The sequence below is a fragment of the Symsagittifera roscoffensis genome, chromosome 6 (assembly GCF_963678635.1).
Source record: "Symsagittifera roscoffensis chromosome 6, txSymRosc1.1, whole genome shotgun sequence".
Classification (NCBI taxonomy): Eukaryota; Metazoa; Xenacoelomorpha; order Acoela; family Convolutidae; genus Symsagittifera; species Symsagittifera roscoffensis.
Window position 1 is genome coordinate 44,767,232 of NC_087067.1, and position 71,443 is coordinate 44,838,674.

Here is a 71,443-nt window from a genome sequence, read left to right on the forward strand (position 1 = left end):
ATCGGAGAAGATCCCGAGAAATCAAAAGGCGAAAATTTTGTCCCCACAACCGAAAAAGTACATGAGGTACTAAACAAGTTAGGAGTTAAACCACAAATTGAAGAAATAAAAAGACTAGGGAAATTCAGCAAAGAGCGCTTCAAGTCAAGAACTTTGTTAATAACTCTGTCAACAGAACATGAAGCACGGTTGGTGCTGGCAAAAAGCTTCGAAAAAGGAGATGAGCTGCAAAATGAGGAAATTTACCTTCTGCCAGCATTATCGAAAGAAGATGCGAGGAAGGAAAACCTATGCCTAAAAAGACGAAGAGAATTTCTAGACGGAGGAGTTCCAAGGGGAAAATCAAAATCGAGAACTTCGAGCTGTTCAATGATGGAAAAAAAGAGATGATAGAAGCCGAACAAGCAAAAGATGCTTTACTAGGCTTTCTAAACATCCTGTAAATGAATATAAGAAGTCTGATAAATCTCGAACGACGAAAGAAATTTGCAAATGCTATAGCAACATCAAACTATGACGTAATATGTCTCTGCGGGACTTGGTTAAATGAAAACATTGCACCATCTGAATTAATGCTAAATGAATGCAGTAATTATAGATCAGAACGACAAACAAACAAAGATCAAAATTTGCACGGTGGAGTACTAATGGCAGTGAAAAAAACATTTTCATCTAATTTACTGCCAAATAAGCAACCTGAATGTTGTTTAACTTGCAGCATCCAAATGAACGACGAGCGAATTATTGTCTGCTGTTTTTACAATCCACCTTCGAGCAGCAATTATCGCTATTGTCTAGGCGATTTTGCACAAATTTTAAATGAAATCGAGAAATCAAATCAATCAACTGCAACACTTATTTGCGTAGATGTAAATTTTCCAAATGCAAACTGTATTGACTATAGTAGCACCAAAAATGAAGAAAACTCAATAATTGAACTGATCGAGCAACATCAGTTCGAGCAGGCAATATATTTTCCAACTTGTGGCAAAAACACCCTAGATATTACATTATTCAAATATTGTCACATTCATGCGACTCCTGACGAAAATTTCTCAAAAATTTACAATTGCTCAGACCACAAAGCAATCAGCATCCTTCTTGAATGTCCTCACCCTGAGGAAATAGTTGCTATTGAAAACTTTTGAAGCTTCGGTAGCGTGGACTATAACGAAATCAAGAAATCAATACTAAGTGAGCCTTTCTCACCAGTATGTCACATAAACTTCAATAGAAAATTTGGTAAACTAACATGTGCCCAGAAGAACGAGACGTCGCCAATCACTTCTGCCATGGATTACGCCAAGTACCTCACACATCATGAACAAACTGCGAACACAAACTAGAAAATACAAATTGAAACCTACAAGCTACCGCAGAAATCTCATTCTATCTCTAGATAGAATGGTGAAAGAAGCAGTAGAGGAAGATAGATTAAATTATCAGGAAAATCTGATGTCCATTCGCAACACTATTTATTTTTCAAACACTTTAAGAGTCTGAAAAAATCAGAAACTCTCCCAAAGACTATGATCAAGGACGACATAGCTGTTTCCAAAGCCAAAGAAAAAGTGAACTTTTTGAATGAAAATTTTCACTCGGTCTTTTATCAAATTATAACAGAGCTTGACATAACAAAATCGCGGGGCCCAGATAGACTCACACCGATTTTCTTCCCGTGAACGGCCAGAGAAAAGACCACTATTTTGCATTGCGTTTTTAAAAACATCAAGAGGCTAAGGAAAATAACAGTTAAATGGAAAGTTGCGGCTGTGTCGCCTATTTACAAGAAAGGTGACAAACGACTAATGGAAAACTACAGGGCGGTGTCACTCCTAAATATCATGAGTAAATTCCGGGAAAAATGCATGTATCCAATGCTGTACGAACATTTCAACAAATTTCTCACAAGAAGTCAGTACGGTTTTGTTAAAAACTGTTCAGTTGTTACAAACATGCTATCTTTCTTGAAAGAAATCTACGAAGCAATTGACAAGAACTCTGAAAACCATGTGATCGCATTCTCTGCTGACTTCTCTAAGTCATTCGACAAAATTCTGCACTACGAACTACTACAGAAAATGATTAACATTGGAGTTGGAGGCTGTTTCCCAGAAATAATCAATAATCTCAGACTATCTCAGCACTAGGAAACAAAGTGTTCGTGCTGACAATTTCTCATCAGAAACTTTAGAAATTACAAGTGGCGTACCACAAGGATCGTTGATTGGTCCATTATTCAACTGCATCTTCATAAATGATTTTCCTGAAGTATTGAAATTTTGTGACCCATATATCTTTGCAGACGACCTTAACTTACTAGCAGTGAATGTAGACACAAAGGACATCCAGCAGGACCTAAAAAGCTTGGAAAACTGGGTAGACAAAAACAAAATGAGTGTTGCACTGGACAAATGTTTTAAAACCGAATTTAGAGGAAATCAACACGAATTCATTCTTTGTGAAACAGCAGTGGAAAGCCCGAAAGTGATAAAAGATCCAGGAGTACATGTGTCCAAACATTTAACATGGACAACCTATATTGACTCAAGAATGTCGAAAGCGAATAAAACGTTCTTTTGCATCAAATTGCAAAGTCAAAACTCGCGTAAAATTTGGTGTGTACAAATCCGTAGAAAATCCTGTTCTAACGTATGGTCTAATTATTTGCAATATCTCAAGAAACGACCTAGGGAGACTGTAAAATTTCCGAAAAAAGTCTTAAAATGGATCATGGGAAACGATTCTGATTATACAGAGCAGCTGAGATTGTTAAACATCCTGCCTCTGGCGTTGTTCCTCCAGCTGAACGTTTTACTGATGATGGAGAAATTCATGCATGAAGAAAACGATCACATTAAGCTCCCGGCAATAATTGAAAATCCAGGAAGAACGAAAGAAATTTTCAACCTAATTACGACCAGAACTGAAAAAGCTAGAGAAGAGTATACATTCAGGACGTGCCGTCTAATATACCGACTAAATCAGAAAGTTGAATTTCGAGAAATGCGAGGCTTAAAGCGAAGATTGATACAGATGATGTGGAAGTTTTTCGACGATCAATTCTCAGAACAAAACAAGTGCACATGGGTCCTCTGTGACTGCAACATTTGCCGAAATAACTGGACAAAATTTTGAGAACTTTGTGGATATCATCCCATCAGTATCCTACTGAAAATTCACAACAACAACAACAATAACCAACATCATATTTCAGACTTACTGAATTCCAAGCCTCGAAATTTTGTTTCCCGTTCAAAAGTGAATTAAAAAGCACTAAATCTAGATACTCGAAAAATTGTCGAACTGGCATTAATTTGCTTTTCATTAGTCGTTCCCTTGTGTCACTGCTCGTTATCCACTTGGTGACACGGGATTGAAGTTGTTCGATACTCTTTGTCTCAGCTTCATTTGGGAACCATATTGCTGAACAGTAAAAAAAAAGAGAAGAGAACATATAAGATTTGATTAGTCTAACTTTCACTGTTATGGGCAGTGCAAATGGAATAGTCGGGTGAATGGAAAAGAAAGTAAGAAAGTAGCGTAGCATTTTTTAATTTTTTTTTTGCAAAATGTGGACCCCATTTTAAATTGTTTGAAATTACTTGATCAGCCATTTTCAAATGAAAAGGGGTTGGTCTTGTATGATAATTTGCAAAATGAATAAAGACGCTTTTGGCAACATTAAAAAGCATGCCGTTTTTTGAAGCCCATTCGATACCAACCAATATGTGCTTTTCAATGCAGTCTCTTGTTTATGTTTGGTTTTCTTCTTTCTAGTTAGTGTTGGTTGTGTAAGCTCAATATCATTCAGGTATAGGTTTTGTCGACATTCATTTCAGAAGGCAATGAATGATTGAAAGTCCTCGTGCCTGAAAAAGCTTGAAACTTAAATAAAAAATGCTTGGAAAGAGAGATCACGAAGCAGACCTCTCCGAAACAAGTTATCATCAATCGAAATTCCCTAAGCTTCACGAAGATGCCGTGGGTGACAAATTTGTCGTTCAAACTGATCCAAATGGTGGAGGAAAAATTCTGCTCGTTAATGGAGATTCGGGTGGCATATCTGAGGAACAAGTAGTGGACCACTTCTTTCATAAATTGTTCGATGAAAGCATACCATTTTGTATGGGAATAATAAGAAATGGCCTAGCTGGGTTACCGGACTTGATTCTTGAGTTGCTTAAGATAAATCCTGAAATGAAAGTTAGGGCACAGTCGATCCTTGACAAGAACAGAATTGAAACTTTGACTTTGAGTGATTATGTTGAAACCGTTAATGAAGCTTATTGCTGCGGAACGTTTAGATATGGACCTCTTTTACAGGTTAATGTAGTGGGCACACACAGTGAAGAAAGTGGTGGATATTTTCCTGAGTTTCTTGGTCATCTTGAAAGCAACTGTTTCCTAAAAAGTTCATTACCTTGGGGAAAACATTCAATTTTGGAACTAGAAAATCCCTCTAAATCAGACGATGGGCCAATTCTTTGGACTAGACCGGGCGAACAATTAGTGCCTACATGTGATAGTAAAAATTCGCCAGCAAGAGAAAGGCAAGATGGCATTTCAGCGATGTTTTCGTCGCCACGGTCGAAGCGGAAAGCAAGGGAAGTTATGTTCGCCGACAGAACAAACCCTCACGCAGATCACTCAGGAGATGGACTTGATCGACGAACTGTAGCTGCAGTTGGGCTTGTACAAGCAGTGAATCCGGATCATATATCAAACTCCTCGCGGCTAGATCGAGTAGTGAAAGATATTATTTGTTTTGAAGCTCCCAGTTTTAACAAAGTCGTGGACTTACTAAGGCTTGATTTATTTGAGCCGCCGGCAACTCAATGCCCAGAGTGGATAGATGACGCAAAATTGAACCTGATGGCAAGGGAAGGTGTTCGGTATTCGAAAATAAAATTATATCACAATGATATCTACTTCATACCCCGCAATGTTGTTCACCAGTTCAAAACAGTGTCAGCAGTTACCAGTGTAGCCTGGCATCTTAGATGGAAAGGCTACTATACAGACGACGATAAAACAGATAGTCTTATTTCAGCGTTGACCTCCAGCTCTGCATAACTTAAATCCATTTGTATTTGTAATGTAGTTAGATTGTCCTGTAGCTTAGTACACTCTTTCGTTGAAACGTTTTATCCGAGTTGTTTCTATTTGCAAATTTTTAGAGATAAGAAACTGACAAAGGTTGGTTTTCAGATCGCAAAATGAGAGCCATCGAATCGTCGCAATCCATCAAGGTTCCAGAAGGAGTTGACTTCTCAGTGCTCGGACGATCCGTGGAAGTGAAAGGGAAAAGAGGAATGCTAAAGAGGAGCTTCAACCGCAACAACGTGCAGATCGAGCACAATAAGAAAAGTGGAAAGATCACTGTGAGGAAGTGGTTTGGATCCAGGAAGGAACTGGCTGGCCTGAGGACCGTATGCTCCCATATTGAAAATCTGTTCAAGGGTGTTACATACGTAAGTTTTTAATCTATCTATACAATATTCACACTTACGATCAGCTTAGTGTGTTATTACGGACTTTCTTTTTTTCTAACCTAACTCGCAAATAAAAGATGAAAAATATTTTAATTACTGAATATACATATAATTACCGAATACACAACAAACACCGAATACAAAACACCGAATACAAAACAAACAACAAATGTGGGATGAACCATTGAGGATTGAAAAGAGAGGGGGAATGCACTAACGGCAAAGGAACAAAGGAGCACCAGAATTGGGAAGGCAAAAACGTAATAAACTGCACAAGACTAGATGGCCCGACTGACAATCATAGTGGCGTTTCCTCTCATGAGGCACACTGAGAGGCTCTGGAGAAGGCCAACTGGGGCAACACGAGCGTCACGTGAACCAGAACGTCTGGCATCAGCGAGGATAGCAACTGACTTGAGGGTTTTGATAGCTAAAGCGGACCAACCCCCGAGCGTTTCGACTGCTAACGGGAAAAAACTGATTCCTTGTTCCTCACAGTTTTTCTCGTGTTTCGAAAATTTGCGGTCCTCAGCAACTTCCAGGGACGCCCCGGGGGTCTCCGCCGCACGAAAGAAAAGAGATAACTGCAGCGGGGATGTCAAGGTGACGTCGAAAGCAGCTGGGCGACCAGCGCTCCAAGTAGGAACAAAAATATAGCCGGGTTTGGACCGTTCTCCAGGGATGAGGTTCCGTTGCCCCTTGATGGGGGCTAAAGAGGCAGCCGTGGTAGCATTGAAAATAATGTCCCGTAGTCTGTCGTGACGGGAGATCCGGCCACCACTCCCCCCACAAGCGACAGCGTGGTCCCCGAGGACGTCCAGAATGCCAGACGGACACGCGGGGCACCTACGAGCAGACGCGAACACAGGAAGACCAAGGCGGTATCTGACAGCAGCTTGGAACTCAGCAGGTAGCAGGTGCAGGCCAAGACCTTTTATGGGGACTGCGGTAAGCCAAGCGCCGGCGTAAGGCAGAGAGAGCGACTGGAGACGAGCTTGCTCGCGGGAATCGGGAAGAGACGAGAAGAAAGCGTTGTAGGTGGCCTTATCGAGTTTCTCTTGGAAAGCTTCTTGAGTAAAACCGGGAGTGTTAACGCTTCCAGACTGTTCACGGAAGTCGTTTGAGGCACGCAGGAACTCCGGCGTATCAGTGATGTCGCATTCGGTAAGAAACGAGACCAAATGAGCTGACTGACACGAAGACCCTAGGAAGGCAGGGATGTGTTGGTCGCGAGCTTGCCGGACGCCAAGTCCGCCATCTTTGATAGGCAGGGAAGACTGGGACCAGGCAAGATCAGGAACAGGTGAGCCAACTATGACAGAAAGAGCATCGCGGAGGAGTTCATCAGAAAATTGCAGGGAAGCTGCGACAGGCTGAGAGGGCGGCTGAGTGCGAAGAGAGTACGTCAGCTTGGGAGCAGCAAGGCAAGTGCGAGTGATGCCAAGTGAGAGCTGGGGGTCATCAAGAAGAGGTAACTTTTCAAGACATTTGGTGGCTTTCGAGATGCGTTTGTCCAGGACTTTAACTGAGAACTCAGTATCACCAATGGGGGCGCCAAGAAGCTCGAAGCCATTAGACGCTGCTCTCGGGATAGAAACGGGGATGGACGAGAACTCCACAGGGGCCCACAACTCACACTTACTGTGCTTGACTTTGAGGCCGAGATGCAAGCCGTTGGAAGTGATGAATTCGAGAGCCTTGAGCAAGGAGTCTTCGTCGCCGGCACAAATACCATCATCAAGGTACCAGCAGTTGAGGGTGAGACCGGGGACTTCCGACTTGAGAGATTCGACAAGAGAGTGCAGGGTGACCGCAAAAATGAGAGGCCCTAGCGGATCCCCCTATTGAACTGCTTTCTCGCTGTTGAGAATGACATCCTCGAACAGCAGACGACTGTGGTGACCGTAGGTAAACTCAACAAAGGCGGAGAGACCGGGAAGACGGTTGCGAACTTGAAGGAGGATCTCGGTGCGGTCTAGCGTGTTGAAAGCGTTCTCAAAATCCACAATTGAACGACCGTTTTTTTTTTTAATTCATTTTTTTGAGACGCTTTGAAACTTTTTTCAAAACTTTAGTTTTTCTCCAAAAATACTCGACCAATTTTCATAAAAAGTGGTACCAACGAGAAGTCCACCCAATCCCCTGTGTGCCTACATAATCATCTAGTCTCTTTTTACCTTCCCCATATTTTTGATTTTTTTTACTTTTTCTTGAAAACTACCCTCCCAAATCTGAGATTTTGGGTTCAATCGATAGAGATGGTTGTGGTAAGCTCCCCTGCAATAGCGCCTACGCCCAATTTGTTTAACAGTAAAAGTTATGGCTCTCAAAAAATTCAATTTTTTTGATTTTTAGAAATTTTTTTTGATACCTTTCTCGAAAAATATCCTCCCAAATCTGAGGTTATGGTCTCATTGAGTAGAAATGGTTGTGGGAAGTTAACTTAAAAAAATTAAGGCTCTCGGAAAAGTCAAATTTTCGATTTTTTACTGTTTTTGAATTTTTTAAACATTTCTTGAAAACTACCATCCCAAATCTGAGAGTTTAGTTGCAATCGAAAAGACAGATTGTGGCGAGCTCTCCTGCAGAAGCGATTACCCCCAATTTATTTTACCCGAAAAGTTGAGGCCCTCGGCGAAGTCAAAATTTCAATTTTTGGACCGTTTTTTGAAACTTTTTACTTTTCTCGATAACTTTTTTTTTCCAAATCAGAGGTTTTGGTTCCGTAAGTAGTACGGGCTGTGGGGAGCTCCGCTGCATAAGCAGTTACCCCTTATTTTTTAAACAAGAGTTTATGACCTTCGGAAAAATCCAATTTTCGATTTTTGACAGTTTTTTGAAACTTTTTGACTTTTCTCGCAACTTACCCACAAATCTAATGAGCAACGTTTTAGGTATCTTTCTGCCTAACAGGGTCTTGTATTCTTTTCAATATTTAAGAAAATTGAAGCAAATTTTGAAAATCTGCTAAATCGAACTAAAAAATCAGTTATTTTAGAAGAGAACCAACTAAGGTTTTGGGTGAAGTCCAGTTTTTGAAATTAACCTTGTCCTTCCGCATCAGTACAAAAAGCTTAAAAATTCTCAAATAGGTGTTCCCAGCTTTAGCTGGCCTCTAGTTTTATTCTGCCTAAACCATTTCGGTTTATAATTTATCGGTTTAGTGTCCTATTTTTGAGCAGTTTCAATCTGAATTTTGATTTTCATGACAACAATTTTTTTCGGTTTTTTATTTTTTATTTTTTTCCGCTTGATAGGTTTCGGCTTGTTTTAAATCGGCTTAATGGCCTCAATTTGCGTCTTTGGACGAGCGAAAAATGTTTGTATGAGCTTGTGTGTGTGTTTTGAGGGTGAAGGGGAAGTAATTTTTTTGATTTTTTTCAGCTTTTTTGTCTTTTTTTTTTCGTTTTCGGTTTTATAGGTTTTGGCCTTATAATATATCGGCTTAAGGGCCTCAAATTGTTTCATATGACGAGCAAACAAATTTGATGTGTGGGTCTGTCTGGGTTTTTTTTAGGCTTAACAGGTTTCTCCAAAGTTGTTTTCGGCTTTGTTACTGCTTGGTATTTTTTCCCATGCTAGTTCCACATTCTATTGTCTTTCAAACGTAGCCTTACTCATTTTGATAGATCTAGTTTTTTCGAAATTGTCGTTTTTTTGCGGCTTTCTTGTTTTGTATTGCAAGTGGTGAGAAGCTCAGCTTCGCCTGTTAAATGTTAAACTGGCCTTTCGTGTGACACATGTTTAAATTTTTTCTTTGTTGACATGATGTATCAATGTATTTGTTTTGCATGCCGAGCGAAAGTTTTTTTGCAGGTTTAAGTTAAATCGTTTCTTGCAATGCTTCAGAAGTTTTCTGATTTCCAGGTTCATCCTCGATCTAAACCACACATCTGTTGAAGCATGAATGCTTTAAATGTCAGTTTTTTTGCTTCTTTCACAATGCAAATTTTTAAAAGCTTTTCGTAATAGTTTATTTGAAAACAAAAATGAAATTCGAAGTTCTAAGGTGGGGCGCTGTCTGGGTTATTTAACGAATGAAAATCTGGCCTTCAAAAATTACTGCTCAAATTCATTTGGTTTCCGAGATACGGTTTTTTAAATGATTTTTCAAGTTTTTAATAGAAAAAATTAACTAAACTTGAATTTCTCTATTTTTCTATAGAAAAAGTTCAAATAAACTTGAAGTTATGTACTCTACCGGTGGGGTACTCTACGGTTAATTCAATGGATGCAAATCTAGTCTCCAAATACTACTGCTTAAATCTTAGTGTTTTCCGAGATATGTCTTCTTTTTATGATTTTTTCGATAAAACTTAGAATCAAAAAAGCTAAACCGAAACGTAAATTTCTTTTCTATATGGTTGGTCGTTGTCTGGGTACCCTCAGGGTTTGCAAATCTGATCTCCAATTATTACTTCTCAACAAGTTCTTTTGGTTTCCGAGATATGGTGTTGTTTATGATGTTTCATTTTTTTTTTTTACAAATATTGAAATTCTCTACTCCATTGTGGCATTTTTTCAGGGGACACTGAGTGGTTGCAAATCTGGGCTCCAAATCTTACTGCTCAATTTGGTTTGATTTCCGAGATATGGTGTTTTTTCTGATTTTTAAGTTTTTCTTTTTTGAAAAACTTAGATTAAAGACCACCAAAACTTGATTTTTCTATCTTATGGTGGTGATTGGTCAGAGTACACTTTTGATGTGAAAATAAGACCTCCAAACCTGACTTCTCAATTCCTTTTACTATTCGAGATATGCTTTTTATCACTGTTTGTAAATTGTTTTTAAAAAACGTAGATTTAAAAAAACTAACAAAACTTGAAATCCTCAATTGTGGGATGCTGTCTGGGTACGCATATGGGTTGTTTTCAAATCTTCAATTCACGAAAGATGAATGATCAAAACCTGTAAACAGTCGATATTTGGCATTTTATCATTTTTGTCGACCTTAGCTGTCGACCGACCTTAATATGACCCTTTAAACTTCACATATCAGATGAAATTTAGTAGTTTTAGATATATGACCAGTTCGGTTTTTTAAATTTTAGGAACATCTTTTTACGCGCACAATTTGCAAATCTAATTCAAATTCTAATTCAAAAGAATGGGAAGAATCTATGACGTGATTTTTTCTCTTCAAAAATCTGGTACTACCTGTAAGCAGGATGACCTCTTGGTCTCTTAAAACCAGACTAGTCTCTAATTGGTCCTCTTTTTTGAAGTCTCTTAAAGCCTCTTTTTGTGCGTTTTTTATACGTGAATTCTTAGTTTGCTCTTGTGTTTTCACCGTTTATACACGGTTTTTTTAATCGATTTCCGTGTTAAGTCCCAGGTCTCTTTTATTCGCGTAAAAGTGATCAACTTGCCTGTAAAACTCATAGAGCATCAAGTGTGGTGTCATGATAAACCCTTTCTGTCGTCATTCGGACTCCAAAAAAGTCTAAATTCCTGTCAAGAAGACTTTCTATTTTCAGATTAGTTTAAAAGTAGGAATTGAAATGCTCAATGTTCTACTAATTCTACAGCAGTTTTTTTTTAGCTAGTATTGATTCTTGTAGCTTATCTTTTCATTCCCTAAAAAGCAGCTGAAGTCTTAGAATTTTCGACTTTTAGTTAACTTCATACTGCAACTTGCGCAATAAACCTGATCCATTTTGTAAACAATTGAGCTTAGAAAGATGTTAATTTTTACTGAGTAGTTCTGTAAAACTTAAAGGGTTGAGGATGCTTCATTCATTTAAGGGTTACCGATACAAAATGAAGGCTGTGTATGCTCATTTCCCAATTAATTTGAACATCGTTGACGGCGGGAAGACTGTTGAGATCCGAAACTTTCTGGGGGAGAAGCGAGTCCGTGTTGTGAAGATGGTCGAGGGTGTCACGTGCGAACAGCCCAAGGGAGTCAAGGACGAGTATTGGTTCTCCGGAAACGACCTGGAAGCTGTCTCGAGGAGTTCGGCTCTTGTCAAACAGAGTGTGTTGGTCAAGAAGAAAGACATCCGAAAGTTTCTCGACGGCATTTATGTCTCTGAGAAGACCACTGTTGAAGAAGTTGCTTAAATTGCTCAAATAATTGAAGCTTTCAACGGTAGTTTTAAAAAGCAACGCTAGTTAATTAGTTAGACCCAAAGAAGTAGAGATATTATTATTCACCTAAAGTAGAGGTTTTTCCTTGCCAAAAATAGTACTTCTTAAGGTAATTTTATGGGTTCGATATGGCAACGGCCTAGTATATTGGTTAAAAATAACAAGCTCAATTATACAAGGATACAGACTAGCGTGTCAGATTTTTCATTTGTTGGCACTTTATTCTAGCAGCGATGTGAAGTTGGGTGGTCTTTGCAACGTGGTTCTGATTTTTTGATGATCCGAAGTGTTATTAAACTCAAATTGTATTTGAAATCAGATGAACTATCTATTATGAAGCAATAAACGGCACCGATTCTAAATATATAGATTTTTTCAGATACATTGCGTACTACTATTAGCAGTAAATTATATATAAAATTAAGAGGAGGCCCAGAATCATTTTTTTGCTTCTGGAAATTAATGCAGTGAAATTCTTCTATCAACTTCAAAATCGAATTTGGAAAATTCAAGTGACGCAACCGCTAGCTTCAAGGAAATGGATTCCAACTTACGCAATGCACTTATCCTTAGTGGGGCTCTATCAATAATGACGGGTTTGTTCACATGGGCTATGAACTACATGTTGAGTGTGATCTTCAAGCGAGTGAAACACGGAGACTGCCACGATGAAAAGGACCCTAACCTCCTCAATGACACGCCAGTAACGCAAACACCAGAGGCAATAGCACTGCATGTACGTAACCTCCATAATTATCTGGAAACTTCTAGAAACTTCGTTTTTACACTGCCTGCATAAATTGTTCAGCTAGATTTCACACCGCTTCTTGAAACCATTCGGACAAAAAAATATTAACGAATTGTACGCAAAAAATATATTGAATTGTCTGATTGTTGAAGAAATAGTCGATGAGTCATTGATCTTGACCCAGTGGCAGTAGATTTGATAATAGTGGCTTCACATAAGCTAGACCATTTTAAGAAAAATGTTGTGATGATTATTGATAGGCGCTTCTGTCAATCAAAATGCAGGAAATGTATAAGTAAATTGATAGTAAAACCTCTCGTATTTTAATTTTCTGCCGTTGTGAAGCTTTCCTGCACGGGCGGACTCGCAAATAGTAGTAAAAAAGCCCCCATTTTTAAACTATTTTATGACATCCGTTATTGACCAATCAATCATCTATATCTATCTATCTATCTATCTATCTATCTATCTATCTATCTATACTTCTATATCTATCTATCTATATCTATCTATCTATACTATATTTAAATGCGAGTGACAGCTATCTCCCATGTTTAAGCATAATAATTTTGCATGTTTAACGAAAGAATTTTTCATGTTTAAGCTTTATCATATATTGCAATGCTTAAGAAAATTTTTCAATTAGTTTTCCGCAAGCTCATTTATTTTTCAGTATTTTTTTTTTCGAGGCCAAATTAAGTCTGTCTGTCTGTCTGTCTGTATACCTGCTTTTTTTAATTAATTTGATTATGTCTGTCTACCCGTCGCCTAATTTTTTAAATTTCATCTCTTCTCTTATATATTTAAAGTCGGGCTTTACTATCTCGCCATGTTTAAGCTTTTTCAACGTTTTATTTTTGCATGTTTAACGAAAGAATTTTTTCACGTTTAAGCTATATCGAGTATTGCAATGGTTGAGGTTTTTTTTTGATTTTCCAGTTTAAATTCAGTGTTTTTTTTCATCAAGTTTGAAAATAGCAACCCAATAGTAGGAAGTTGTAAGAGTTTTCCCAGGTTTTGTGATTCTGGCCTCCATATATGATTAACCAAATCCTTTTAGTTTACGAGATAGGCAATTTTCGAGATTTTTTAAAACTTTCTAGAAAATTTAATTTTAAAAAATTTCACAAAACTTGAAATTACCATCTCTGTAGTGAGGCTCTGTCAGGGTACTCTCAGGAGTTGCGAATTTTACCGCCAAGTATGACTGCTCAAATCCTTGTAATTTTCGAGATATCACGTTTTTTATGATTTTCTCCGAAATTTTCAAAAAAAACTCAAATAATAAAAAATCCAAAACTTTGAAGATCTCAATCCTCTTATTGGAATCTGTGAGGGTACTCTCAGGGGGTTGCGAATATTGCCTCTGAATATTGCTGCGCAAATTCTTGTAGTTTCGAGAGATGACGTTTTTTAAGGATTTTTTTCAAAGTTTTTCAGAAAACTTAGGTATAAAAAATTTCGAAAAAAATTTGATTTTATTACCTCTCTAATGAGGCTCTGTCACGGTACTCTCAGGAGTTTCCAATCTTGCCTCCAAAAATGACTGCTCAAATATTTGTAGTTTCCCAGATGTGACATTTCTTGTGATTTTTGAAATTCCGTACCCTATAGTTGACGACTGTCAGAGAACTCTCAGGAGTTGCAAATCTTGCGTCCAAATGCTACTGCTCAGTTGCTTTTAGCTTTCGAGATGTGACGTTTTTATTTATTATAAACTTAGATATAATAAAATATTTCAAGGTTTTATGGTTTTTCAAAATTTGAATTATGAGGGTGCTCTGAGGGGTTCCGAATGATGCCTCTGATCAGGGCTGCTCAAATCCTTGTAGTTTTCGAGATATGAGGTTTTTTAAGGATTTTTTCTAAAAAAATTTTCAGAAAACTTAGATTCTGAAAAATTTCAAAACGTTGAAGATCTCAATCCTGTTATTGGAGTTTGTCAGGGTACTCTTAGGAGTTGCAATTTTTGCCTCCAAATGTGACTGCTCAAAAGCCTGCAGTTATCCACATATGACGTGTTTTTGTGCTTTTTTCAAAAAAATTTTCATGAAAATCAAATTAATTTTTTATTTCAAAGTTTGAAATTCCTAACCTGTAGTTGAGGGCAGTCAGAGTAATCTCAGGGGTTGCAAATTTGACCTCCAATTAAGAATTTACAAATCTTTTTACTTAAGAAATAAGACGATTTTTGTGTTTTTTTTGGAAATATTCAGAAAACTTAAATTACAAAATACTTCACTAAGTGAAATTCCCAACCCTGTAGTTGTGTGCTGTCAGAGTACTTTCGAAGATTGCAAATTTTGTCATAAAATAAGACTGCTGAAATGTGCAATTTTTTCTGGTTCTCAATAAATACTTTTTTTTAGAAAACCTAAGGTGAAATTTCTCAAGATTTGAATTTCCCAACGTTGTACTTCGGTGCTATAGGAGTACTCTCAAAAGTTGCAATTTTTGCGTCCAAATGCGACTGCTCAATTGCTTTTAGTTTCCCAGATGTGACGTTTCTTAGTTCATTTTAAATTTTTCGAAGAACTTATATAAAACTTCACAAAATTTTATGGTTCTGCAAAATTTGTATAAAAAAAACTTGATTAAAAAAATTGCAAAATTTGTAATTACCAACCCTGTAAATCGGTGCTGTCAGAGAACACTCAAAGGATGCAGATGTTATTTCCGATAAATTCGCGTTTTTTGAGTTGTTAAAATTCGAAGCACCGGAGGGTGCCTTACACGCTAGTAGACTTTTTAAAGGAACCACCGCAATCTTTATCTCAAGAGTGCTGCAATCTGATTTTGAGGGGAGTGCGCACAAAATATTACTCAATTTTTTTTTATAAATGTTTTCCCAAAAAGTGTCCGAAAACCATTGCTAGTAATTTTTCTCAAAAATATTTACTGCTGGCATGTAAATGTTTTTAAACTCCGCCACCTCCTTGGAGAAAATTCGGCTCTTTTCCAGTTCCCTCTCTTTGATTTTTTCTGAAATTCAACAGATGAACGTCTATTTAAAATGATTTTTCATGTAATAAAAACTGCATTAAAAGGTGTCAGCGTGAACAGGCGTACGAATTTTAACATTTCTCACATGCAAAATGACAAGTGAAAAATTTTGGAACAGTTTTATTTTTTAATTTTAGAGGGGTTGGGAAACTGGAAAAGAGCTGAAAATTCGAGAGCCGTCGCCGATGTTTTTTCATTGTATCTTTTGGCGACCAATCAAATTGTTCATTTCAGGAACGTGAAAATGAGATGGGACGCCAGAATTGGAACAAACTGCAAAAGGAGGAGACAGCCGAAGTAGAAGTGGCCGAAGAGTGCATGGCGTGAATAGAAGATCAAGTTCACTAGATTAAAGTTCTTACCACGTGAAAACATCCGAAGATGCTAACGGTTGATTGAAAATGCCTAATTGGCGAATTCTTAGCTACTTGAAACATTTAAAAGTAATTGAATGCTGAAAATCAAAGTAATCGGATGCTTTCATTGGGTTTGATTTTGTTGCAGTTGGAAAAAAGGAATGCTGACGAGAGAGTGATATTCGTAACATAGATAGCTGCTTTGTACTGTATTATATACATGGATTTTTCTAACAAGGGTTTCAAAATCGGGATTTTGATTCTCTTCAATTTCTTGCCTTTTGTCATTTTGTTCTGAAACGAAAGCTAGGTCTTGAATTGGTTCTCACATTCAATCTTAATACAGCTTAACCTCGAAAATAGGGGAAAAAGGCAAGAAAATTTCATGTTTAAAATCTCATTTATTCTGTTTTTATCTGGTTCGTATCCTGTGTGGGAGCGGTGATTTATATATGAAATATACTAAACAGCTAAAAGTTCTCCAATGAGTTATCTACTTAAAAGTATTTTTCTTCTGCGACAGCTCGGAAGTTTGAGAAAATCGATAACTCGCAAAGTTGGGTTACCAGTTAAAGACGCGTCATAGTCAAGTACAGAACGCTTCCTCCGCTGCGCGTACAATCTCAATTAATGGTGTAAGGCGCGCGAATCAGTGCTTGCTGCTAATCAGATTGATTTGATTAGATATTAAACGAATTTTTATGCCTTGAAAACGTAATATCAAAAGTAATTAGGATAACTACATAAGGCTCAGGTGATATTTTGATTTTTTCTAATTAAATGGTTGTGATATAGAATTATGAGTTGCGATTTGATTGAATCAAAACATTAGACCCGGTAAATAAAGCATTAAATTGCTGTGTTGCTTGAAGGAGTGGATGAACGAAGTTCAGACTCCTATATAGGTCGTGGTGATTTTTTTTGTTTCAGGAAAAATCTAAAACGCTCTTATATGATACAGAAGTGCATTCATACTTATAAATGCTTTTTTTTACGCTAAAGAGCAGCTAGTGTTTTAGAACGAACCTTTTTTTTTCTAATCTAACTCGCAAATAAAAGTGTTCATTAAAAATGTTCACTTCTGAGCCTTTGCTATAATCATGATCTGTAGCATAGGAAATTTCATAGCATCTGTTCTCGGCTTTATTTGTGGCTAGTGTTTGTGATGGACTAAGCGTCGGTGGTTAGTGTGTGATACTCATAAATTCTAGGTCGCAGTAGGTCGTACGTTCGAGTCCGAGGCGTCGCCGATCTCTAACACATCCGAGGCTTACTTCAACTTTTTCTTATGGCATTTTTTTTTATGTCTAGAGCTGCTTTGTCGTGTTCTCGCTAGTCACTAGTGTTTGCGAAGCGCTGCTTTGCCTCTGTGTGAAAACTTCTAGGTATATATACACTATTTGTTTTCAATTCAATGTCATCTGCTAGAAATAATAGAAGTTCGAAGTAAAAATAGAAATTTTCATGAAAGTTCGAAAGTTTTTTTTTCCCAAAAAAACATCGGTTTTTTTCCGTTGACTTGCGTTCATTGACTTGTTTCCAATTTTCTGTTGGTTATGTTTTTAACTTGAGTTTGTGTAAAAGGAGATGAAAGTAGTTCAGACTCTTATATAGGTCGCAATGATTTTTACAGGAATTTACTTTTTCGCGGTTTGAGTTTTGATTTCTTTCTGAGTTCAGTTCTTTTCCTTGTTGAATTGAAGGCGAATTCCACATTCTACTATCAATCAGAAAAGGTGTAGAGGTCAAGAAAAAAGCGATCGACTTCTAGTTTTGAAAAGGGTCATTAGTTTTAAGCTTTCCCAGCGGAACTGATTAGTTTTTGTCTGATTCAGTTAATTTTATCAAAAAATTGCCAATCATTTTTGAAATTCAAAGAGCTGTAAAGCGATGTTTTTTTTTTAATTTGAAACAGAAGTTAGTGTTTTCAAAATTAAGTCAAGTTTTATTTCGTTTTCTTGCGTTCATTGACTCTTTTCTAACTCTGTTGGCTGTGTTTTGATTTTCTTAAATCAATTTCTTCGAGCAGCAATAAAAATTTTTTAAGTTTTCCCAATTAAGATGCTTTTCAGCGAATAGTCTTTGTAGAATTGGCAGCGATCAAATTTGTTTTAAAATCAATTGCTGTTTTAATTATGGCTATAGTTCATCGCATCCTGAATTCAATTTGCATTACCCAGTAAACCTTGGTGTAAAAAAGTATTAAAGGAGGCGATCCTTTGGATTTTGTTCAGTGGGAGTTTGCAAGAAATAGTTGAAGGAAAAGTAATTGCCAAGACTGATGACGGAATTATTGACGTTGGATACTAGGGAGTCGAATCCCACCCCTAAATCTGTCCTGTTTGTTACACTTGCGAGCGTAGTGTAATTAATAGTACGACTAGTCATTTTTTTCCAAACTAAGGTGCAAATTTTGATGCCACTTTGGGCGGCACCTGTATGGCTTTTTGATTGCAGTTGCTTTGACATTTGACTATGAATAAATTAGTAACACAGTTGATGCGTTTTTTTATCAAATGAACCGAAAAAAGTTATTTACTTCAAACAACAGTACAATAACAAAAACTGGATTTTAGAAACTCTTTATATATCGCATTTTTTTGAAATGCATGATATATAATTTGGCTTTATACTTTCCAATTTGTTACATGCAAATTTAGTGTGGATGCCTTTTGTTTGTGATACTCCAAATTATTACATTCAAAATTGTGTCTTTTAGTATTTGGTGCTATTTCGCTGCATCGTATGGAAATTTATTAGCATATGTAGCTGCTTCATTTGTTGCTGATATTGGTAAATTAAACTGTCAAGTGAACGTGGCGCAGATGAGAGGACAGGGACTTCAAAGCTCCTGGTCTTAGGATCCTATCCGCCACAGCAAAAATAAATTAATTTTCAAGGCTCACTTTTACCTTCTATTTTTTTTATTTTTTTTTATAAAGCTGCTTTGTTGTCGTTTTCTAAAGATTGCTTGAATTTAAGCATCGAAAAGCTCATTGAAAACACCTAAAGATTCAGTTTTCACCAATTGGGTTAAGTTTAGAATTAATTAGTCAATTGTAAATAGTTCCGGAGTTTCAGCTATTTAAAGTTTTTGAAACTCGAAAGGTTAAATTATTTTTATAAAGTCAATATTGTTTTTTTTGTTCATTGACACATTTCCAACTGTCTATAAGATATGTTAATTTTTCCAGCGACAAATTCTTCATTGAGTAATTTTTTCTATTCAAAAATTTTAAGCTCAGAACTGAAAACGAGCGCAGTCTTTTACGGTTTGTCCACTTTTGTTCAAATGAGAGAACACGACATAGAACAAAATTGTGTGCGAACATGAATAGGTTTAGTCGAAGTAAGTTATTTTTATACTTGTTTTAGATCTCGACGCCCTGAACTGAAATGTTGCAAGTTATCCAGTGGTTTGTTTTTAAAATTATTTCGTAGGCTTGCTGGGTTAATTCATGCATACATTATGCACTTATCTGTAATGATTAACGCGTAGGCGCGACTTGGGATAGCGTGGCGAATGAATCAACTACAGACGCGTTCAAAAAGGTATTTCAATTTGAGCCCAATGAATTAGTCGCAATTGTTCCCTGCTGTACTCAACTTTTCTTTTTGTTTAGTACTTGTTAACTTTTGGTATCTTGAAGCTTAGTTCGGCGTTTTCGTGAAATTTTTTACAGTTTAAGAGCTAAGTTGGTTGTTTTTTAATTAAAATTGGTGCAGAATGAATAGGGTATCAAACTTACAACTTTGATTTGCACTTTTTTGTAAAGGGTCGAAAAGAAGATGGGATGCAATTTAGAAATTCAGTTTGATGCAAATCAGTTAACGTCAGATTGTTCTGAACTCGTCGGATTGTTCTGTGGTAAAGATTAATAAAGATTGCGGAGGAGGATGTTATTTTTGTGGAAATCTCGAATTTCATAACCAAGTAAAACTAAAATCTTAATTGTTCAACATTGAATCTTGAGAAAGTCAAACTGCTTTGAATGACTAGAATGGTTTTACTCAAAACTGTGTTCTTGTCATGAATGTTCTTTTAATTTCTTTTAGTTTCCCATTTTTGGTTGCGTTTCTATACGTCAAAAGTTAGAGTGATCAAGTATCTAATCCGCGAGCTTATATTTGCATTAGAAGTCAATTATGAATCATCAAACATGAGATTAATGAGCATTAACATCCTCGGGAGCCCTTAAAGTTTTCCCCAAGATGAACGATAGCCAATTTTACGAGGAGTCTGGTTAGTTTGCGTTGCGCTGTTTTTATCTCCCACGAACGAGCTATGCCGTCAGACCCGGTGAATATCTCTGTCACTCGTCCCAGTGGCCAGTTTCCTCTAGGTGTGAAATCTTCAAGTATCCAAACTATGTCGTTGACTCGAATCTCCTCTGCTGGCTGGCTGCGTTTTGTACGGCGTATGAGGAGTGAGTGCTTACGCAAGAAGGAGACGCTTCCAGCAGCTGCCTATTCTCTCTTTCACAATCCTCCTTGATTTTGAAGTAAGCTTCTGGGAGTTGTCGTTTCCAAACATCATCATTGACGGCGAGAAAAAAAAAGAGCGCCCAGTCAAGAAGCTGTTGGGCGTCAGAAATTCGTCCTCAATTTCACTGATGAAATGAGTCAAAGAACATGAATTGAGTAGGCCCTCTGCTTCAACCAAGATGGTTCTTAACAAGTCCTAAGTCAGGCGGGCAGAACCAAGGCTGGACAAAAAAGCTCATTTGACCATCGAAACGAGCCTTTCCCTCACTCCACCAAAATAAGGGGCCGATGGTGGATTCATTTTCCAATCGATGTCGTGGTTTGTCATGACTTTCTGGACGGATTCGCTGTCTATCTCAATCGGAAAAGCCTTGATTTCTTTGCGAGCCCCAACAAAATAAGTAGCATTGTCCGACAAGTTTTTCCAAGGAATTTCTTTTCGAGCTATTAAACGCCGAATGGCTGTGTCGCACATGTCGGTAGAGAGACAGTCCGTAGTCTCGAGATGTAATACTCGTGTCGTCAAACACTTAAACCAGCATATATACTTCTTTTCTGTATGTCTTTTGTCTGCTATGAAGAAGCGATCGATGTAGTCAATGCCAACATTTCTGGAAGAATGAGGGTCGTTTTCAGGTTTCTCAAATCTGATTGCCGGTAAATCGGCCAATATAGTTGTCATTCGAATCCTTTGAAACCTCTAACAGTAGAAAAAACGTGTGCTGATTTGTTTGAGAGCCTGGCTAAGCCCTATCTAAAAGATTTCTGCTGTAAATAGTTGCGGATGTAATCCGTTCCGAGATGCATGCACCTGTTGTGGATATGCTCCAGCATCAATCGAGTTGAGTGCTCTTATGCATGCATGAAGACTGATTAAATACTTAGCTCTGTTTTTCAGTGGAGGGTTGCGAAGACGGTCTTGAACTCGCAGATCAGTTTCATCCAAGAATGGAAAAGGAAGAAGCTTGCATTTTTTGTCTAAAGGTTTATTTACTTGTAGTTCCTGCAAAACTTCAGGAAAGGACTTTTGCTTTGATTGAGCAAACAGCAACGCTTTGGCTGTTTCGCAATAATTGATTGTTGGATTTCGATTTTCTTGGGTTAGAAGCAAAGAACAGAATTGCTTTACGCGTGATGCAACACGAAGAAAGCGAAGCCAATCCGAACACCGAGTTGAGCTTAGCCGAAATTGAATAGGAATGATTCAGTAGCTTTTGAAGCATAACTAAAGGACGTGTAACGGTTTGTCATTAGAAGTTGCAACAGGAATTCTGGCGGAGTGACCCAAAAGCGGTGTATGTCTCAAGGAAGACGCCATGGGTTCCATGATCTGTAGGTTTCATCTTACCTGGAATGTGGTTCCCTTGATCCTCTTTCGACAAGGAGAGGATCTCGTTTATGCGATTAGCACTGATGGATTTCTGTTTTTGGCACGATTTCAGCCGAGCCAGGACAGTTGTGCTAGCTGTCCAGAGCTAAATTTTTTGAAAAAAGAATTTTTTTCATTCACAACGAACTTGAAGCCGGGCTTAAAAGAACTGCTTGAAGCCGGGGCCCCTAAAAGAGCTGCCTGTAGTTCCAATTTTGGAATATTCTTCTTTCAGAGGAGCTACGTTTGTACCATCAATGATAGAATTTGCGCGAATATGAAAAGCTTTTATAGCTCGAAGGTAGACGCAAGTCAAAAAAGATTTTTCATGACAAGAACCCACTTTTGAATATGATTCCTGTGGTCGCCAATTTATTCAAAACTGTTCTTGTCATGAATAGTCTTTGTTTCTTTTTCCCCCATGTTTGCTTGCTTTTCTTTACGTCAAAACTTGAAGAGCAATCTAATGCGCGGGCTTACATTTACATTAGAAGTCAATTATGAATCAACAAACATAGAAATACGATAGTGACACTTACAGTTTGCCCGGCTACAGTTCCTAGTTATGTCATCTCAGCAGAAGTGATGGCAGGTCAAGGATTTCAACCCATTAACCACCATTTCTTGCAATTTGTGTCCCTTTTCTTGCAATTTTTATTTTATTTTGTTCAAGAAAACGAATTTTTGAATATTTTTTTGCAATTTTTTTATTTGATATTTCACTTGCGAGAGCAAGTGACTTTTTATCGGAAACTTGACTTTTTCCCGGCAACAGTTATTCTTACACATTCAAGACGTAAATGTAGTTTCAGGTGCAGTTTAAAGGTGCAGTTTCTGGTGCACAGACTGACATGCTCAATTTCTTGAAATTCTTAAGTACTTTTTAGAGCATTTCAGATAATTAATTTTTTCAAATAATTTTTTTGAAAAATCGTTGGTTTTTTCGGATTCGTGGTTTCGGCCTAGTTACTGTCGGTCCATTTTTCTGTTTTAATGGCTTTTATTATAAATGAAAGTTCTGTAATTTGTCGTTTTACGAAGTCTGATTTTGAGTAATTTCATTTCTGTAGCTTTTTCGATTAAATGGTTCCGGCTCATTTTTTATCTGCCTAGTCAATTTTAATTGCATTGTTTCGAGGGCAAAAATTTCTTTGTGTGCATGTGATTTCGCTTTCTTAATTCATTTTTTGAGACATTTTTTGCGGAAATTGTTATTTTTCTCAACAGCTACTTCAAAAATTTTTAAAAAGATGGTATCAAGGGAGAAACCGGCTACTTCTTGTGTGTCTGCGTGTTTCATTAATTTCTTTTTGCCTTGCGCCAGTTCAACGGCTTTCGAAAATTTCACTACGCGGGTCATGTTTGACTCATTATCTTGGAATATTTTATCAGCGACTTCCCTGCCATATCTGACAAATGTATTAATGGAAAGAACAGATAGCGGGAAAAAACAGTGAAGCAGCCCTGACGCCCTAGTTTTTATAGAAAAAAGGCCATTTTTTGAGTTTGTTCATTTTCTAAAGTTTTTTTGATTTTTCTCTTTAACTATTATCCGATATCTATGACTGAGGATTTAATCGAAATCATTGGTTAGGGGAATTTCCTAGAAGAAACGTTTGCGCCACTAATTTTCTTTAAAAAAATTATGCACTAGAAATGATATTTTTTGACCTTTTGTCCTTTTTTGCGAAAATTTTAGGCTTTACTCGAACTACCCTCCCAAATCCGGGCTTAAAGATTCAATCAAAAACAGATGTTTAGCAGTTCTACCGTAGTAAGCGGTTACATTGCATTTTTGTAAAAAAAAAAAAAAGGTTTACATTTTGGAAATTGTTTGAGTTTTTGATCGTTTTTTGAAAATTTGTCTTTTTCGCAAAAACTACCCTGCCTAATCTGATATGAAGAGTTTAATGGAAATAAAGGGTTCAAGTGATCCTCAGTGCGTTAGCATATTGTCATATTTTTTAAGAGCAAAAAAATTGCCTTGGACAAAGTCGAATTTTTGAAATTTTAACTGCTCGTGAAAACTTTTGACCTTTGTCGAAATTTCACTGCATGTTAAGTATTATATCGAGATACCTGTTCATAAGAATCTTTTCTTCGTACTCGGCTCCGCCATAATTTTCGCATTGAAATTGTTTTCTTCCGGAAATGTCAAAGTACTGAATTTTTTGATAGTTTTTTTTTCAACTTCTGACCGTTCTCGGAAACAACCCTGCCATTTTCAACATTTATGGTTTAATTGAAATAACAATCTGGGTTTCTTGACTGCATAGGCTGGTATGCCCTTATTAAGGTAGTAAAAAATCTAAAGCTTCCGGAAAAATCAAATATTTTTTTTAAAACGTTTTTTGAAACTTTTTTGTTTTTTTTTTCTCAAAAACTTCATTGCCAAATCTGAGAGTGAGGGTTCAGTTGAAGGAACAGGTTGGGAGAGTTTTCGTCCACTAGCCGAGACTTCTAATTTATGAAAAATTCATGTCGTTAGAAACTGTCAAATCCGAGGTTTAAATTCAATCGAAAAAATTGATTGTGGGAATATTTTCTGTTTAGGTGTCTCAGTGATAATAGGTTCAATAGCCAGAACATTCCCTGTAAAAGCAGCTACGCTTTCTTTGTTATTCAAAAACTGTAATGACTTGAGAAAATTTTTGATATTTCGATCATTTTTTTTGGAAACTTTCTTTTCTCAAACACTGCCGCGACAATTCTGAGCTTTATGATTTCTTAAAAAACCTGTTGTATGGATCTTCCCTACATAAACGGTTACATTCTGTTTTTGTTGTAGAAAAGCGCGTATGGTTTAGGAAAATCCACTTCAAAACTACCCTTCCAAATCGGATATTGAGTTCAATTGCAAGAACGGAAAACTGGCTCTCCCCTACATGAGCGATTTATACCTTATTTTTGATACTAATTATACTTATACCTTTATTTTTGATACTAAATATAACTTATTTTTTGCTACTTATACCAATTTTTGATGCATTACATCCCGATCAGTACAACATATTTTCAGCTTAGCTTAGCATATAAGCTCAGCTTGGCCTCTGTGTATAAATTTAAAACCTATCCAATAGGGATTGGCAAAAAAAAGTCAAAAAGTTCTCTCTGCGAGAAAAACTGGTCTCAATATTTTAGGTTTTCAGACTAAGTTCGGCAATTTGATTAGAGGCTAACCTATATGACGCCTTAATTTATATATATATATATATATTTTTTTTTCGAGTGGACTTAATAATTTCTTTTGAACCAATTTTCATTATTCAGTGTGGTCAGAACATTCACGGTCGCGAAGTTATGATACATGCCCAAATAATTATGAAATCCGCAATCAAAATTTTCTTTGAACTTTGAAATTCGACGCGTCATTTTTTTGTCTAGAAATTGCAGCGGGAAAATTGGTGAAGTGGCAAGAATTTGTACTGTGGAACTGTTAGACTCAACATAACGATAATAAGAGGTGCATTAAACATGGCGTTGTTTTAATCAAAAGCAATCTGCACTTTATTGGCTCAAAATAATGCAATAATAAATGAGAATCAAACAGGGATTCAGCTTTTTTTTACAATCATCAAAGACCACCGTTTACTGGGCATGATGGAATGGTATTATTTGAATATATATATGTATATGTAAATCCGTAACTAGAAAAAAAACATGAGATTTTTTTTTTCGAAAACGCAAAACAAATTGATTACTACTATGTTAGTTTTTACTTGTAGATTGTGATGTACCTTACTTTTTCTGAGAAAATCGCAAAAAAAAACTCAAAATGCAACTGAAATGAGTTGAAACTTTTATAGCAGTTTTTGCAAAATTTTTGAAGCGTCGCGCTAGAAAATATGATGTACGGTTGCATATCTCGAAAAATGAAATGAACATATTCAGTACTTTCTGGAATATTCCGGATCAAAATATTCCAATTTTGTTGCTTTGCTGTAAGGGGCTCAATGTCTGTCCAAAGTTTTTTTTCTGTTTCAATTGAGTCAGTCAAATAATGTGTTTCTAACGTTGTTTTCACACAAGGAGTGAAAAGATTTCATGATCACATTTTTCGCAGGGAATTTTTGAGTTCTAAAATTTTTGGTCGCATTCCTTTTTTTCCTGATGAGTCTTCCTTTTAATTCATGTAGCGCCGTTTAAGATTTCAAATATTTATAACTTTTCGGGCGGCTTGTTTTGAAAAAATCTTGAACTCCAGCCTATAATCAATATAAAATTGTCTCTTTACTCTTTAAGTATATTTATGACATGACAAATTCATTGTCAGTTTTCAATTCGATTTTGAATTAAATCAACTTATTTAATATTCATAGCTGCACAAATGTAGAGACGCAAATGTTACTCAAAAGCGTTGACTAGTTGTGTGAGGCGTTTTATATGGTGTGTTTTGTTCAGATTTTTACAGCGCAAAAAATAGAAAGCGAATTAGTTGAAACCAGAGAGTTATCGATTTTACTTTGATTTTCACTTTCAGTTTGGTTATGCGATTCAGATACCGTTATTGTCTCTAAGTGGCTCTATTTTCTACTTGCGTATAACTTAATAATTGAAAAGACTAGGCATTTAAGCCTAAATTTAGCAATAGGTGGAAGAAGCCGATAATTGTTGTTTTCCAAAATGTATTCCACTTTTTCCAGTCGCCAAAACCCGAACTTGCCCAGAATATTAGTTCTTCTTCTAGTCATACTACTTCTGGCTTTATTTTACCAGCATTACAGTAACAAGCAAGTGCAAGGAGTCCTAGAAAGAGACATATCATTTGGTCAGCAGCGGGCCAAGCAAGTGGAAAGGGAGCTGGACGCCATACAAAAGGGTCTGCAAATGGATCTGAACAAAGAGAAGAGTGAAAATGAAAAAGTGCGGTCAGAACTTCAGAACATCAAGTTGTCGATGGAGCAGCTGCAAAGTGTACAGAGTAGCAAAGACAGGACATGTCAAGAATACTTCGATGATCTGCAAGGATGTAGAAGTGAGAAAGCAAATTGTGTTCAAAATGTTGATAACTTGAGTATGAACATAAGTAAATGTCTAGGTCAGAAGAAACTCACTGAAGACAATGTGAACCAGATGCAAGCGAATATCGAAAAGGCTTCCTCGGACTCTTATCAGTTGAACCGACAGATTGAACAGTTGCAGAACAAGATGGCAGAAAAAGACCAGGAGCTGCAACGCCTTCAGCTCAAAATCCAGGGACTCCAATCGTCTGCAAATCAGAACGCAATGGCACAGAACCGAAATCAGTATAACGGTCAGTACCAACAGTATCCACAACAGAATCTTCAGCAGGCAGGTGGTAACTTTAATCAACGCCAGTTCCCTGTTGGAGCAAATAACATTTTGAATAACGTCCCTGGATTTAACAATCAGTTTGCGCCGCTGCAAAATGGCAATCAATTCAACAAAAATCAACAGTTGCAAAATGGCGCTGGTGCAATATTAACTAACAATAATAACCAACAGGCTGCTCAAAGAGGTCAAGTCAACAATGCTTTGTATTTAGGCAACCAGCCAAACTATCAAATGAGTAATAACAACGGGCAACCTCCAAGGTACGATCAAAACATACAACAACAAGGTCAACCACAGCAGCAACAGTACCAGCAACAGGCTCAAAATGTTAACTATCAGCCAGTGTATAATAAAGGTCCAAGCGACCAGGACAAATCTCGACAAGTCTTAAGTGAAGTTGAAAAAAGTAAAGAGCCAAGTCAACAACAAGTTGTGGAACCAAATCAAGTGGCAGCTCAGCAAAACGTGGAGTCCCAGAATGGCCAGAAGAGTGGAGGTGATAATTCGCCCGGGGAAGAGCTTCCAGAGATGCCAGCAAACTGGAGAGGTCAAGATCACAATGTCCCCGTAGAAGGTCACAACGAGCAAATGGGTCCAGTTGCTCTGGATGCGCTCGCGAAAGATCAAAATGATGAACATGAAGGAGCCGGAGGTATATAATTGAAAACTGTATTGTTCCGACCACGTGTCATAAATGACGTAAAGGGAATTTCACTTAGCCAGTTTTATATCCTCTATTTAGGTACCGCAAGGAAAGCTCACTTTTTTTGAAAAATTGGTCCGAAGCTTTCCGTTTTTTTTTTCAGACCAAATGACTCGATTTTACAAATGATAAATGACTCGAAATTTACAAATGACTTGAATAAAATCATTTGAAAATGATGTCCCAATTAAATCATCTTCGATTTACACATTAATTTAGCTTAAACATTTTCTCATTAAACTAGTTCTATTGGTCTTTACTGGAAAAAGAACAACAGGAAATTTAGTTAAACAAAGAAAACGTTTAAATTTTTTTTTCATTTTTGAGTTTCTTTGCTGGAATTATTGTGGTTGGAACATTCTGTGCTACTTGCAAACCGCTTGTCTATTCTTGTTTTTATAATAGTGGTAGACTGGAAACTTATTTTGGAGATTATATCGGTATTGGGTCGATTATTTCTGACAAAAAGCGCAATATTATGAATTTAGCTTGGAATTTCTATCCAATTTTTGAAACAAACTGAAAGCTTTCAACCATATAGAAACGATGAAATTATGATTCAATATAATGCGACGTTTTTTCGACTGATAACTATACGGAAGTATTTGACGAATTAGCAAGTCGCGAAGTAGTTCAATTAGAACTTCAAACAGGAATAGTCTACATGAAGAAAAAGTCTAAGCGAATTTTCAAATATAACTTTAGCCGGTTAATTTTTAAGTAGCACAGAATGTTCCGACCAGTTTTTAAAAAAAAAATTTTTTTGTTCATAGCGTCGTTTTTTTAATGTTGTGATAAAAAGAAAAACAACAACTTCGAAATATTTGAGAGTCATAGTAAAATAGGTCAATTGGAAAACAGATTTTGAATAAAAATGACTAGAAAACGAAAAAACATTTAAAAGAACTTCCAAAAATTCCTTTACTTGAGACAAACTAAGTTTTCATGGCTTAAATTAAGTTTAAATAAGCTATTATAACCTTACACGGTCACCTTATTAGCTCGAAATTAGACCAAAAATCAAAAATTTCAAACCAGTTTTCCTCGACACTCTGAAAAATTTCCTCGACTGAAAGGGCTTTAATATGATATATCACTCTACCCATTTCTATGTTTTTTTGTGGTATCTGATATTGCGTGGAAAACAAAAAAAAACAAAAAACTAAAACACACCCGAATACAAAGTTCCTCCGAATTTTGATTGCTCCAAATCAAATCACGAAAAACTTATAAAAGCGCAAACAGAAAATTAGATGACGTGTGTGCTGGATTCGTTTTAGAGTGTCTTCGAATTGGACAGATGAGCATACAGCATGAGCGTTATGCATAGAAAAATGGAAAATAAAGAGCAAATTAGCATTTTGATAACTAAAGGTGTGAAGAACATCCGTGGTGTTAGGGATCCTCGAAGTATTATTAGATTTTTAGGAGTGATTTGTTGTTTTCAGCATTAACATCTGCGCAGATATTAACTTCGACAATCACGAATTACAATAAGAAAAGCTAGCTGTAAATGGCAATGTATCTTTTGTGTGGTGTGTTCAATGGCTGTATTGTTTAGATAAAAAAGCGCAGGCTGCTCTCAAACCAAATGAATTTAAAACAAATGGCACAAAAACAGAAGTTAAAGGTATTGTGGCTGAAAATCTCCATTAATCTGTTGTTGTGGGGTCTTACCCGGTTTTAAATCATATATCATTCTGAAATTTTCATTCTGTTACTCTGGTTTCTAGAATAGTTAGTGTATTGTCGTGTATACTAGTTTTTTGTGCGAAATACTTAAATGCATTTAGTACTGATACATTGTTCTCAATCGATAGAAATAAAATTAGGAACCAAATTTTCCGCCCACAATCACCTCAAAACGGATCTGTAGATCCAATGGTGATCTCCCAGGCAGTTTTAATTTTACTTATGTGTCAGTTTGTGAACTTTTTTCATTTATGTCTGAGAACAATTTATATACACTTGCTAGAGCTTGCAATCGGGAACTAGACAATTTTCCCGCAAACAACTTTTCTTACAAATCTTACTTGCTTCTCTCACTTGCTCTATAATTGAACCTTAAAAACTTCTAGGTTCATTTAGAGGTACCGTTGTTGACTTTGCAATCTAATGTATGTGGTTCGACTCTCAGTCGGACCTTGTTTTTAGTTTGTATGCATTTGAAAAAAAAATTTCGGTAAAAACTGAATTGTCGAACTTTCGTTTGTCTGCTCAAGTTTTGTCGGCTTAGTTGCCACACATCACGGATTTCGCTTGTGGTGTAAGCAAATTCGATTGCAGTTGCAAGTGAGATTTTTGTTCATTCTAGTTTCAGGGGGCTTGGAAGATTTTGAAATTTTTGTCATAAAATCACTTTTGTACAACTGATGTCTGCTCAAAGAATTTCGGCTTAGTTGCCAGATCACTATTTTTTGTACTGTAAGAAAGTTCCGTTGTAGTCTCAAGTGCACTTTTTAAAAGTAATGAACGTAGTGAGTGCTCTTATATAGGTCTTGCTGATTTTTTTTAGGAAAGTCTTAAATTTGTTCACGCTCATTTTTGATTTTTTGCGGTTTGACTTGTGATTTCTTTTCAAGTTCAGTGCATTTCTATTGTTAAAAGGAAGGAAAAATCCACTATTGAACAACAAGATTGTACAGGTCACGAAAAAGTGATCGACTTCCAATTTCGAAAATATTGAGGCACTTAGCATAGTGGTAAGGCGTTCACTTCGTGATCGTCAGATCGTGTAATCGATCCCCCGCCGTGGCAATGGTGGTGTATGAGGAAGAGCTCTCATCTCACTTGAACTCTGGCTTCAGGTCTGCCACAGCCTGACCGATTTCGGCTGTAATAGTAGTACCACGTGATAGTTGCAGACGCAAAAAAAACGACTTTGAGTCACAAAAAAAGAGCTTCGCTCAACAAAATAACTCAGTCTGGATTGTGGGGAAATAAGAGAAACTGACTATGCTTGACAGGCTGCAAAGCCTTTCATAGACCCTCTGCGAATCGAAGGAATGACCATTAAAATTAATTATCAGATTTTTTAGCGAAATAAATGTTTTACCTATTGATCCAGTTTTCTCAAATTGGGTTAATTTTAACAAAAAAAAGTGTCCATCATTCGGTTTTTTTCCGGTTCATCTTGTGTCAACGATTTCGGCTTTTTTTCCTCTTCGTAAATTTTGTTCAGTTGCTAATTGAATATTCAAATGTCGGACATGTTTTACTAGAACGATCACTTTGTTTTTCAAACAGATGCCAGGACTAAATATTATGTTTACTTTCAGACGATATACTTCTCACTCATCCTAATAAGTATAGATCTCGTTTTTGAGCGTCAAACTCTTTCAGAAAACAGTAACCATTAATCAAATACTATCGCAATAGCATTTGATTAAGAATGTGGCACGTTTCGCCTCACACACATTTCGCTCCTCTCAAAAATACTGGCATATTTTGTCCCTCACACGTTCCGCCTTCATAACTTGACACATTTCCTTTTACATTTTGCCCCTAATTTCGTCGCAATTTTTTTTTCATTAACATGGATTTGTTCGCTATGAAATTAATTAATCGCCGCTTCCTAAATTTACGAATTTGAGGGGTGAAATGTGGAATACCATGGGATAATTGAGAACGTTGTTTTTAGCTGCTCCGGGTCAAATCGACGAAGGTGGTCTGAAGCAGATAGGAGCACCAGGTGAAGACAAACAAGTTGAAAACGCAGCCGAAGTGGACTTCGTGCCTGGAGACGGACAGGGAGCCCTATTGCCCCCGATGGGCGAAGCTGAGAGAAAAGCAATGGATAATAGAATAGACAATGGACAAGCTCAGGTCAGTTGTAATGACAATGATAGCGGTTTTAAGTGGAATTAAAGGAGTCGGTTATTTGAGATCGGTAACGAGCTGTAAATTTTCGCTAGGAAAACCTCATTTTAAATTTTTTCATAAGAAATTTTACAATTGTATAGTTTTGTCTGTTTGTTTTAGCCGTCATATTTGATACCGCGTGGTTTTGCTTTTTAACTTTATTCGAGCCTTTATTTGATGTATTTATGATTGTTCGGGTGATTGATTCCTTAATTTTTTGCAAGTTTTTTTAAAGTTTTTGAACGTTATTTGTACATGAACCACCAGACAATGAAACCGTACATGAAAAGACAATCGTACATGAAAAGACAATGAACCAACTGATGTATCAGAACTTATGTTTTTTGAGGAAAAATTCTTAAATATTTACGAGCTCTATTTCGATTTGTCGCGGTTTGTCTTAGGAATATTGAGCGTAGTGAGTACTCTTATATAGGTCATGATGATTTTTGTGTTTTCAGGAAAATGTCCGAAAATTTTTTCACGATCAATTTAGATTTTTCACGATTTGATTTCTGATTTCTTTTTCAGTTCATTTCATTTCTTTTGTTAAAAGGAGGGCAAGCTCCACTATCGAACAGCAAAAATGTAAATATCACAAAAATATGGTCGACTTTTAATTTCTAAAATGAAATTTAGTTTTCTGATTACTCAAGTTTTTTTTCGAAAAGAAAAGTCAGTTTTTTTTCTCTTGCGTTCTTTACTCTTTTCCAAGCGTTCATTACTCTGTTCAGGAACAAATTTACTTTTTCGCGGTTTGACTTAGGTTTTTTTAAGTTGTTTATTTCCTCTTTGTTCAAAGAAGGCAACTCCACTATCGAAAAGCAAAAGTGTAAAGATCTAGAAAAAGTGCTTTTCATAAGTTGTTCTTGAAATTTTTCGAAATTTCTCGAAATACACGACAATTTTTTTTGCTTCATTGCGTTCATCGATTTTTTTAGCTGTCTGTTGGCTATGTTTTCATTTTAAGTTCAATGCAGTTCCTTTGTTGAAAGGAAGGCAGGTTCCACTATCTAAGATTGCAGTTTAAAGGTCACAAAAAAGTGATCGACTTCTAGATTTGAAAATGGATTTTTTTGATTTGCAGATTTCCCAGAGGAATAGTTATTTTAATCCTTCATAGTCCTCCATATTGCAAAAATTGTTCAATTATGATCTGATTAAAGTCGATGAAGGAAATCAAATCGAAACTTACATAAAGTGGTTTCTAGTGCGGTAAAGCGTGATTTTCTTTCATCTTCAGTAAAGTGTAAAGGACAAGAAAAACGTGTTATACTTCTATTTTTGTAAATGGAACTTATTTATCAGATTTCCGAAATAAAAATTTGAATTATTGATCCAGTTTTCTGGGTTTGGATTATTTGTAGCAAAAAAATGCCATTCATAAATTGTTCTCGAAAGTTGAATTCTTTTAAATGCTTAACGTTTTTTCTATTTCCTTGCGTTCATTGAGCCCTTTCCAACTGTCTGTTGGCTATGTTTTCTCTTTACTTTCAATTTGTTTCCTATGTTAAAAAAAGGAAAGCTGTACTATTGAACAACAGAAAACTCAAAAAGTTAGATTTACCTTTTGATCCAATGTTCTCCTATGGGGTTATTTGAATCAAGAAAGTGTCAATCTTAAGTTTTTTTCTTGGAAGTTCGAAAGTTGAGATTTTTCAAAAAAAAGTCAGTATTTTTGTCTTTACTTGCGTTCATTGTTTCTTTTCCAGCTGTCTGTTGTCTAGGTTACATAGTTGGATATATAAACACTTAGAATACCTCAACCTGTCTTTGAAAAAAGGAATTTATTTGTAAATTTTGGTTGTTTCTTCTTAACTTTTTTCAATTAGATAATAATTATTGTTCCGACTTTTGTAACGAAAGTAACGGAATATTTGTGCCCGGGGTGGTATTTTTTCTTCAGACAAATTTCGACTTTTAAACTAGTCATTTTTGACGAAATTTTTTATATCATTTGAAAGGTATTGTTGTTCTGAACTTAAAAAAATTTAAAAGATATATAACCTGTGATCGTTTTTCGAAAACTTATGAGGGTTTAAAGATTGCCATTTGGCCAATTGGGGACAATTAACGCGCGGTATATTTCGCGCTATTAACGCGTAAGCGGAGATTTAATCCGTCATAGAAATCGTTCCAAATTGGTTGAAAGACGCTTATTTGCCATAATTGCTTTGATACTAGCAGCGAAATCTATCACTTTGTACTTAATATGGCATGTGGGGGGATGATTATCACCTCAAATTAAAAAAAAAATTCATTTTATTTTTTTATTTATAATTTTTTCATGTTGTTACTGCTCCATAGACCTTAAAAGGCAGTCGGAACATTCAGGGCTTCGTTCGCCCTGATACGAGCAGTCTTGTTGTTCCGGCTTTCGATACGAAAGTAACGGAATATTTGTGCTCGGGTTGGGTTTTTTTCTTCAGACAAATTTCGACTTTTTAACTAGCCATTTTTGACGGAATTTTTTTATATCATGCAAAAGCTATTGTTGTCCTGAGCTTAAATTTGAAAAGTTATTTTACCTGTGATCATTTTTCGTAAAGATTGCCATTTTGGCCAATTTGGGACAATTAACGCGCGATATCTTTCGCGCTATTAACGCGTAAGCGGAGATTTAATCCGTCTTAGAAATCGTTCCAAATTGGTTGAAAGAAGCTTATTCGCCATAATTGATTTTTTGCAAGGAGCGAAACCTATTGTTTTGTACTTTATATGGCGTGTGGGGGGATGATTTTCATAGAAACATTTTCAAATTTTAGAAAAAAAGTTTTTCATTTTATTTTAATTCATTCAATTTTTTGAATGTTATTACTGCTCCAGCATATCTTTCAAATTGAACGCGCAAATGTTCGAATCATTAATGCGAAAAAAAATTATTTGTATTGTAAAGGTAATTTAATCCATGAAGCTGTTTGCTATTTAAATCCATTTTCTTGAATAAACAAAAAAGTGCAACCACATACATAAGAAAAAAAAAAAAAGTTTTTTTTGTTTCAAATTTGTCGTTTTTTTTTCTGCGCAATGTTATTTCTATTTGTTTTGCAGAATGTTTTTTATTTTTTTGATGCAGTAAAGACCTGCATTCATTAGATGAAATGGAACTGATGTTATCGACGTTTAGTATTCTTGCAGGGTTCGTTGATACAAAATTCTAAGAAGGTTGGAATGAATTTTGGATTTCAATCCGAAAAGAGTCATGCTTTTGTTTTGTTGGGTAAAATGATTGGTTTGAAGGATGGTAGCCAGTTATTAATCAAACTTTTCATGTAATGGTTGGTCGTTTCATACAAACATTATTTGATGAATCTGGCATCATTTTAGTTTTGAAAAAGTTATTTTTTAAGAGTCGATGAACGTAGGCATGGTTAACACTTTTTAAGAGGCTTAGTTAACGCTTTGTAATTTTTGTTTTAATGCCAATCAGGGGCGGATCTAGGATTTTCTCGAGGGGGGGGGGTTCAAAAAAATTTTCGAAAATTTTGACGAACTTTTTTTTAGGTCGATCAGATTGATTTTCCGAGCTCTCCTAAAGCAGTAAAAAGACCCTGTTTCGGCCAAATTTTCTGCGCCGCAGGCAATTTTTTTGAAAAAACAGGTCAAAAAAGCCGTTTTTGGGCACTTTTTGGAAAATTTTGACAAAAAAAATCGCGTTTTTTTTTGGCGCGCGCTCCCCCTCAAAATAAGTATATATTGGCGCCAAAGGCGCCTTTAGAAAAATTTTAGGGTCGGTCGGCCAAAGATGGATTTCTTAAAAAGTACCAAAGGGGGGACCCTTTGGGTTGGCAGGGGGTCGAATCCCTGAGGAGGGGGGGGGGGGGGGGCGTCCGCATCCCCCCCCCCCCCCCCTAAATCCGCCCCTGATGCCAATGAAATGACATGCTTGTCTAGAACAGCAGACTCATTTTGAGTGTGCTTGCTCGTAAAATAAAATTTGTATTCAACCTTTTTCATTGGCTGTAGTTTCATCAAATACGAATTGAAATATTTAATTTTTTCGCCGTATTTACGAGTAGATGAACGTGGTCCAGACCCTTATATAGGTCGTGATGATTTTCGTTTTATTTTTTGTTGTTTATCTGTTGGTTGTTTTTCACTGGAAAAGTTTATTCGGCGTATATTTGATCGACTTAGTCAACTCATATTGCGTTTTTTAGTTAGTACAACGAGCTTTTGGCTGAATGTGCTTTCGGCTCAACGAGACCCAATGAGCTGCTACCCTAATAATTTCTGTCGGCTTAGTTAACGTTTTTGTAAAGTTTGATTTATTGCTAATTTGACGCTTGCATTTGTCTTTCTAGAAATGTTCTCATATTGAATTTGATTTTCCTTCGAGGCAAATCGTGATAAGGAAATTTTTATAGAGCTAGTTAACTTTAAGGAACGTAGTGAAAACCTTCATTCAGATCTTGTTGATTTTTTCTTTGAAAAAGTCTAAAAAGGCTCTAATAAGTACGGAAGAGCGTTCATACATATAAGAAGACTTATGTATAATACAAATTTTGAGTTTGAACCAGACAGATCACTCCACTAACTAAGAACGGCCATGCACCACCGCCCATATAATCATGAAAGATCATCAATCTGTCAATCCTTAAGATGTCTGGACCTGGTGAGATTTCCCGTGTTGAGTCACATTAAGCAGCAGGGTCCACTCCTGAGTCCCGGCCGGACCTTTTCCCCCCTTATTTATGAAATTGAAATTTTGTTCGAAAAAAATGAATTGGCGGGTTTTTGTTTTTGTAAAAGTTTTGTCGGCTTGGTTGTCACAACAGTTATTTGTTGCTGTAAGTAGTTTTTTTATTATTTTAAGTGTTGTCATTTTAGTTTCAGGGGGACTTGAAACTTTTTTACAAAATTTTTTTTTCGGCTCAACTGATCCTCGACTTTGTTTCCGCTTCGTAAGTTTTTTTCTCTTACTAATTATACTAGCGGGCAGCTAGTGTATTAATAAGAACCTTTTTTTGTAACCTAAGTCGTAAATAAAAGTGTTTATTGAAATATTCACTTATATGGTAGTTTCACTGTAGCATTGGAATTGCATAGCATCTGTTCTCTGCTTTATTTGTGGCTAAATCAAAAGTCAGATGTTAATTCATCAGAATTGGTCTGGAGGTAATGCAGTGGCCTTTTAAATCTAACTCAGCTGTTCGAGTCGCGGCCAGATTTTTTTTTTCAGTGTCTGAAATTGAAATTTTCCGGGAAAAATTGATTTGTCTGATTTTAGTTTAGTTTTTTGGCTTATGTTTTGTCGGCTCAGTTGCCACCCTACAATTTTTGCGCGCTGTAATCAGTTTTCATTGTAGTCTCATGTGGCGTTGATTAACTCCTGTAGTTCTTAGAATTACTATACCTGATTGGTATATTTGCCGTTTTTTCCTTGGTTTTTTTTTCGCTTAGAAATTTTATTCTGCGTAAATGATTTCGGCTCTTGTTTTGTCGGTTTAGTGAACTTATTTTGCTTTGCTATTACGATAAAAATGATTATTCATGTTTTTTCTTAAATCAGGTCAGCTGTTAGTAAAAGAGTTAGAAGTTCCAACTTTTTAATCGCTCAAAATTTTTTTTTCAACAGTTTCCTTTGACAATGTTTTCGGTTTAATTAGCGTCTTACCACGTATTGTTGGCTTGGTAAACGCTTGAAAAATACTAGAAGCTTGTTTGTGGCTAGGGGTTTCGTTTCTCGTCTGTTTTTCTCGGATTGGTTTTTCGTAATTCCAAAAAAAGTGTTTGATTTTTTTATGACAACCATTGCCTTTGGTATGTTTGTTTCCCAATGAATTGGCGTCTAGCCACGGGTTGTTGACTTAGTGGACGCGTGGAAAATATTAAAAGCTTGCTTGATGCTAGTGGTTTTGTTTTTCGTCTGTTTTTCTGAGATTGAATTTGTCGTATTTCCAAAAATATGTTGAGTTTTTTATGACAACCATTTCTTTTGGTATTTTGTTTTTGGATCAATTGGCGTCTAACCACCTGTTTTTGGCTTAATAGACGCTCCATATATACCCAAAGCTTGCTTAATGGTAGTAGTTGTGTTTTTCTGAGTTTGAACTTTTCGCATTTCCAAAAATATGTTGAGTTTTTTATGACAACCATTCATTTGGTATTTTTGTTTTCTGATCAATTTGCGTCTAACCACGTGTTGTTGGCTAAATGGACTCTCGGAAAATGCTTAAAGCTTGTTTAATTGTGGTGGTTTTGTTTCTCGTCTGTTTTTCCGTAATTGATTTTTTCGTATTTCCAAAAATATTGTGATTTTTTATGACAACTGTCTTTCGGTCATTTGACCTTTCACCGCGTGTTATTGGCTTAGTGGACACTCGGAAAGCTTGCTTTCTTGTGGTGGTTATGTTTCTCGTCTGTTTTTCTGTGATTGAATTTTTCGTATTTCCAGTTTTTTTCACTAAGTTAATTCCATCTCACTGACCATGAAGTAGCTTGAAATGGTACGCTTTCGTTGTATTGCAAGTGATGCAAAGCTCCGCGTGGCCTCTGTGTTAAACGTCCGTGGCTGAGTGGTTAGTGCGTGAGACTCATAATTTCTAGGTCGCAGTAGGTAGTAGGTTCGAATCCGAGATGAGGCCGACTTTTTAATAATTCGAGGCTTATTCTACCTTTTCTTTTTGCACTTTATAGAGCTTCTTTTTGTCGTGTTCCCGCTAGTGTTTGCCTCTGCGTTTAAAGGAAACTATTAAATAAATTAATTTATTTTTTTCATTGCAGGCGAATTTGGCAGAAAAGCGAGAGGAGGCCGGCTTAGACCAGCCGGTAGGGTTCGAGAATGACGCTGAAGAAGAAGAAGACGAAGAGGAGAACAAGCAGGAGCGATATCAGGAGAACGAAGCAGCAGAGGTCGATCAAAGACAGGTAGAGGAAGGGGAGGAGGAAGAGAATGAGGAAGAGAATGAAGCGGCCGACACAGGTGAGTTGGTGATGGTGCAGCTAGTGTTTTAGTACGATTCTTCTTTTTTGTAACCTAACTCGCAAATAAAAGTGTTCATTAAAAGTGTTCACTTCTGTGCCTTCTGCTATAATCACAATCTGTAGCTTTGGAAAGTTCATAGCATGTGTTCTGTGCTTTTTTTAGCTAGTGTTTGTGAAAGACTAAGCGTCTGTGGCTGAGTGGTTAGTGCGGGGGACTCATAATTTCTAGGTCGCAGTAGGTGTTCTGTTCGAGTCCGAGACGTCGCCTAATTTTTATTAATTCGAGTTTTCTGTTTTTTTTCTCACTTTTTAGAACTCTAGAGCTGCTTTTTGTCGTGTTCTCGCTAGTTTTTGCTATGCGCATCTTCGCCTCTGTTTATCCTTGCGATCAGCCAGCGTGTTGCAATCAGCCAGCGTGTTTCGATCAGCCAGCGTGTTGCGGGGTACAAGAGTTTTCCCCGCATAAAATTAAGTGGAAAGGAGCAAAGTGATCTTCACTTAACTAGGTCTTGATAGTTTTAAGTTTTTTTTTCCTGAAAGGTCTCAATATTTGTTCGCGGTTTTGATTTATAATTTGTTAAAATTCGTTTCATTTCCTTGGTTAAATGAAAAGATAACTCCACTATAACTCCGCTGTTCGATAACTCGACTATCGAACCTCAAAGTGAAAAGGTCACGAAAAACGTAAATGATCTCTGGTTTCAAAAATGGACTTTGATTTAAGCGGAATAAAAAATAATAATATTGATCGTGTTTTCTAAATTGGATAACTTAAGGAAAAAAGAGCCAATTATAAGCATATTCGAAAAAATTGTCAATCATCTTTTTGGTTTCCTTGTTCTTTTGTATTTTGCCAATTGTCTGTTGGCTTAGTTTTACCATTGTACCGCTTATGTACAGTTTACCTTTTTAGCACAAGGTTTAACGCTTACCGTAAGGGTTAACGCTTAAGTAAGGTTTAACGCTCATCTTATATCGCACATGTAAGGTTCGTCATTAATTTGTAGGTGGAATATGTAAGATTTTGTAATGCGATATTTTTTATGTCGAATATCAGCTTTCAACCCTATCAAAACATGTCTGCGACCCTCTATTTCTTTTTACTCTTTTTCGCAGGGGTAACTTTGTTCGAAAGCTTACTCTATAGTTTTTGAGTAGCTTGCTGTAATCGTCGTATCCTTTTTGGTAAGATTTTGAAATCATCAGTTTGTCAAAAAAGTGACGATCATTAGTTTTTCTTGAAATTCGAATTTTTCTCTGAAGCTTTTTTCAGAAAAAAGTCAGTTTTTCAGTTTTGTTTCCTTGCATTCATCGACTGTTTTCCAACTGTCTGTTGGCTATGTATTTTTATATACCAGTTTGGTTTGAACTTCTGAACTTCTGTGCTTCTTGCACAGCAACAGGCTATCCTTGTTAACGTATATGTTAAATTGTATTTTGGCTTGTCGGCATGAAAGTTGTTTTAGAACTGAATTACGCTTGCGGGACGGCAAAGTTCGTATGTTCGATTCTGACCAGGAACTGTTTTTCTTCAAAGTGGAAACGTTCCTTTCCAAAAATTGTCGGCCTGTAGCTTGTCTGCTTGCGAAATTTTCAATCTGATTTTTTGTGCGCAACTTTCAATGTAGATGCTTTTAGTGTTTTGAATTACTCGGTCAATTTTTAATTTTACATGTCTTGACTTCGTATATTTTGCTGTTTTCGTTTTTTTCCGCTTAAAAACTATATTCGGCTTATATTTTATTGTCGTAGTGACCTAATGTGGAGTAATTTAAAGGGAAGCATAAGTTTTATGCTTCATTCTGGATTGCACAAACTGATAAAATTCTTAGGATATAGTTTACAGTTCAAATTTTTTCATGACAATAATTATATTTTCGGTTCTAGGGTAAATTCTACGGGAAGTTTCGTCGGCTGAGTTGCCACTTGTAAATGGTTCTTTGATTTTTCATTATATGCGGTCGATTTTTATATAGGTTGTGGTTTTTTGAGTAAATTCTTATTTGGACTAAGGGTTTCTTTTCCTGTCTGCTAGATTGCACTGCTATTTTATGTTGTATCGCAAGTTTTTGCGAAGCTCCTCTTCGCCTCTCTGTATGATAATTGTTTTTGACAGTAAAGCCATCGAGTAACGTTCTTATGAGAATAGTTCATTGAGGCAAAAATACTCCATTTTACGAAAGGAAAACTAGTTTTGGAAGCTTCATTTAGCGATGCTTGCGTAATTAAAGATTTCTAAAAAAATATGTCAGTATTTTCTCAATATTTAATAATTTTTTCATTTTTGATTGTTATATTTTTTTGAAGAAAACCGTTGGCGATAATGCCTTTTTTACGAATTTTCTACGCGTTTGTATAGTTATCTCATCACACCACGCACATAGAACGACACTATTTTGAAGAAGAAAAACTAAAACTTTTTTTGTTTGTTATGAATGTCGTTCGGTGCTACTGGCAGAGCAACCGCCTTTCTTGTTTCAATTCACGTTTGTGTAGTAAAAAATTAGAATTAAAAGATGATTCAGAATTATTTTTACCTTTTTACACCAGCAAAGTTTGTGTGATAGTATGAACTTTCTTTTTTTCCAACCTAAGTCGCAACTATTGTTGCGACGCAAATATTGTTTCGACAAAATGTGTTCATTTTGAACGTGTTCAATTTGATCAATAACCAGCTATTAAGTACATCTAAGGATACTAACACTGACTATTATTTTACAAATAGCACTTCAGCTTCAAGATATGCATCTGTAGCGTAGAGGTAGGGAAGGGGACTCGCAACAAAATAAGAGGGTTCGAACATGGGCTGGGTCAGATGTTTTTAATGAACTTTCTCTTTTACTAATTTAAATGCGTCAGCTCTATAAATTGAGGTATGTTAGTTGGCAATTTTTTTTGTAAACTGACTGATTCTGCTAATGCGTCATAATTGGCTTGCGTCTTTAAAAATTTATGTAGGCTCGTAATTGGCGTGCGTCACTTAAGAAATTTTGTAGACTCAAAGTTTTGCTTATTCAGTGTTTACCAGTAGTGCTATCGGTCATATTTTTGCTTGTGTATGCGAAGTGCAACTTTGCCCCTGTGTTAAATGATATCAAGAGACAGAATTTCAATGTCTTTGTTTTGCATCTCTTGCATGTGGTAGGTAAATGATTCGAAAACAAAACTGGTAGAGTTCTACTTAATGACAAGGTAATCAAAATGCTGTGTCATTTAGCATGCCACCGTTTTGCCCTCAAAATTTTTTTCTGAAAATGTGTCGCTTTGAAAAATTTTATAGCTTGAAAATTTTTAAAAAATTTTGTAGCTTGAACATTTTTTATGGCGACATCGATTTCGTCTTAATGAGGGTCGACCGAAGTTTTTTTTTGCTGGGTCGTTGATGCAATTCGATCTTTGATTCTCAAACCTTAGTTGCCGGTCGATTATTGATTCTCAATGCGTGTTAAGGCTGTTTATGAACATCGTCCAAGGTACAGGTATGAAATTTTTGTAGATATGTGTTTTTGGACTTAATTCTAGTAAGTCTTTCCGTTTAATTTAAAAAACTTCCTTTTTTCTTCAATATCTTGTAAAGCAAATTTTTAATTGTAAAGCTGTTAACAAATTTATCGGACAACGTCTTAAATTTTCGAAACAATTCTGACCCTCCAGCTGAATTTTATTAGAACTATTTTTTTGAAGTTTGCGTTTGCCTTTTTGTCGGCGTTTTATGTGTTCTTATTTATTGAAAGTTTGCATGTGAGATCGCTGCTGAATGAAAATTGTTTTGAAGATAACGGCTTGTTCTATTAAAAAACTGACCTCTGAAAAAGTGCAATCATTTTGGTCTGCTCTTTTGACAGTTCAAACACAATTTTGAAATTTCGGTTGTATTTTCAACCATTTCACTGTCTCAAGGCCAGAATTTTTTCGGAAAATTAAGACGTTGCGTGATAGTTTGTTATAGAGAGTTGCAAAAAGTTCGGACAGACAGACTTAATTAAAAAGAGCAACTGTCTAGACATCAACGGAAGTTAAAACTGAAATAAACTTAACATCGAAAGTTCATAAAGCAGAGTTTTGCTCGAAAATTATAACCACGGCGGGCAATTGCATCCGAAGCGTCGAATAGTAAACCTTGAAACAGGAAAATTACTGCTCAGGGTGGCTATCGTTTTTCTGCGATTAGTTTCCAAATTTTGATTTGATCATCTTCACTGCCGTTTGTTTTTTTTTGGTGCGGCCTAATCTGTTTTTTTTCTGTGTTTTGTTTTTTAACTAACTTTGCGAACTGTTTAATAGTAAAATCTGGATGTTCATTGCAGTATTTAAAAATAGGGCTAGCATAATCTTCGGATATCCGACAATCTCGCATTTTGAATTTGGCCTGACAAAAAATTCAAGGTTGTTCGCATTCAGGTTTTGCATGCAAAAAAACTTCAAAAAGCACTGATTGCTCATTTTAATTAATTCTGTCTGTCCGAACTTTTTGCTAATTATAAAAGCTATCTCGCAAGTCAATTAATGTTGCACAGTTTCAAGGGCGATTTGGTGTTGATGCTTTCGCGCGTTTCGGGTCGAAAATAAATTTTTTTAAAAAAATGTAGCTTTAATATTTTTATCTCTACAGTTTCGGTTCCAGATTAACGAGGGGTCGACCCTGGTGTTTTAGCCGTAGTTGCCACTCCGTCATTGATTCCAATGCTTTTTAAGGCTCGTTATGATCATCGTCGGAGACAGAGCTATGAATTTTTTTAAAATAGTTTTTCGTTTTTTTTTTTCAGCTTAACTTTCTGAAAAGAAGGCTTCCCTCTTTTTTTTTCAATTTTTTCTAATGCAAGGTTGTATCGCAAGTGTCTTGAAAGTTTTTTGAGTATCAGAGAGCTTCGACGTGATATATTTTTTCTTCAAAAATTGAACGTTTCGAAAAAAAATCTATCAGTTTTTCTTGGTTTCAGTTGATTCATTGAAACCTTTCCAACTTTATGTCGGATATTTTTATGATGGTTTTAGGCATTTTAAGTGCGGTGAGTCTTATTTCTGTGAAACAAGTCAAAACGGCTGTCATCCTCCAAGACATCCGCTAAATTAAATTGAGTGTAATCAAGCTGGGGAGGCATTTATCTTATATCCGCTAAGCGACATAATCGATAAAACTTGAGTATGTCTCGCGAAAGTTATGCTAATTTTGTCCGACACCGTTATAAATTGAAGCTTCATTCCTTGCGCGCAGAATAGCATTTGCTGGTTTTTGATTTTTTCCTGGTTTTAGGCTTCGAATTAAATTGAATTGGTTTCTTACTTTTTATGGCGTTTAAGGCGGCGACCGAATGATGGAGGTAAACGCCGAAAACCGAAGACAGGATTATGAGAAAAAACCCGAAGGCGAAGTTCAGTTTGACGATCCCTTAGAAGACACGAATGAAGAGCATGGTGAGGAAGAACGACAAGAAATGCCGAACGCCGCCGACAACGCTCTCGGAGATGACTTCAACGACGAAAATGCAAGAGAAAATCAAAACATTCCTGACTTCGAGCAGAATAAGAAGTAAAAATAAATCAACTAAAAAAGATTATATAGACTAAATGTTGCCTTAAGCAGAGTTTTAAGATTTAAAAAGTTAGACGAGTTGTTTCTGTGAAGTCTAGTTTTCTCAAAGCGAAGCTGTTATGACATGAGTTTGTAAACTGAATCACTGCAATGGTGTAGCGCATTTACCTCTGTTGTATACTATTTCAAGTACATATCATCTCTTTAAAGTTTACCTAGTTAATCAAAAATGCCTTCTGGTTATATATAAGAAAAACCAAACCTAGGAAAAAAAACACCAAACCAGTATCTGGTTTTTCCTACCCAAGTCTTCAAATTCACTTTCATAGATTTTCTAGATCAATTCGAAAAGTTAGAACAACGGCATTTTTGTGGGTTTTTGCCAATTAATTAAATTATGAGTTCTCCCTTTTATGTTTACTCAATTAAATTGAAAACTTTGTATATTATCCTGCAATGATTATTTGAACTATACGCATTGTAAATTTGTGGATAAATTTACGACTTATGCAAGCTGTTTGAAGTGTCAGTGAACGTAGTGAAGACACGTACGATATAATGTCTTGTTGGTTGTTTGAGGAAAGTCTCGAAAGTTCAGGTTCAGTTTTGTTTTAAGGGGTTTGATTTTTACTCTAAATTCTAATTTAATTGCTGGAAATAAGGAAGGGAAATTTCGATCTCGAATAATGAAGGTTGAAAAGGAATTAGTTTAGAATAAATGTTCTAATTTAATTTGTTAATTTATTTTGGAAATTAAGAAATTATCTTAAAAAAGACATTGTGTCTGTATCATCGGGGCACAAACGTGTTATTTACACTTGCGAACTTTATTGAGGTAGTGTTATAGAACGACTATTCTTTTTTTCTAACCTAACCGCAAATATTGGTTTAACTTTTGGGGGCATTTTACGCCTTTTTGATAGCATGTGCTTTAACATTCGATTAGTAATACGTTAACACATTTGATGCATTTCTCATTGTTTAATTCAACAGATAAAAGCTATTTGCTTCAAATAGCAGTGCAAAAATAAAAACTCGATTCCAAAAATTTTCCTCTCAAAATATCTCAATATTATTGAAATGCTTAAATTATACATAATTTGGCGTTATGCTTTCGAATTCATTACATGCAAAGATAGCGTGGATGCCTTCAGCTTGTTATATATTTTATATTCCAAGCTATTACAAGCAAAATTGTGTCTATTTTTGGTGCCACTATTGCTGCATCCTATTGGAAATCTATTAGCATATGTAGCTGCTTTATTGGTTACTAGTGTTTGTGGATTGTTAACAGTTCGTAGCCGAGCGGGCAGCGTGTGAGACTCGAAATCTCGAGATCGCAGGTTCAAATCCGATACGCAGCAAAATTTTACTTATTCGAAGCTTTTTTCAATTGATATATAAACTGCTTTTTTGTCGTGTTCTCGCAAGTAATTGCGAAGCGCAACTCCACCTCTGAGTAAAAATTTGGATAAACTCTATACGAGTCTTTATATTGATCAGAAATTCTTCATTTGTTCAAATTGAATTATTAGTTTTGGTTGAATTGATTCATTGCATTGAGATTTCTCTCAATAATCGGACTATTTTTTCGTTCAATGGGTTTTTGTTTTAAACCAATTCTTATTTAGGACGTTTGTTTTTGGTAAAAAACTGGTTTTGAGTTCAGTCTGGTGATAGTTGCTGGAGTACATGAAATTAATTCAAAATTGGACTCTTTTTCCTTTCCCCCCACCTCACACGAGCTTCAATATACTAGTGTAACGAGTGGTTTGTTGAGTATGAAGACCAAATATGTTTTTCGTGACCTTATCAGACTGTATGTAAATTTTCATAACAATCGGACAATGTGGTCAACAAATTTACATATAAAAACTTACAGGCGGGGGGAAAGGAAAAAGAGCCCAAAATTGCTATTAAATTGGTTTTACTGACTTATCCTAGTATCCACAGTTCCTAAAATTATTGCAGCTCGTTAACGTTTGCATCTGGTTCGTTAATACCCTAGGGTTCGATTTTTGGAGGGTTTGATTACAATTGTCACTTTTTTAAAGTCACCTACTTGACTTTTTTTATACATGCTGTCTGAGAAGTATCTAAATAAGATCAGCTGAATCCTGAGTAATTTCGGAAAATTCTTCCGAAAAAAAAATCAATATAAAAACGCAATTGGATTGCAAATTTTTGAGATTTCATGAGATTGTGCTATATAGAATTTATTTTCTAATTAAGACAATTATTCCACAGTTTTGCAATTTTTATGCTTCATACCGAGTAAACTGGGTTATTACACAAGAGCAGCTAAATTTCATTATGATATCCATTTTTTTCCAACTTGAGTCGAAATAAACGTGGTCATCTATGTGATTGCATTTTTGCTTTAATATATCTGATTTACTTTTGCTGCATAGCATTATTACCCTTGCAATAAGCAAGGGTATTGCAACCGGGGACTGGCTTTTTTTTCTCGTGAATGGTCAATTTAGACATAGTAAATTTCAAGACATGCTTATGTTTTGAAAATTTAAATGAAAATAATTCCTCTAGGTAGTAAATAGGTGAAATACTTATGAGAAGTAATTATTTTTCAAATGAATAAGTTTAAAAAATGTTGATTTTTTCCGATTCGTGGTTTTCGGCCTAGTTTCCGTCGGTTTATTTTCCTTTGTTTTTTGAATATCCTTTTTATCTGGTATTATTTTTTACCGAGCTAATTTGTAAAGCATGGATTTTGTTTTAATTGTGTTTTATATAATAATAGAAAGTTCTGTATTTTGTCATTTTTACCATGTCTGATTTTGAATATTTTTTTTTTGATTTTTTGACTAAATGATTTCGACTGATTTTGCATCGGTTTTGTCCAATTTTTATTTGTAACTTCGACGGCAAAAATTCTTATCGAAAAAGCAGGTAGTATGAAAATGTATGTGATTGCTATTTTTTTTTTACTTTTGAGACGCGTTCGAAATTTTCTCACATTTCAACGAAAAATTTTGTTCAGTAGAAAACTACTTAATCGAAATTCAAAAAAGCTTATCAATGAAAGAGCGCCTACTCCTCTCTGTGCAAAATCCCGTTGTCTATTTGTTCTTTACCTTACTGTCTACAGCCTCCGAAAAAGTCTGTGGGTGAATGTTCGACCCATATTTTTGGATATTTTTCGTTTTCTCGAAAAAATTTCTCCCAAATTTAAGAATTTGATTTTAATGGACAAAGACCGTTATGGAAAGCTCAATTGTATAGCGGCTATAACCAAGTTTTTTTACAAAAAAAGTTAGGGCTACCGGAAAAGTCAATAATTGCTTTTTTAACCGTTTTTTGAAACTCAATGACTTTTTTTCGAAAAAGAAAATCTCAAGTAATTTTGCGTTCAATCAAAACAACAATGTGTGTGTATTTCTCGAGAGGCCACGCTTATATATTTTAAGAAGGTTTGATTCGCGGAACAGTCAATCTTTTTTTAATTTTTCGACCCTTGTTTGGAAACCTTTTGCTTTTCTCGAAAACTACACTGTCAATTTTTAGGTTAAGTTTGCAGGTTTAACCGAGAGACCCGGTTAATTTTTCATGTTTAAGCAGCCACGATTTTCTCATTTTAGAAAAAAGTGATAGGTTTCAGAAAATCAAATTTTTGAACTTTTGACAGTTTTTTTTGTTTTTAGAAGGTTTTTGATTTTCATAGAAACTATCTTATCAAAATTGAGATGAAGAAATCAATCGAAAGAACCGGTTGAGAAAAATTTTCCGGCAGAAGCGGCGATTTCTCATTTTTGTGAGGAAACGTTTATAAATTTGGGGAGATAGCAATTTCTTTAAAAATTTTCACTAAATTCCTTTATTTTAGTAGAGAAGCAATTAAAGTTTCGGACAAAGTCCAATTTTTGAAATTACCCATTTCATCAAGCATAAGTAAAGCAGATTCCAAAATTATCAAACATCTACCTCCAAGTTTTATTGGGCCCCTTCTTTCTTGTATTGCGTATTTGGTTTTTCTAGTTTTTTCTCAACGTAATTATTTTTTCGACTCATCATTTTTTTAATTGTTTATGTTGTATTGCAAGTGTTTTTTGTATTTGGTTTATTGGAAACGAATAAGATTTGATGTTTTAAATGAAAAATAGATGAACGTATATGTATCGATGATTATTTTGTTGAACTTTTAATATACTCTTACTACAGAAGCGCACCCATACTATCGTCTGTCTAATTACTTTGTTGGGCTTAGTTCCCAACGATTGATTCTTTTCAAAAGTTCAGCTTTTTGTTTCGTTACTATATTTTTTTCTAAAGCGCCAGCCTTGGATTTAATTTAGTTTAAAAAATTTTTAAGGAGTTTTTTTGTTTTCCATTTTTACAAAAACTTTAAAAAATCAAAAACAAATTTGTTTGAGTTAATTGGATTTTTTAAGATTGTTTTAAGATTATTTTAATTAACTGTTTTGGAATGTTTGGAAAAAAGGAACATTTTTTCCTTTGTTATAAAAAAGCAGACTACGTAATCAACATTCCTCGGCCTATATTTGCTTCTAATTGTAATTTTTTCATGAATATTTTCTTCTATCTTAGTAAGATTTTTTTTGTTTATTGAAAAAGCTCTGAATACGTTTTTGGGATCAAGTTAACATCCTCCCCCCAAATAGACCAAGTTAAGATCCTCCACCCCATTGTCCATTTTAATTTAAATCTACTTAGCGCTGCATGTAAAATGTTCTATTCTGATTGGCTGAAAATTCGAGCTCAGAACTAAGTTAACATCCTCCCCCCTAAATGGATTTGGGGGGAGGATGCTAACTTTGTCCCGTTTTTGAATCTTTTTTCTAAACGAATCTGAATTTCATGTTTCGTGGATTTAGGTGCATTTTTTGGCTAAGTTGCAAAGATTTTCAATCTCAAAAAATATATATAATTCTTAGACGAGTGTTGTTTTTGTAGAGTTTCAACTAGTCTTTTACTGAAATTTAATGACTGATTTACCGCCAAATTGAGTGAAGCTGCATTACACTCGGTAAGCATACAATTTTGATGATATGAACAATACAATTTAAGTATGAACAAAATTTGTGAGCGGCTTATTTAGAAGAAAATCTGAATGTATCAAGAAAGAACCACTAACTTACAGGCAAGTTTTGTTTTACTCTAAAAAAGCAACATTTTTATTCATAAAAATCTATGGCTTAAAAGGCTGATGTCTAAAGCTGTCGTTTGAGCTTAAATACTCGCTCTAGATCTAAATTAGTTAAGTATCACTTTTGAGCAGCTAAAGTTATTGTATTTTTGTAATATCTTTTAATCAGTTATCAACAAAAGAACGTATGAAGAAAGGACCACTAAGTTACAGGCAAGCTCCGTTTTACTCTATAACACAGCAACATTATTAGTCATTAGAATCTATAGCTTAAAGACTGGATCTCTGAAGCTGTCGCTTGAGCTTAAAATACTCGCTCGAGATCTAAATTAGTTAAGTATCACTATTTGGGCAGCTAAAATTATTGTATTTTTGTAATAACTTTTAATGAGTTATTAACAACAAAAATTGTGATTTATTTTATAAGTTTGGGAGCTAGTTATGGGAACTAGTTATTCAATTTAGAGATAAGTACTCGGCCTAATTACAATTAGGTACTACTATGATAGAGTGGTCACCCGAAAAAGCAACTATGATAGACAGGTCCCGCATGCATTTCGCATGTTATAATTTTGAAAACTAGTTTGCTTATAAGTTATTCATTTCAAAAATCTGGCAAAAGATGTTGAGTCAGAAACCTTTCAGATTAAAAATTGTGATTACTATAATTTTTATATCAAGAAATATGCTCGCTTGAGCTTATTTTACAGTTTAACAACCATAATTGGATTGACTTATTTGTCATCAAAATTCGATTTTGTCAATTTTTTTGAATTTTCCACCGTATTATGTTGATGGGGAGGTTTTACGAAACAAAGAAACTTAAAATTTGTTTGAAAATATACAGCAAAATTTTTCTGAATGGCGAGATCATAATTTTAAACATTTCAGAGCCCTGTGTCTTTTTCGCAAGGGACCTGGTTATTTTCAAGGGATCACTCTATCATAGTAGTACCTACAATTATTGTTTTCACGAACACTTTGCTGTTCTTATCTCTCACAAACTGGCACAAACTTATTTCGCACAAACTTTTGTCTGAATGGCCTGATTTAGTGTGATATTTTGTTGTTCAAATTTTGTGAATTTTGAAATACCCACTGATGCAAAATTTATTTTGAAAATGGTTTTACGAACTTTTTTTGTGATTTGTTTTAACGCTTCATACTTATTCTCTTTGGCATTGATTAGATAGATGCCTGTCAATCTCTGTCATGAATTGACCATCGGTTGACCATTCACTGTTTGTGTTAGTTTTAGAACAGACATTTTTATTCAACACTTTCCTTATTTCTTTTATTTCTTTTTAGATTAAATGTAGATAGATTGTACATTTAGTAGATAGAACACCCTACAATTTTATCAACTACAGCGTCGAATTTCTTAAGAAAGGAACTAACATTAATAGTTTATTATTTTCCGAGATTTAGTAATCTACTATCAACAAGGCTGTTCTTGCCAAGACAAAGGCGTGAACATCCTGAACACCTTTTGTTGTTTGTTTTGAACGTTGTTCATCACAAATCGTCGAAGTGAAACTTTCAGTAAGGCTTTTGATAGAATTGATGGACCTTTTGAATTTCCTTCAACTTTGTCTCATTAAGTTTTTGTGCCAGTTTGTGCTCAATTCGGAATCGTTCATCATTTTCAGGTCTTGCAAACCAAGTAATAAATTTTATTGGAAATATTTTTCTGGAATAACCTGTGCCACTTTTAGAATTGGCTAAATTTGTTTGGTTTTGCTTGACATTATAGAAATGACGCAAGAAGCAAACGTATTTGTTAGAATTAATTTTTTGATGCCATTGATATTTTGAATTTGAAAATTAGTTTTGAAGATTTTCAGGAAGCAACGAAAAGTTTTATTTCACTGTTTAAACGAAAACAACAAGAGTGCTCTAATCGAGGTAATGTCTTGAATATTTTCCGACTGCCTCTCAAATTCGAAAAAATAAGAGTTCTTTTCAAGATGTTTGAAAAATTACGAAACTTCAAGCAAAAACACACTTTTTTTTGAGATTCTTATTTATAAATACTCTCTCCCACAGTTTGCTAAATACGATGACATTTTTTAACAATGTCACATTTATAATCATCGACAGTTCACCCCCGCTACTTTTTTACCCCTCAAAAAGCTTCATAATTTTGTAGAGTTAAAGAGCGACCGCCGCAGTCGCGCCGACGTAATGCGAGCTTGCGAACTGAGAGTAGAACTATATGTGAAATGCAGAGCCGTTTATTGCCGCGACTTTAACTGGTTACAAATTTGGGGGAAATTGAGCCTAAAAAAGGATGGGTTAATGAAATGTGACAAGGCATCTAAAGCGTAAAAACGTTTGGTATGAAAAGTTTTAGGGTGAAAAAATGCGGAATAAAAAAAGTCGTAATCATAAGTAGAAAGTGATGTAATTAGTGTCTAGCAACCTATTAAAAATACTAAATGAAAAGCGTCAAATCAATTTGGACCAATTTTTTAGCCGAATTGAATCGCCGTTCATACATTACGAACAACTTATGTAGCGATAAAAAAATAGCGAAAATTGTCTCAAAGTCCTCAAAGGCAAAAGGCCTAATTTTAGAACACCATAACTCTATGGAAAATGATCATATATTTGAATTATTATTTTTAGAGTTTGATTCGTTGGCATCATTTTCAGGTGGTATAAAATATTACACGAAAATACTTAGTTAAAATGTTCATATTTGCCTGAAGAAAACAACTCACTGAGCAAGAAGATTCCATCATTTCTTCAAAGGTCTGAACAACAGCAATCAAAATGATAAAGGAGGGATGAGGAAAGGACAAAGAGAAAAGAGAGAGAGAGAGAAAAAAAGAAAAAAGAAAGAAAGAAAGAACAGAAGAAAGAATGAAAGAAAGAAGAGAGAGAGAGAGAGAGAGAGAGAGAGAGAGAAGAGAGAGATAGAGAGAAAGAGAAGAGAGAGAGAGAGAGAGAGAGAGAGAGAGGGAGGAGAGAGAGAAGAAAGAGAGAGAGAGAGAGAGAGAGAGAAATTGTTGTGAGAGAAAATGGGAAAAAAGAGAAAGATAAAGAAGAAAGATAAAGGGAGAGAGAGAGAGAGAGCGAGAGAGAGAGAGAGAGAAGAAAGAGAGAGAGAGAGAGAGAGAGAGAGAAATTGTGAGAGAAAATGGAAAAAAAGAGAAAGATAAAAGGAGAGAAAAAGAACTCATAGTAAGTTTTGAAGTTTCAGATCTGTACGTTGCAGTGTTAAAGGTTTTTAATTTGACTTTAAATTATTATAAAACCGAGATAGAAATTTTTTTACGCGTTATAATGATTGTGTATAAACTTTTTCCTTATTTCCGTACTTTTTAAAAAATTTTCATTGAAAGTATCAATGTGATTCCATTTTTGTCAACGCTCATTTCCGTTTGCTCATTATGACTTTTTGTCCTTTTTCGCGACTTTTCCTTTATATCTCCAAAAAACTTTCCGTCTGAGATTATTTTTTTTGCGTCTTCTGTGTACGGAAAAAAGAATGCCAATCCATTCATTACTATAGTATGTTTTAACTCAAATCTCTGAAAAAAATAAACGTCAAAAGTTTGAGTGTGTCTGTTCCTGTTTGGCTGTGACCGAAATCTATCTAGGAAAACAATCGCACGACTGGCAAAAAGATGAACGGAAATCATGGAGTTATGTGAATTTATTTTTGTTTTAATGTTCATTTGTATCAGATGTTTGGAACTGAACAAGTTCATTTTGTTGAAAACTTGAAAAAAAAAATTTTTGAAATAAAGTCCATTTTTAATCAAAATTTCTTTTAAAAAAATACTGTAACACGGAATATGAACTAAACACTAAATTTTGAACTATGAGCACTTTCGGTTTAGAAACCCAATCGTTTTTGACTGTGCAGGCTCCTACTCCAACCATCTTCTACTCTTATAGCTTATACAATCAACTTTTACTCAATCCACTGTTCATCTTTGCTTAGTTGCAAATCAGTCCCAATGCACCTCAATTTATCACGATGACGTGCCACTCAAAAATTGAAATAGTCGGTTTTTCTACTTTTTCCAGAAGAAAATTAAATAAAGATTTGGAGTTTGAATTAGATAATGGGCCACATATGACTCTAGGTCTTTTGAGTTATAAATCAAAACTCAGGCATTCAAGCCTTGAGACATACCAAAACATTTTTTGACATTTGCATTAACCGAGAGCCGTTCTTGTTGCGATGTTCATTAAGTTGGAAAACATTACGCATGTTCTTTGTATCTTTCACATAAAGGCATTTTGAAAGTCAATTTCAGTTTTTGCTATTATTTTTCTTACAAGTGTGGTCTAGTTTTCATAACAAACTCATTTTTTTTTCAATGAATTTTTATCTTTATCTTTTTGACATTTCAAAAATACGGTTTATTAATTCATAATTCACATTAACTCAATCGTACATATCTCGAAATACATTTTAAATAGCCAATCTTCTCTCAAACATTTCAAATGAGGGTTCGGTGATCCTAAAACATTTTTTGACAAACACAGACTTTGACTGACAGTTTTACTTTGAGAATCTCATCCAGAGTAGTGAAGGTTAATGAGTCGTAACTAAATCGGTATTGACGAATCAATACGATAAGTATTGAATTAAGCAATTGGTTAAATTGCAAAATCGACCAAAACAAACAACGACTACTCATGGCTTGAGAACGGTACCAAATTTGCAAACCCACCCAAAATGAAAACTACTGGGGCTAGCTTTATGAAACTTGGACGACGGATACTGGAGATGATTTGACCCGCGCACGCAAAAAAAGCAGACCCCTCGGACACCCTGGCCCCAAGCGATAACGGTTCTCGGAAGTGCAAATAGTGTAAATAGCCCTATTAGAATTGAGCAACCAGCGGTTGGAATGAAACCAAAATATAGTATGTTAGAAACCTAGTTGACGGAAGCTTAAGTCAAGAATTTCACCTCCTCGACTCCTACTTCCGGTGCTATGCCCCATGCAAATAGCCCCCACCAAGATTTCGGAAGTCGTTTCTCGGACCCCGTTGAACGCAGAGAGCCAAAACTTTGGTGTATCAAAGGTAAGGACAAGATACATCACGTATTATAGTTTGAGCCAAATTCGGCTGTTGGACCGGAAGTTATTAGCACTTGGGAAAAATACGCCTGAAACCGAAAAAAGGCAATTTACGCAAAATAATCAATGAGGGAATATTGATTTTACGACGGCAATAGACACCATAACTCATCCTCGAAAAAAGACCCCCAGTGAATAAAACCTCTCCGGCGACTCCTTCCGGTGTTAATAGCTTTTTCCCAGGAAAAGGGAAAATGGACATTTTAAATGAGATAACTTGGGAAGTATTAACGGGATATGGACGAAACTTGGTAGGCAGGACCCCTATGGGGCTCTAAACGTGAAAATGGAAGATCGACCACGAGTAACCCCGAAGTGACCTTTAAATAACCTTTGGGCGATTAGGACTAAAATTGCAAAGAAAACCCTGGGATTAACACCGGAAAGTGGCGTATTCCCCAACCCCAATCCTTGGGAATAAGAATCGGTCAGCTTACTAATATTTTGGAGTGATTTTACTTATTGGGAAATGGAGCAGAAGCTGAACGATATTTAACTCATACATTGTATCATTGAAGTTGTGGAACTAATTAAAGTGGACTTGGCAAACATTGAGTTCAACTTAGCTTGTCTAATGTGCTAATAATAGAAAATGAATCAGACTAGGGAAAAGTAGTCCCAGAGAAAATTGGCGGTAGTAGAGGTATAGCATGGGAAGTAAGTGTCCTAAATAACATGAATGGACGGTATATTTACCCAGCTCGCCGGAGGTGACTGTTTTGTACAATTTGGCCCTCAATTAACGAATTACGTTCCCACGATGACTAGAATGTCGGGATTTTAAGAGAGTAAAGAGCGGAATTTTAGATGCTTGGAATGAAGTAGCCACCAATAAAAAGGGTCTTCCCTACCCTCGGGAGGTCGGTACATCAATGGGTTAATTAAAAAACTCTGGGAGATTGGTTATTTAAACATAACTCGGTTTGGAGGTGAAATTGAACGTGTTATTTGCACAACTTAGGTAGTGATACATATAATGAACTTGGAACCTAAGTTTAGTGTCGTCAGAGGAAGATTTTATTTAAAAACCTTGCGAAAGCGTTACTAAAGTAAATGTCAAGACTTGTGCGGACGACATAACTCTAGTTAAAACTCATTTAGACAAACATTATAGAGAATAACAAATAGCCTACCCTTAGGCAGAATAATTTGAGCTCCTATTAAGAGTAGTTGGTTCTCAGTTAGAATGAGAACGATTGAGCAAGCTGAGACGAATAGATGGTCCGTGGAGGACGCTAATGCTTGAAGCAAGAATAGTTGTGTCTCAAAGTTGTTAATTAGTTGGGTTGAAATTTTTGTGCGAGCGAGTTTCGCTCGAATTCGAGTTTAGTACCGGGTTGAATTGATTGCGTGAACGACTTGCGCTGTAGAGCTGGTATTGCGACGGGCAAGTTGGCAATGCGATGGAGCGAAATGAGACGCGGGTTTTCTTATAGAAGTAAGACCATCAATTTAACCCTTTCGGAATTGTAGAACACCTAGTATTAGTGCACCCCGCTATTACAAGGTTAAAATTCTACATTTAGGCTGGTTTTTTGTTAACAAAATAATAGTCCCTTGAATGATGTTTGAACTGTTTTTTTGTCATTTTTAACATCATCCTATGTCGAAAAATAAATTAATCGATGTTTTTTACCCATGTACCGTTAAAGGATTATTTCCATTATTTTTTTCTGGCAAATATTCTTCCGAATTCAAAAACAATTGCTGATTTAACTCATTTGAGTTTCTTTAAACATATCTGTTGAGTAATTTTTGCCACTAGAAAATTCTTTCAAAAGATGGAAAACGATTTTTTTTTGAACATTCGTTTATTAGCGCAATATCTAGATCAGTTAACTTCACTAAATGCAATAGTGAGAAAATGATTTCAGCGCGGATTGTTTTACCGCCGATGCTAAGATAGAGTTCCAATTGAGAATTGTTTACCCCCCCCCCCCCCCCCCACTTTTAATGTCAAATACCAACTGAAATAAATTGGATGTTTCGACCCATTATTTGGATCAATTGTTCGGCCTCAATTTAAAATGGAATGTTTTTAAAAGCGGATTGTTTTGCAACATTTGCTACGAGCTAATAATCTAAGAAAGATGATAATTGGAGCGTATTAAAAACACCGAGTTGCAACTTGATAACTATAAAACCCATAACCCACAGAAAAAATATTTGCTGATAAAATATTGTTCTGAAAAAAAATTGAATGTTCCATTTTTTCCTGATTTCTTAAACAAGTATGATTTGAAAAAATTGATTAAGAAGTCAAAATCATTCTGAATAAAAAAACAATCTCAAGTATGAAAATGAAAACTACTGGGGCTAGCTTTATGAAACTTGGACGACGGATACTGGAGATGATTTGACACGCGCATGCAAAAATTCAGACCCCTCGGACTCCCTGGCCCCAAGCGATAACGGTTCTCCGAAGTGCAAATAGTGCAAATAGCCCTATTAGAATTGAGCAATCAGCGGTTGGAATGAAACCAAAATATAGTATGTTAGAAACCTAGTTGACGGAAGCTTAAGTTAAGAATCTCACCTCCTCGACGCCTACTTCCGGTGCTATGCCCTATGCAAATAGCCCCCACCAAGATTTCGGAAGTCGTTTCTCGGACCCCGTTGAACGCAGAGAGCCAGAACTTTGGGGTATCATAGGTAAGGACAAGATACATCATGTATTATAGTTTGAGCCAAATTCGGCTGTTGGACCGGAAGTTATTAGCACTTGGGAAAAATACGCCTGAAACCGGAGATGGGCAATTTACGCAAAATAATCAATGAGGGCATATTGATTTTACAGCGGCAATAGACATTATAACTCATCCTCGAAAAAAGACCCCTGTGAATAAAACCTCTCCGGCGACTCCTTCCCGTGTTAATAGCATTTTTCCAGGAAAAGGGATAATGGACATCTTAAATGAGATAACTTGGGAAGTATTAACGGGATATGGACGAAACTTGGTAGGCAGGACCCCTATGGGGTTCTAAACGTGAAAATAAAAGATCGACCACGAGTGACCTCGAAGTGACCTTTAAATAATTTTTGGGCGATTCGGACTAAAATTGCAAAGAAAACCCTGGGATTAACACCGGAAAAGGGCGTATTCCCCAACCCCAATCCTTGGGAATAAGAATCGGTCAGCTTACTAATATTTTGGAGGGATTTTACTTATTGGGAAATGGAGCAGAAGCTGAACGATATTTAACTCATACATTGTATCATTGAAGTTGTGGAACTAATTAAAGTGGACTTGGCAAACATTGAGTTCAACTTAGCTTGTCTAATGTGCTAATAATAGAAAAAGAATCAGACTAGGGAAAAGTAGTCCCAGAGAAAATCGGCGTTAGTAGAGGTATAGCATGGGAAGTAAGTGTCCTAAATAACATGAATGGACGGTATATTTGGATCAATTGTTCGGCCTCAATTTAAAATGGAATGATTTTAAATGCGGATTGTGTTGCAACATTTGCTACGAGCTAATATTCTAAAAGAGATGACAATTGGAGCGTATTAAAAACACCGTTTTGCAAATTGATAACTATAAAACCCATAACCCACAGAAAAAATATTTGCTGATAAAATATTGTTCTTAATATTGTTCTGAATGAAAAGCCACTTCAAACAAATATTTTTTAAGTTTTTGAAAGTCCAAAACAATTCTTACACTGGTCTAGCTTGGTATTTATAGTCCTTCTATTTATGTTAATTTTCCTGTTTTTGTTTTGAGATGGAATATTAATATATAAGTGCTTACTGATATTCTCTAACTGTTTTTGATTTATTGACTAATTGAAGTACTGACAGATTCAAAAACTAGCGTACAATAAATAGCCCAAAATAGCACTTTCTGAAACTCGTAAATTTGCAATAAAAACTATCTCCGGTGTGAAAAACTTTATCTCGTATTTCGGCATCAGTCGGTGAAAATAAAACTTTTTCTCGTTTTTTAGCCAAGGTGAAAAAAAAAGTCATGAAGCAAATGGAGAATCAAAACGTATTCTGAAAACAAAAATAACAATGAAAGATATTCTGTGAGATATATTCCGACGAAACACAAAACAATTCTGGAAAAAATGTTGACAGAAATCCATAGTTGGGAAAAAATATCTATCATACAAATCCATAAAAAAGGAAAATGCTGATCAGGATATTTTTATACAAATTTGTAGTCTATAGAGTTCTAAGTAGTTGTATACAAGCATAGTTTTGTTCCGATCACTTGAAAAATGGGGAGTAATTATTTATTCGGGTGTTTTAGTTTTTTTCTTTTTTTTTCCACGTGTCGAGATAGTGGGAAGGAACTTCGTCTTCCGGCTTCCAATTTGGGAGGTAACACAAATAAGCATCGGAAAGTTTCGAGTGATGTATTATTTTAAAGCCCCGTCAGTCGTAATTTAACCCACATTTATAATTTTCGTAAAAAGTTTCATTGTGTCGAGAAAAACCGGTTTGAACTTTTTGATTTTTCGTCTAAATTCGAGCGAGTAAAGCGACGAGCTCGTTTAATTATGCTTAGCTTAGACTGTTTACAATAGCTTATTTTTGCTTAATTTTAAATTTCCTCGAGTAAAATTAGTTTTTGAAGATTTTTAATAGCATTTTGGGAAGCAAAAACTTCGATAAAATTTTAAAATTTTGATTTTTGTTTCGATTTTTTTCGTTTTTTTTCTAGTCACTTTTCTTCATAAAGTGTTATCCTGTTTACCTATATTACTATGACGGTCGACTATGTCTAATTTATAGTTTCACGTCAGAACATAAATCAAAGAACGCAGAAAAAAACAACACTAATTTGAAAAAAAAATTTCGTAGATTTTTAAAGGCTATCCTTGTTCATAGTATGGAATTGTATGACAAGCATTTTTTGTAAACTCCATCAGTTTTTAGCGGGAGGAGTGTCAATTTTTTTTTTCAATTGAATTTTTCAGCTTATTAGAATTGAGCATTTCATACGCAGCATTTAACGAATTTAATTCATATTAAACGTGGAGGATGTTTATGTACCAGTATTCAGACAACCGCGTATTCATACTCGTCAGTAAGCAGACAATTACTATATAAATCAATCAGAATCGAGACAAGGAAGAGGGGGAGGGTTCTCATGCTTGAAGGACCGAATGCTTGAAAAATTTCAACCGATCAAAATCGCCAAGCGTTTCTATTGGCTAAATGCCTTTCTCACAAAATCGAAGTCAATATCAACAGAAAATGTATTAAATCAGTGGAAAACAATCGAAAAAATTACGAATTGCGGGTTACAACCCAATACTCTGCAGATAATCATCAAAATTAATTAATAAATTATACGAATTTTTCAGTCTTGAAAACTCATCTGCTTATTATCTAATCGGTCAATATTAACACTCATGGCGTGGATTTATTTTCTTACTTTGAGATTTTCACGATTTATTTTGAGATTTTGAATACTCAATTCTGATTGGCTGAAAGTAAGCTAAAATTAAAAGCATGAGGACGTATTAGTCTGCTTACCGACGAGCATGAATCTGCGGATGTCTAAATACAGACCGCACTCCGGGGAGGCTGTTATGCTAACATGATTCAGAGATAGCTAACAAGACTCCAAATATGCTACTGAATTTTGTCGTCGGTAAGATCAGGGAAGCCAGTCTCTGTTTCGTAAATATTAGCTTTGGATTGCTTTTAAAGCTTTTCTTCAGCTTTCCCAGGGACAGGAAAAAGCCGACATTACATTTAAGCTTAGTGTTAAGTTTTTGTTTATTTGGTGCTTGGCGATAAGTAAGCATGTCACAAGTGTTATTGGTTTGTTCCCTTTAACAGACCGCAATAGAATGATTCCGGGATATTATTCATTTAATACAATTTTGGACGAAATAGTGGCGAAAGCAAGTGGTGAGTTTATATTGTATGTTATTCCAATACTCCTTTATTTTTTTTGTTAAATTGTTCATGTGATATAGGAACATTTGGTTCCTCTTGACAATCCAGCACATAAAATTGCGGCGTGAACAAACACCGAATCTCTTATAACTAAACGGACGCGTGAACAAACTTTAGTCTGCGTGACGTCATTTTAGAATCGACCTATCGAGAGAGACAAGAATTAAATAAGCAGAACTTCAGCGTAAAATCAAACTTAGACCTTCAGAGCCCAAATGTTAGCAACCAACTCTAATAACACTTTCAAAGCCTTTACCGAGGGTTCCCAGAACGACATGCCGAGCGACAAATATATCGCGACTTATGTCTGGATCGACGCCGAACAAGGACTGCGAAGCAAGTCACGAGTGCTGGAAAGGCGAGTTATAAACCCCTCTGATGCGCCTGTGTGGAACTTTGACGGGTCTTCAACTGAGCAGGCGACTGGACGTAACAGCGATTGCTGGATCAAACCCAGAGCCGTATTCAAAGGTAACCGGTTCGACCGTAATTTGAAATCATAAGTCGCATCACATGCATGATTCCATAGAAGCCATATAGAAGATCCCAGCGTTTGATCCTTTAAGGAAACGAATTGGGTCCGACGTATGATTGCACATTATTCTATCAAATAACATAAATAGACAAGATGGAAGCTTGTCTAATTTTTTTTGTGGCGCGCGTGGTACTACTATGATAGTGGTCCCTTGAAAATACCCAGGTCCCTTGAGAATACGACACCTAGAGCTCTCAAGTCGTTTAATAATTATGATTACGCCTTTCGAGAGATGTCGCAGTATATTTTCAAACAAATTTTATGTTTTGTTACCTCTTAAAACCTCTCCCTCAGCATTTTAAGGTTGAAAATTTAAAAAAAAAAACGCCAATAGTGGGTTTTGATGTCAAATAAGTCAACCCAATTATATGGTTGTTGAACCGTAAAATAAAGTAAAGCGAGCAAATTTCAATATATAAACAATAGTGATTACAATTTTCAATCTGAAAAGTTTCTGGCTGAACATATTTTGCAAGATTTTTGAAATGAATAATTTATACACAAATTAGTTTTCAATATTATAACATGCGAAATGCATGCGGGACCTGTCTATCATAGTTGCTTTTTCGGGGGACCACTCTATCATAGTAGTACCGCGCGCGTAAATGTTCCACACTTTGACCATATTTGACCACAGCTTTGTGCTAGGAGCCCAATATAATGTAACTTGAATGTTTTTTTTTCAAGTGCAAAGAGCGAAATGCGTTCTTTAACATATGTCGGTTAATTTTAAACTGGCATTAAAATTAATTTTCTGCTATATATAACTATCAAAAAATGGGGTAAAATAGAAATATGGATAGAAAACACTAAAATCATGGACTGATTGGAAGTTTTCGAATCCAAAAATTGTTATAGCGTATGCTTGTTTTCATTTCTATAAATTTTCAGCGAACCAGAAAGAAGTTTAAAAGCATGGGACGTTGATTTTAGATCCCTTCCGACTGGGACATAACGTCCTGGTCTTGTGCGATGTATTCAATTTTGATTGGACGCCAGCTGTCGGAAACAGTCGTGTGTCGTGTCTCGAAGCAATGGATAAACCCGAAGTCAAAGAAGCCAAACCCTGGTTCGGAATCGAACAGGAGTACTCCATCCTTGAGCAAGCAGGACACCCTATCGGGTGGCCACGGGGCGGATATCTCGGACCCCAAGGTCCTTACTACTGCGGAGTCGGCTCTGGGAAAGTATTCGGTCGCGCAGTGGTTGAAACTCACCTACATCATTGTTTATACGCCGGAGTCAAAATTTGCGGGACGAACGCGGAAGTTATGCCGAGTCAATGGGAATACCAAGTTGGTCCTTGCGAGGGCATCGAAATCGGAGATCATCTTTGGATGTCGAGGTACATCCTCAAAATGGTGGCTGAAGATTTCAACTGTAGTATAACCTTTGACCCCAAACCTGTTTCGGGTGATTGGAATGGTGCTGGGTGCCATACTAATTACTCAACCCTTGCGATGCGGCAACCAAACGGAATCGAAGAAATGTTTAAGGCGATTGAAAAATTTAGGAAACGACCAAATGTCCATCTAAAAGCATACGACGCAAGCTCGGGTGAGGATAATAAACGAAGACTTGTAGGTGCCTACGAAACGGCGAGTTACAAAGAGTTTTCGTCTGGTGTCGCTAATCGAGGCTCGAGTATCCGGATTCCTAGACATTGCGAAGCCGAGAAATGCGGGTACTTAGAAGACCGAAGGCCCGCCGCTAACTGTGACCCGTACGCAGTTTCGGAAATTATTGTCCGAACTACTATTTTGAACGAAGAGGGCGACTGCGAACCAATTTAAACCCAAAAAACTTTCATGAATAGCGTCGGTTAAGCGTAACTTTTAGTTTCACAGCACAATTATGTGTATTTTCGTTTTATATCAAAAGTAGTTACGTGATTGGGCCTGGTAGCTTTGTTTATTAGCATAAGCTATGCCAAAGAATACCAGCGGATTTAGGGGGTCAAATCCCCCTCAGGGATTCGACTCCTTGACGACCCAAAGGGTCCCCATTTGTACTACTTTGAGCTTTTCATTTTTGGCAGACTTTTTCTAAGGGCGCCTTAGGCGCCAATATTTACTATTTTTAAGTGGGGGGGGGGGGGTGGCAAAAAAACGCGAGTTTCAAAATTTTTCAAAAAGTGTCTAAAGACGCCTTTAGGCACTTGCCTGCGGCGCAAACATTTTGTTAAAATAGGGTCTAAGTACTGATTTGGGAGAGAAAATCAAAAAATCAATTTGGTCGACCTAAGAAAAAAGGTCGACCAAAGAAAAAAAATGAAAATCCCCCCCCCCCCCCCCCCCCCCCTCGAGAGAAAATCTGTTTCACTGTAGTTGTAAAAATCAGTTTCTCTGAGGTAGTGATTAATTGAGAGCAAGATTTTAAAAAAAAAATGCACTTGTCAAAAGGTACTCGCGTTAATCGCTACACTAATGCTCGTAATCACAGTAAATGGTGTTTGTATTTTTATATGCATCTTCACATTACAATCCACGAAGTTATCAGCAGCAGTAAATATTATCAGTTATCTATTTGGCAACTTTAATTATCAGCTTGAAGAATTATTTGATTTTTAGTTCGTCATAGTTTTATTACTGCTTGCGATCCTTCACTCTGCAATTTATCAGCGATTTAGCATAGAGGCACTTAGCATAGTGGTAAGGCGTTCACTTTGAGATCGTCAGATAGTGTAATCGATCCACCGTCATGGCAATGATAGCGTGTTGCGCCGTTTTGTATTTAAGGTGTTCTTTATACAAAAAATGTTTTGCAGAAATCCCCATGCTTGGGGAGGGTATTTTACGTAGGTCATTTAGCGGAGAGTTGTATGGTGGATCCAGCAATTTCACTACTGGAATTGAAACACTAGCAGTTCAGTTGCGTGTTTTAAAATCATGTTTTAAAATCATTTGCAATTCACTTCCTGCACCGAGTGCCGATGGATCATAATCAATTTTACTGTCAAATTTGGCCAGTATCTAGAAATTTACAAACTAATCGATTATAATTCATTGAAAATGTAAATGGATTATAATCAATATTTTTTATGTCAACATAATCGATTATAATCCTTATACACGTTTACTTTACCCCCGTTCCCCAGTTTACTTTACCCCACCACCGCCTAACCCCCTTCCAGTTTATCACAACTGCCACTCTCATTCGCCCCCTTATAGTTGATCACGGGGTTTCATTGGTAGAATTTGGGAGGGGGGTTCATGATTGAAACCCCCCAGTTTATCCCCCCCCCCCCACCTCATTAGTTGCGGGAGGTAAAAATTGAGCTGTTGACGTTGAGATATGGCATTTAGTAAAAGGCATGGCTTAAATTTTGCAAATTTCCTTCAAAAATTGCCAAATTTCTGCAAAAATAATCGAATTTAGTTCTAAATAAAAAATTGACGATAATCAATAATGGTGGATTTTATTTCAAAAAAATCAATTGTAATGGTTTGTTTTGGCAAAAATGTTAAATTTCAGTGCCAAAAATAATGTATTATAATCGATTATAATGGATTATAATGGATTACTTTTTTCAAAAATAATCGATTATAATGGCAACATAATTGATTTCGTGGTCTTTGGTCTTAATTTTACAATTTTAATTGATTTTAATGGATTATTTTTGTCTCGGGAATCCATTATAATTGATTAGAATCCATGGGCGCTCGGTGGGGGTTGCTATTAGGTGCAAAATTTAGCATTATTGAACACGAATCTTGTGCTCCGTAATTACGAACAATATTGCTTGTACTTCAGGGCAAAGCTTCTGTCTGCTCCTTGCAAATTACAAAGGCGGATGTGTTTAGTGAGCTGTGTTCAAGCAAACAAATCGCTCGCAAAAATTCCACTGCCATGATTTATTTTGGCGGCTACGAGTGTTGTGTGAACGCAATTTATTATGCATTCAGTGTTGTGATTAGAATTTTTTCGAGGGGCGGTTTTATTTTTTAAAACAAAATTTTTTTTTTTGAAACAAAAATTGAAATCAGGAAAATAAAGGCACAAAAAATATACGCAAAACAACGCTTTTTTTGTGACTGACAGGTGCGCTTCTGAATTGACAGTTAGGCGTGAAAAACACGGCTCCTAATTGGATGAAGACTAACCTTTGATGAGACGCCGAAGTTGCTATTGATAAAACTTGATTTTTATGTCTCCGAAGTGTGTTTAGTAAAAATGTACGCGGAGGGGCCTAGAAAATTAGACAAAAAGCAAATTAGACATGACCAACAAAAATGAATTTAGACGTCGATGCAAAATAACAAATATGGGAAATTAGACGTAATTGTATTGTTCGTGTCTGAAATTTCTTTACCGAATACAATTAAACTTTCGTTCAGCTTTCTTAAATGCAAATCAACTTTTCACATGCCGCAATTTTCACATTCCGCATTTTTCACATGCCGCAATTGAAAATTTTATGCAATTCAAAAATGTTCTATAATCTTGAAATTAACATTTTATAAATCAATTCAGATAAATATTTTGATATGCAATGGGATCAAATATTATTTTTGTAATTATGAAAACTTGTTTTAAACAATAACTTTTGTTATAGCCCTTTGCTTTCTATCTAAAATGCTAGTTTTGCAAAAACAATTTAATGTCTAAATTCGCTTTGTTGGTCACGTCTAATCTGCTTATCGCCTAATTTCCTAGCCCCCATCCAATGGTAAACAAAATTGTACTCAATAATTGAGAGTGAGAAAAGGCGTTAATCCCCTTCCACAGGCGGCTACTGCGCACAATAATTATTCCAAGTTTGCCAAATTAGCAAACTTCAAACGCCTTTTAAAGTTTGAACATAAAAAATCATTACCTCGACCAGATCAGGACAGTTTTCAAGCTGCAGCACAGATTTCGGGTCTTATGCGTTGAACGGCCCAAAATTAGGAAAATAGTCAGAAATTTTATTTCAGATTGAAAACACGTAATCAACATTTAATTGGTTCAGTTATTACATATTATACGAGCCAATCAGGATTAATCTCAGTATCAATCGAAATGGCTGACCTAGTTGCTCGAATTTGATTGGCTAATATTAGCCAATCAGGATCAGTTTCAGTTTTAGTTTTCATTTTGCTTCAATTTTGATTTTTGGGCCGTTTAACGCATAAAACCCTAGATTTCTGTTATTGTGTCGACTTTCGATATGACAAAAAAAATAACTTTGCTCGATGTGGCTTTTTCATACGAAAGTCGACTTATTAACAATTCATTTTAAAACGGAGTTTCTTGTAACATCTGAAATTTCTTGACAAACGCGATACATCTCTTTAATTCTATGCTCAGTTCATCGGTAGATTTGAGATTAGATACAAGGCTTGTCAGTATGGCTAAATAAAAGTAAAGTCGAAAGTTGTCTGCTAAAACAACCACCAGTTAAAATTTTTTGTCACTTTGTTGAAAGCGGGGAACAATGTTCAGAATTTCCTTTTTCCACTACCTTCAATTTCTTACAAAAAAAAATTTTGTTCCCATTGTCCGCTGTTTATGAAAATTGACATGTGGAATGATTGGGCTTGACAAACATAATTGGTTTTGAGCTTACCTTTAAAATAATTTAGTTACACCTTGACGTCGCAAAATTGATGCTCGTGAGAGGTGAAATACTGAAAAGAGCCCAATTACATCTCTTTGCAAAAGCTGTACACCAGCTCAAAACGAAGTTCCTTTTCGTGAAGCAAATTGTTTCAACAAATCAACACTTTGAACGCCATGTCATTTTCTTTTGATTTGTCAAGTCGCTGTTTTTCATCACTAACATAAATTATATCTAAGACCATACTTTCAGTTCAAAGTCTCATTTTTTTTCAATTTGTTAAGTCGAAAAATCAACTTGACCACCGAGATGCTGATTTAGTATTCTTTTTAAATGAAGGAAATTTTTTATGATCACAATTGTCCTCTGCTTCTTAATGGTCGTTCACGTTATTATAACTCCTCTGTGATAGTCTAATTGTCCTCTTCACCCTCTAATTGTCCTCTATTGTTCTCTAATTGTCATCTTGACTAATCTTCTTCTACGTTTAGTCAAGATGACAATTAGAGAACAATGCGATTTTAAATTCGCCGAACTGACGTGATTTGAATCTAATCCCAAATGTACTGAAGAACCTAGCATAGAATTGGAGAAAAAGTTTATTGCATCTGTAAAAATTTTCAGATGTTACTTGAGCTCTGTTTAAAAATGTATTGTCAAAAATTCGACTTTCGCGTAAAAAAAACCACATCGAGCATAATTATTCCATTTTCTTATCCAAAGTCGGCACTGTTACAGAAATTTATGCTGCAGCCTGAAAACTGTCCCACCCGGATCGAAATTGTAATTTTTTTATTTCAGGCTTCAAAATCTGAAATAATTCGCGTTGGGACCAAAAGTTCATAGTTGCATTGCACGTCACAGTCAGCAAAGTCTAAATATAAATCCGGATTTTTTTGGTCCAGACGGTCTGAATCCCGATTTCTTTATTCCACATGGTCTGAATTTGAATTCCCTCAGTCCACACGATCTGAACGTAGCAGTTTCTGTTCTACCTGGTCTAAACATAGCACATTATGCTCGCAACGGTCTGAAAAAGCACTTTTCCACAATGTCTGAACATAAAAGATCCACACTGTCTGATCCACACTGTCTGATCCACACTGTCTGATCCACACTGTCTGAACAAAAAGCACTGTTCCACACTGTCTGATCCACACTGTCTGAACATAAAACCACGACATCAAACCGGGTATGCATACAAAGAACTAAAGATCTGTAGAAGTTTTTGCATTAATTTTTGAATACAGAATTGAAATAAGAATACTTTGATTCAATCATTGAAAAAGTTAATTACAGTGTAGGATGTGTTTTTTCTTTTGGCTTCAGTTCAAACTACTATGCCGCAAACAAAAGCAAGTTGACTGGGCAGTCTCCTAATGTTAAATACAAAAAACACTATGATTATCATTTTCACAACTTTTTTCCTGGGCAATTAAATGATGAAGTTTTTCAAAGCTGCAGTTTGAAACTTCAAAAAAGGTAGCTATAGATTGCTCATGATAAGACGTTTTTAAAACCATTGATTACTATATTGTGCATTTTCGTAACGGTCCTTCTAATGTTTATTCCTGGGCACGAATTAAATCATCAATAGATTGGAAATCATCAAAAACCTGGTCCAGCGCCATTCAACCTAATTTACAAAAAGCTGCAGAAAAACTCTTTTTTTCCTACTTAACCTCAATTCATAGCATTTTTTACTGGCATTGTAATTCATTCATCACTGTCATCCGAAAATTATCAAGAAACCTGCACAGTGAAAATATGAACTATATGCATTCTTTACTCTCACAGCATTCAGGTATCAAAACTCGCTACAAAACATCAGTTATCCTGCTTTTTAGTTGGCCATGAAGAATTCGTAGGCCCAAGGCGACTACACGGGCTCTATCAAGCCGTACTCGGGTAGCATTAAAAGCTGGGCTGGGCACGCTTCCGATTTATGAGGTGTCATTTTCCAATCTCCCTCCCTACGGGAAACAGCTGCTTTCTCTATCTCTATTTCGTGCTGAAAACATTAAAACAATCTATTTCTGCTTTGTGTTTCGATAAAAACTTTGCGTTGCAATTTGAAACCTCCGTAAATTTTTCAAATTCCAAACAACGTATCTTTTTTCTCAAGTTCTTTTATTCCGTAAAAAAGGCTTATTAGACTTTCATTCATATGACGAGAAGTGTTTTAGAATTTTTCAACAGTTCCCTTACCCGTTATTTGTCTCACACTTTATTAAAAACAATTTGTTAAAAGACTTCAATTCTTCAATTTTTTTAAAAATTAAAGTCTCTGTTGATATGATTTGTACAACCTTTCACGGGATGGTTTTTCGACTTTTGTGCGTCATAATCCGTTTTCACCGGCAAAACGTAGCCATGTTTTCTCGTTTGTTGGATTAAAAGCGGTGCGATCCAGTGTGTTCGAAACGACACTAACACACAATCTACTTCGTGTAATGGAGAATTTAACAATACAGAATTTTGGCTGATGCCTTTAGGCAAAAAATTAACGCCTTTACTATCAATTAACGCATTTAAGCTTATCCTAGAATGGGTACCACTGCCGCCCGGGCTTTAAAATCATTTCCTTCCAAAAAAACTGGTATCCTAATTTGGTCCGATATTATCTTATGTATGGCTCGCTTAACAAACATCCTGTCCTTTTTCCTGATTCGTATCATTCTATTAATGAAATCAATATTCACTTCAAAAATCTTGACAGTCACAGCCTAAAAAGAACTGATTGGAATTATCAAGGTCTTCTACCTCTTAGAAGTGCATCAGTATCTGTCCTTCAGTTTAGTGAACTCTAATCGAAGTGCTCTCTACCACATAGATGACTCAATTCGCAGCTGACAGTCTCAATTTCGTGTGTGTTAGATTGTCCCTTATGCAATCCATTCCTTTCCATGTCTTGATCGGTCTCTTACTGGCTACTACTCCTGTTCCAGAGGCCCGTGACTGCTTTATTCTTCCCGTCTGTGTCTAGCAGATGGGGAGCCACATCTGCTTTGAAGCCCAAATGCACTAAGACTTGCTCTATCAGGGCGTCGTGGCCGATTCATTAGACCTTGAACTCTTCTTGACCCGGGTGTATCTGTCCCATCTGGTCATTGTCTCTCGTGATATAGTTCATGGTGTAGAAATTCATACCATCTACCTTGAGCATGATTTGATAAAGTCCATAGACCTCAAAATAAGGCCCAATGAGTTTCATGGTCGGGGTGCGGCCTGTGACCATCAAAACCCGCACAGTCCTCAATTTGATTCGGGATTCTGCATGCCACAGATAGTACGCATAATTGTCAGATGCATCTCGGTAAACTCTGCTGGTTCACTAAGACTCCTGAATAATTGATATGCAGCCACCGAGATTATAGACTGTAAGTTGCTGGCTACAGGCAGCCTTTTGAAGCGTTGACCAAAATTAACGTTTAGCGACATGTTCAAACTGCTGGGTGCTTTTGTTCATTCTACTGAGAATGCTTCGAACGCAATCAGTTGGTCCTGCAACATCTCATTATCTAACTCCATTTTGACTTTTTCATGTTTCTTTTGATCCTTTTTGTTCAAGGATGTCCTTTGTGTCCAATTTCTGTCGAAATCTGTTCAGCGCTTTTTGACAGTGGCTTCGCAAGTGATCCCAAGTTTTTGTGGCGTAGACTCACCCTGAGCTCCGGCCGCTTGATATTTCACTGCTAGCGCTTTTTGTCGCCCATTCCTGAGGCTCCACTTCTTCCTAGCTTCTGCTTTACTCACTAAGCATGCCATGCTGGTCTGAACTTCTGACAGGGCCTCTTCATGTCTTTGATGCTTGATTTCCAGTTGTATCCAAAAAACTGCTGGCAATCAGACTTATTTGTTAAAAGATGGATTTAAAGACCCTTATAAAACTTCAGATCATCACTGATGTGTCTTCTTCTTCCAGGTAAACACCAACTGCACTAGTACCCTTCTTGTATGTTTGACAGCGTGATACTCAATGATCTGTGGAAAAAAATTGCACGAGAACGACTCTTGTCCAGTTTATCTTTAGAAATGTAATTTTTCCCTGACTTTTAGCTCCATTTTCGGTCTTTTAATAAAATGATGCCAAAAGTGGTTTCAGAAGCAGGTATTCTGATGTTAGTGTTTAAAATCAATCAGCACAAAGGCTACGGCCAAATTTAATCTACTGTTTGACTCATCTGGCTTTGGTCGATTCTCGTTGTCTACAATTCTAGATGCCCATCAAGGCTTGGTGTCCTTGCACTCCTATACCTTGGTGTCCTTGCCGAAACTCCTATGTTTCTTTTGCGTACAAAGTTTGTTTTTTGCCCAACGATTTTTTGGAAAAATTTGATCGTAAGGTAACAAATGTATCAATGAATGATCGCAAACTGTTACAAGCAGTTCTTCCGGCAGCCAAAGGTGACTTGGGTGTTTCTTCCGCTCGCCTACTAGCTTTACCAGACCAGCTTTTTAGCCTCAGCAGGAGGAGCGAAACTACCTTATGTGCGATTTTTGGTTTGGAGCACGAGGATGAAACATCTAGTGATGCATTAGAATTTTGGTTTGGTTTAACAAAATGTGAAGTAGCTCCGAAAAACGAAAGCCAAAAAAAAATTTACGGAGCCCGTTGTTGATAAAGAAATTTTTCAAGTGATTTTGAAACTAGAACGTACTGATATAAAACGTTTCAATGCTTACCAGGATAAGTTTGGATCGTAATGGTTGAATGTCTTACCGTTAAAAAATCTGATTGAAATTGTCGAATCAGCAGCTTAGAATTGCATTTGAACTCCGCCTAGTTTCAAAAATTTGTGAAAACATAGATGCGTTTGCGGAAAAAGTTTAACCGAAGATGGATGGCATGGCCTATCTGGTCACAAAAACTCCGGAGATTCTCTAAGCATTCACATTTGAATGCCCTTATAAAGAAAAGTCTTACTGTTGTTAGAGCCACGACGCCTCCACGTGACAGATCAGAAGCGACCAGACGGTTTGAGGCTTGTCCAATGGGCTGTTGGTAGGCAGCTACTGTTGGATATAACGGAAGTTGACTACCTAGCCCCTAGTAGAATAGGCGCAGGCTCGGTTAGTAACCCCTGAATGCCCGCGGCTGCGGAGGAAGATAGAAAATGTGGCAATTATACAGTTTTAATTAAAGATGGATATATTTTTCAAAAAACAGCTTTTGAAGTTCAGGATGCCGCCGGCCCTAGCACTGAAATTTGTTTGAATTAGCTTTGGAAGAACTTGTCCTCAAGGATTTCAGTTCTGGTCCCGGTTCTAGGGGTTCAATTCCGGTTCCTTGCAATTTGGTTCCGGTTAAGGTTCTTGATATTGTATAAGTTGGGTAACGGTTGCAGTTCTGGTT

The 71,443-nt window shown here is 36.1% G+C and overlaps 4 protein-coding genes across 6 annotated transcripts; all 4 read left to right on the plus strand.

The window, feature by feature from the left end:
• The first annotated feature begins 3,815 nt into the window (after positions 1 to 3,815).
• Positions 3,816 to 5,119, plus strand: LOC134847798 (lysine-specific demethylase RSBN1L-like). Its single transcript, XM_063865016.1, has 2 exons — positions 3,816 to 4,077; positions 4,327 to 5,119. Exons 1-2 carry the CDS (start codon positions 3,901 to 3,903, stop codon positions 5,074 to 5,076), a joined length of 927 nt encoding a protein of 308 aa, XP_063721086.1. The 5' UTR covers positions 3,816 to 3,900; the 3' UTR covers positions 5,077 to 5,119.
• An 84-nt stretch (positions 5,120 to 5,203) lies between these two features.
• On the plus strand, positions 5,204 to 11,590 carry LOC134848415 (large ribosomal subunit protein uL6-like). Its single transcript, XM_063865855.1, has 2 exons — positions 5,204 to 5,474; positions 11,242 to 11,590. Exons 1-2 carry the CDS (start codon positions 5,220 to 5,222, stop codon positions 11,557 to 11,559), a joined length of 573 nt encoding a protein of 190 aa, XP_063721925.1. The 5' UTR covers positions 5,204 to 5,219; the 3' UTR covers positions 11,560 to 11,590.
• A 14,261-nt stretch (positions 11,591 to 25,851) lies between these two features.
• On the plus strand, positions 25,852 to 44,113 carry LOC134847884 (putative uncharacterized protein DDB_G0271606). 3 transcript variants are annotated; one of them, XM_063865142.1, is made up of 7 exons: positions 25,853 to 26,522; positions 26,586 to 26,801; positions 27,054 to 27,494; positions 29,107 to 29,175; positions 31,186 to 31,370; positions 38,133 to 38,331; positions 43,635 to 44,113. In XM_063865142.1, the coding sequence occupies exons 1-7, from the start codon at positions 26,171 to 26,173 to the stop codon at positions 43,865 to 43,867; spliced, it is 1,695 nt and encodes a 564-aa protein (XP_063721212.1). In that variant the 5' UTR covers positions 25,853 to 26,170; the 3' UTR covers positions 43,868 to 44,113. The 3 variants fall into 3 exon arrangements, with proteins under 3 accessions (XP_063721211.1, XP_063721212.1, XP_063721213.1); XM_063865141.1 differs by having other exon boundaries at positions 25,852 to 26,801; XM_063865143.1 differs by lacking the exon at positions 29,107 to 29,175 and having other exon boundaries at positions 25,853 to 26,801.
• A 15,465-nt stretch (positions 44,114 to 59,578) lies between these two features.
• On the plus strand, positions 59,579 to 63,125 carry LOC134848206 (glutamine synthetase-like). The gene is made up of 3 exons (XM_063865580.1): positions 59,579 to 59,965; positions 60,151 to 60,484; positions 61,482 to 63,125. The coding sequence occupies exons 2-3, from the start codon at positions 60,229 to 60,231 to the stop codon at positions 62,339 to 62,341; spliced, it is 1,116 nt and encodes a 371-aa protein (XP_063721650.1). The 5' UTR covers positions 59,579 to 59,965; positions 60,151 to 60,228; the 3' UTR covers positions 62,342 to 63,125.
• Positions 63,126 to 71,443: the final 8,318 nt, after the last annotated feature.

Coding starts and splice junctions, on each gene's coding strand:
- LOC134847884 (XM_063865141.1), top strand. CDS start 26,171: ATGTATTCCACTTTTTCCAGTCGCCAAAACCCGAACTTGCCCAGAATA. Junction 27,495..29,106: donor TGAACATGAAGGAGCCGGAG/GTATATAATTGA, acceptor TGTATTGTTTAG/ATAAAAAAGCGCAGGCTGCT. Junction 38,332..43,634: donor GAATGAAGCGGCCGACACAG/GTGAGTTGGTGA, acceptor ATGGCGTTTAAG/GCGGCGACCGAATGATGGAG.
- LOC134848415 (XM_063865855.1), top strand. CDS start 5,220: ATGAGAGCCATCGAATCGTCGCAATCCATCAAGGTTCCAGAAGGAGTT. Junction 5,475..11,241: donor TGTTCAAGGGTGTTACATAC/GTAAGTTTTTAA, acceptor CATTCATTTAAG/GGTTACCGATACAAAATGAA.
- LOC134847798 (XM_063865016.1), top strand. CDS start 3,901: ATGCTTGGAAAGAGAGATCACGAAGCAGACCTCTCCGAAACAAGTTAT. Junction 4,078..4,326: donor GTGGCATATCTGAGGAACAA/GTAGTGGACCAC, acceptor CCTCTTTTACAG/GTTAATGTAGTGGGCACACA.
- LOC134848206 (XM_063865580.1), top strand. CDS start 60,229: ATGTTAGCAACCAACTCTAATAACACTTTCAAAGCCTTTACCGAGGGT. Junction 60,485..61,481: donor ACCCAGAGCCGTATTCAAAG/GTAACCGGTTCG, acceptor CGTTGATTTTAG/ATCCCTTCCGACTGGGACAT.